At 48.3% G+C, this 60,948-nt stretch overlaps 2 protein-coding genes across 7 annotated transcripts in view; both read left to right on the forward strand.

The window, feature by feature from the left end:
- Window positions 1-7,566, forward strand: part of ABHD6 (abhydrolase domain containing 6, acylglycerol lipase) — a 15,065-nt gene extending 7,499 nt beyond the window's left edge. For all 4 annotated transcript variants that reach the window (XM_039559169.1, XM_010390071.4, XM_010390072.4 and 1 more), the window contains 7 exons: window positions 1,204-1,360; window positions 1,775-1,888; window positions 2,090-2,222; window positions 3,474-3,631; window positions 4,435-4,489; window positions 4,936-5,036; window positions 5,726-7,566. In XM_039559169.1, the coding sequence (XP_039415103.1) occupies window positions 1,204-1,360; window positions 1,775-1,888; window positions 2,090-2,222; window positions 3,474-3,631; window positions 4,435-4,489; window positions 4,936-5,036; window positions 5,726-5,902 (895 nt within the window). In that variant the 3' untranslated portion in view covers window positions 5,903-7,566. The remainder of the gene's footprint in view (window positions 1-1,203; window positions 1,361-1,774; window positions 1,889-2,089; window positions 2,223-3,473; window positions 3,632-4,434; window positions 4,490-4,935; window positions 5,037-5,725) is intronic.
- Window positions 7,567-35,165: 27,599 nt separating this feature from the next.
- IP6K2 (inositol hexakisphosphate kinase 2) lies at window positions 35,166-58,036 on the forward strand. Of its 3 annotated transcripts, none has more exons than XM_039559064.1 (6): window positions 35,166-35,261; window positions 50,691-50,989; window positions 53,138-53,360; window positions 54,218-54,393; window positions 55,652-55,827; window positions 57,252-58,036. In XM_039559064.1, the coding sequence occupies exons 2-6, from the start codon at window positions 50,788-50,790 to the stop codon at window positions 57,747-57,749; spliced, it is 1,275 nt and encodes a 424-aa protein (XP_039414998.1). In that variant the 5' UTR covers window positions 35,166-35,261; window positions 50,691-50,787; the 3' UTR covers window positions 57,750-58,036. The 3 variants fall into 3 exon arrangements, with proteins under 3 accessions (XP_039414998.1, XP_039414999.1, XP_010388376.1); XM_039559065.1 differs by lacking the exon at window positions 35,166-35,261 and adding an exon at window positions 35,333-35,351 and having other exon boundaries at window positions 57,252-58,030; XM_010390074.3 differs by lacking the exon at window positions 35,166-35,261 and having other exon boundaries at window positions 50,555-50,989; window positions 57,252-58,030.
- The last annotated feature ends 2,912 nt before the right edge of the window (window positions 58,037-60,948 follow it).

Raw genomic sequence — 60,948 nt, forward strand, 5'->3', positions numbered from 1 at the left:
GTAGTTCACACCAGTGCCTTTGAGGCAAGGACTCTTAAGACACTTATTAAGGAAAAATTCACCTCTCCTTGTAGGACCAGCACAGAACTGAGATGCTGCTTAAGTCCCATTAACTCCCTCGAAAAAGAGATTATGCTAAAAGAGGATTCCACTATGCATAAGCTTTGAGTGGGCAGAGAGGTAGGACAGTCCAGAAGTGTTGGTGACCTTGCTCTTGTATCTTAAATAAACTCTGATACGCCATATAAAAGTATTTGCCAGTGTCTTGGCCACCAGGAGTAGCCCAGTAGTTGTCCTGACAAGGGTTATATCTGAGCTCAGGGGAAAGGCAGAGAAAGCGACCCTGCTGTCTGCTGTCTGCCTTGGGCTGCACGTACACATCATGTGTCCAAAGTGTCACCGATAATCTCTGTCCAGGTCCTTCTGGCCAGCAGTTTGCTGCATCCTCTGAGCAGGCTGCAAGCATATGCTGGCAGGAGCTGTCTGCCTCTGCTTTTCAGAGGAACAGCCTTGGGCTTAGCCTGCTATCTTCTGGGGTGCTAAACCCGGTGTAAGGATGGTCCCCTCTGGTCCTTTATGTGTGTATAAAATATATATATTTTATATATATAAAATATAAAATACATTTTCAAAGGCTGTCTAGTTGGTCCATGGGAACCGGGTTTCTGTGGTGCTCCAGGGTGACATGGTTGTTTTGGCTGGGAACTGATGTGTTTGTCTGTGGGGTGATGTACTCCCCACAGGATTGTGTCCAGATAACCCTGTCACAAACCCACCTTATCCACCTGGGAGAACTGTCTCCCTTGGCCTGCCCACCCTGCACGCTGCCTTGCCGCGTGTGCTGCCCCTCTCTCTTGAGTCTCTGTCCTCATACCTGCCTTTGGGCATTTTCTGTTTTACCATTGTTATTTTGGCCCATTTCCATTTCTAAATGAGTTATTTAGGGTTTTTTAAAAAATTTCTTAATAGAGTGTCTCCACAAACCATCTGCAGTGCAGCCAGCCACCAGTGCTACACACCTGTCCAGGGACCAGAGGCACAGAGTTAATCCCAGTAGGCGCATTATGGCACCAGTGAGAGCCCAACCTAACTGGCCTTAGTGAGCCAGCAAATCTGTGGCTGCCCTTGGATTTGTCACCTGGCTTATACCATGGCTGGGCCCTGGTCTTGTCTTGCTCACTGGTGTTTTCTCCTTGTTTCCAGGTACTGGCGCCGAGCCCTGGGCATGCAGGTTAGATATGCAAACTACGATGACTATCAGTTTTGTTATTCCTATAGAGGGAGACCTGGACACCGACCGTCCATCCTCATGTTACATGGGTTCTCTGCCCACAAAGACATGTGGCTGTCCATAGTCAAGGTGGGATTCTGTTTCTATCATGTTGCTCCTTACTGAGAATTGATGGTCCTGGGCTTGGGGCAGTGTGGGGGCCCAGTGGTCACATGCATGGGATGGGCTGACTGCTGTAACATGCTAGGAACACGCTCCTTAGCTCCATGCTCATTGCTTGTTGCATCCCTTCACCCCTATAACACGCAGAGCTGCAGGGGAAGAGCAGTACACACTTGCTGCCTCTATGGGATGCAAGTCTTGGCCATGCTCTCTCATCGTGTCTTCCTTGGTACCTGAACTGACTTATTCTGGTGCACGAGCAACCAGGGCTGCCAGGAGGAGAGTGACCCCCTGCTGCTTTCACCCGGGCTCCCCCCTTGCCATCCCTGGGCTTTGCAGCAGTTTCCCTGCACTGTAACCACCCCTGGTTTGTTTCTGCAGTTCCTGCCAAATAACCTGCACTTGGTGTGTGTGGACATGCCTGGGCACGAGGGCACGACCCGCTCGGACTTGGATGATTACTCCATTAGTGGGCAAGCTAAGAGAATACACCAGGTAAAGCCCCAGCATCACATCACCTCCGCAGAGCGATGTGGCGATGTGAGGGATGTGGGGACGTGAGAGATGCTAAGCCCCATGAGTCTGCCTTGTGTGGCCTTGCTCCCTCCCTTCCCAGGCAGCCACAGCCACCAGCCTCAAGAATGACCATGCTGTTGTTTCCTCTCTCCTAACAATGCTCCTTCTGCTCCCTGCCAGTTCGTGGAGTGCATCAAGCTGAACAGAAAGCCCTTTCATCTGGTTGGCACTTCCATGGGGGGAAATGTTGCTGGCGTCTATGCTGCTCAGTACCCAGAAGATATTTGCAGCCTGACCCTCATCTGTCCTGCAGGTGGGCAAGGCAGGGGAGGTGAGACAGAGAGAGGGAGAGACAGAGAGAGGGCAAGCAGGAGCCAGTGCAAAAGCCCTGGGCAGTGCTGGGGGTAGCATAGATATGTAGTGCAAAGCATTTAGAAATAATTTGTATTTACAGTCTGAAAATCTCTGGCAAGGCACAAGAGAAAACCACAGCCTTGTGCTGACTACTCTTCTCCAGGGGTTTGGCATTTGTCCCACTGTGCTTTGGTAAGAGTCAGCGACGAGGGCAAACGGAACAAGTTCTGCTCTGCAGGAAAATGCCTTTTCCCTAGGGATGGCAGGCATTTCACATGGCCTGTCTGCAGCCTCTCAGTTCAGGAGAGGGAACCAAGACTGCAACAGGAATAGCCCCATTCTGGCCTCCTGAAAGCGCTGGTGTGCTGAGGGGCTGGGGCTTTGGGAGCCAGAGAGCTCTGACCTCCCACCTTTGGGTGCCTTGAGTGGGAAGAGCACTTCAGGGCTGGGCACAGGTCAGCAGGGTGTCCCCTCCATCCCCTCCATCCCTGGACAGGGGGCTCAGGGGAGCCTGGGCATGACATGCTGCAGGAGGCATGGCAGGCAGGGAGCTTCTCTGCCAGGGAGGCTTTGCTGCATCCCAGTTGTCATAGCAGCTCCTTCCCCCTCCCACGCAAGGAAAGCGGCTTCCAAGTACGCACTAAGGAACGAAACAAAGCGAATGTTACCTAGCTACCGGGCTCTGGGGGCGTCAGGTTCCCACTCCCCTCTGGGAGAGGTGTCGACTGTCTCTCTGGCTGTTTCTGGATATGAAACCTCTGTGTGGAGGCTGCAGGAAGGATTGGGATTAAATTGCTGGGGAATTTTTCCTCAGTGGTGCATGCAGATGGGGCTGCTGAAATTTTCTGTCCAACCTGTGCAGTGGCAGGCTGAGCACTAGTGTTTGCATCTGCTGACCACATAAAAATAATCACTAGAGCTTTTGCTGAAGTAGTCATGCATGTCTACACCTCGTGCCGTGCCAGTCTGCAGGGTTGGTGGTGCCAAGCCCTGGAACAGGAGGGAGGCTGGGTATCTCTGGATGCATACTGAAGTGGCTGTATGTACAGATGTTTTCTTCCCCTCTTTTAAAATATTTTTTTGAAGAGTGAGCAGGCAGGAAGCCAGAAGCAGGGATGAGGGATGTCAGTACAAGAATGTTTTTTTGTTTGGGCTGTTGAGGGGATCTCATCTGTGTTTTAGCTTGTTCACCCCTTCTCATTTCACCCAGGCCTGCCAAGTACCACTGACAGCAAGTTCATTAAGCAGCTCCGGGAGCTGCAAGAGTCCAAACACATTGACAGGATCCCTTTAATCCCCTCGACACCCGAGGAGATGGCGGATATGCTGAAGCTTTGCTCCTACGTTCGCTTCAAGGTGCCACAGCAGGTGAGAAGCCAACGCTGGTTGTGGCGGCTGGGAGAGGGGGGCTTGGAGGTGGTGAGCAGGTTTGCTTCTCCCTGAGCCTGCATGGTGGCAGCAGAGGCAATGCTGGGAGCGGAGCTGGAGCTGCCAACCCTGCCATCACCCAGGTGAGATACACCCAGTCCCACTCCCTGCATCTGTCCAGCACCTTCCCTCCAAAGCCTCTTTTCCAAGCTCCCTCTGGCAGTGCCTGCTGGAATTCCTCCTCCCATTAAGTTTTTGGCAGCAGGCTGGGATGTGGAAGGGGTTTTTAGTAAATATGGCTGGCAGGAAGCATTAAATAACTAAGGCAGCTGTTGTGTGACGTGGAGGGGGATTGTTCACTGCTTCTTAAATGAAAGTGATGGAAATTAATTGCGTCATTTTCGAGCGAGAGGAACTTGGCGAGGGGCTGGCTATTAAACTAGTTTTCCTTAGGAAGTCTGGAGTGAGTAGATTGGAGACTAAGAAAAAAATGTAAGGTAATGCCAAGACTTTTTGTGTTTTTGGCAAAAGAATACAAGAAGGAAGAAAAGTGCAGTCATGGCTGAGGTGGCTGCTAGCCAGGGGCAGAAATCGGGTCTGCATCATAAAAGACAGTATTACTTGTTGCTGAAATATATGTTGCTTAAGTGTGGTTTCAACAGCCCCACACACTTAGGAAAGAAGCTCGTGCTGGGGCCACAGTTGCTGGGGTGGCAGGGGCTGCTGTTGAGTGCTCTTGGGCATGCTCAGACCTGTGCAGGGCATGGGTCCCCTCCAGCAGCTCTCCTCTGCTCTCCCTGCAGATCCTCCAGGGCCTTGTTGACGTTCGCATCCCACACAATGAATTTTACCGGAAATGTAAGTGCATGGTGGCAGCCTCCTCTCCAGGCTTTCCAGAAGGCTCCCCAGGATGTGGGGACTAGCTGTCCCCAGCCCCCATGTCCCCAGCACATGGGTGGGCCCCAGCATCCCACGCTGTCTTGCTGAGGGTGGGAACAGGCAATGTCATTAACAGATTTGGGGACACACCTTGGTCGCTGGTAGCAATGCACTGCCACCCCCAAGGCTGACGGGGTTGCTGCTTCGCCCTTGCCCTCCCATCTGAGTTAACAAGTGCCTATGAGGAGATGGTCTGGGTGAGGGTCCCTCTGCAGCTGGGCTTGGTGGCAGAGCAAGGACAGCCAGTCATCTCTACATGGGTTTCCCAGGGAGGGGATACTGGCAGGACTGGCCCACAGGGCCCTCTTTGAGAAGGGAAGGCAAAATGTCCCCCTGTAGGAATGACTCTCCTCTTGTCCCACTAGTGTTTTTAGAAATCGTGGATGAAAAGTCCAGGCACTCTCTCCACGAGAACATGAGCAAGATCAAAGCACCGACGCAGGTCATCTGGGGAAAGCAGGACCAGGTAGGCAGCCCCCTGCACATCCCCCACAGACCTGTCTCTGCCTGTGCCCACCCACGGGGGCACAGTAGGGGCTGTGCTGCCGAGCTGTGCACTGCTCTGCAGGGAGCTGGCACATGTGTCCCCAGTGGATTTAGACGCAGGGGCTCAGCAGGGTGATGGGCAGAAAGCTGACAGCCAGCTTTCCAGAGGGAGGAGAGGGCAGTGCCAGGGCTGAGGAGTGCAAGGGGCCAGCTGGGGGGTAGGTGCCAGCATTGAAGCAGGCAAGGGCTGGGAAGAAGAATAAAGTGTCAGCAGAGAGTTGTCCTGGCAACTGGGAAGAGGATTGTGGGCAGGCTTCAAGGCAGAGTCTTCGGGTTTGTTTCAGAGGCAGAAGTGGGAGGGAAGAAGTGGGAGGAAGCAAGCTGCAGGCATACAGAGGGCTCTATAAATGCAAAGATGCAAGTGTTTGCTTGCAATGATACCTTTGCATTGAGACAGCAGCCAAAAAGCACACAAGAGAGTTTCCTGCTGCATGCTGAGGCTGCACCATGCAGCCTCTCTGCCCTGTCCCCAGGCAGGGTGATGGTATCACAAGGACTGTGTCTGCACCCTTGCTCTGCATCTCGGTTGGACCCCAACAGGGTTTCTACAGTGTCCATCAAACCCCATCTCTCACTGTGGCAGTGACTGTTTTTTCCACTGCCATCCAGGTCCTGGATGTTTCTGGTGCCAGTGTTTTAGCAAGCGCTATTCCAGACTGCCATGTGTACATCCTGGAGAACTGTGGGCACTCGGTGGTGGTGGAGCGGCCCCGCAAGACAGCCAACCTCATCCTGGAGTTCCTGGCGCTGCTGCACAGCATAGACAACAACAAGAAGCAGGCATGAGCATGGCAGGGAGCGAAGTGCCCATGCCAGGTTAAATTGTAAAGTACTGCAGCTTTGATAAGTTCTCAGGGATCTTGTATGATTCGGGGTCAATGTGCCAAAGTCCCTGAGGAAGGCAGAATCACTGATACCTAAACCTATAGCACCATTGGCACAGCGACCTGGGGTCATTGAGCAACCTCCATAGATACTGGAACAGAAGCAGAGTATCTCCCTTTTCTACTTAGAGGTAAGGTAGAAATGAGCTGAAATCACCCAGTGTTCATCACACAGCCACCCATCTTACCTGGGTTACCAGCACGTAGTTGTTCATGACATTTACCTAAACTATATATGAAACGTAGGAAGGAGAAAGCATCCTGGACTGAGACTTACAAAATATTTCTACTACTTAGAGTCCATCGTGTTGCATGCTGCTGTGCTGTAAGAGAACCCCCAAGTGCTCCAGGCGTCTGCTTGAGTGCTCTTTGTGTAGCTCCTTAACTCATGATTTATGCAGAAAACAACAGAAAACTTCACGTGTGGAAGTCCAATGACTGTATGTGCAAAAATGTTTACACTCTGAGTGGGTTTTTCTAAATCCCTGAATAGCTCCTGTGTATTTGTAATGCCTTAACGTTGCCCAGGGTGCGGTGTCTGTGCACAGCCCACCTTGCCCAGGGTTGGTTCTCCCTGCGGGTGAACACAGCCAGTGACAACGGCGTGCAGGCAGCAGCTTTGCCACTGCTGTGGAACCGGGGCAATGGGAACTGCCCGGGGTGATCCAGCCCCTGAGCCCGAGTCAGCAATAAGCCCATGGCCAGGGTGTGACTCAGCCACCGCGGGCAAACTTTTGTCTCAGCTCCTCTATCACATTGTGCTGCTGAACACCTGGATGTAAATAATGATTTTCTTAATGAATTCTGTGAATTCTGCAAAAGCCAATGCCACTGGAACAGGCGTGAGGGGTGGGAGGGGGCTGTGTGTGTGACCAGCACAGGGGATGGTGAGGAGGGGTCAGCTCGCCTGCAAGGTGCTGGGTGGTGGTGGGGAAAGGTACAATGTGCTTCTACATCCTCTCCGTGATTACAACTCCTGACCGAGTGAAACTATAGGTAGAAACAGGCAATACAGGCAAACTGCACTTCACAGCCTGCAAGGTGATGTCCAGGGATGGGTCCTGCACCTCTCCAGGCGTGGTCCCTCACTGCCTGTCCCAGGGACAGAGCGCTGGTCCCGGTCTCGGGCAGGACCAGTGGATGCTGCTGGAGGGTAGGTGGTGTGTGGTGCCCTCACAGGCAAAGCAGCAGGTGGCTGTCACCCCCAGCCCTCCTCAGGGGGTGACAGTGGGTGCTGCTAGAGTGTCCCCCCACGACTGGGAACACAGGCTTGTGGTGCTGACAGCTTCCTGAGGTACCCCAATCTGTACATACATTTGAAACTCCCCATCAGCTTCTTGGCTCTTTTTGAGAGAAGAAACATTGTTCTTTTAGAAAATTAGAAATTTGCTGTTAATTGCTTGGTTATTGTTTCTACTACAGGAGTTGATTTAAAAAACAAAATTGCTGGTAGTTTTATGTGTTAAAGGCCAGAAAAATTTGTTGGGTATCTATATGGTTTCTCATGCCACAGACTGCTGTATGTAAAGGATTTATATGGCTATTAAAATCTAGTGATTTAAGGAGTCCATGGTACACTGATTATTTTTTCCTTCGAAGAAGAAGGGGGCTGTGGTGTGGGATGACACAGGGGTCTTACTCTACTGCTTCTTTCCTCCCCACATTTCTGGGAGATGCAGGTTTTGGCTCGAGGAATATTTGGTAATGGAAAGAGAGATGCTGAAGACCAGGAAGGCTCATCTCATCTCTTCAAGGACCACACAAATTTTCCTTTTTTTCATTTTCTTAAGAGGAAGTGGCACCAAACACTCAAGAAGAAAAATAAAACCTCAAGGGACAAGGAAATTAGGTTTTAAGCACCAAGATTCCTCTTAAAACCCTTGCAAGTATGTTAAATACCAATTTCATCTATTATTGCAAATCTTACTGAATTCATACACTGTGCTAGGAATAGCATTACATCAATTTACAGGCAAAAGTATTTGCATTTCTCCTTTCCCCAGGAGGCTCTTGAGGCCCAGCAGCTGCATTGTTTGCCAGAGGAGCTGCACGGAGGGCTGAGGAGCATCTTCCTGGCACCTGATCCCCCTGCCTGTGCCCTGCCACTGCTGCAGTGATGCACGCATCAAGGTGACCACAGCACAAAGGTGGGAGGGGGCTTCTCCCCCACAGGCAGGGGCTGAGGTGGTTCAGGGCATCTACATCCTGTGTTGCAGCCTCTTGTAGTTCAGCAATAAAAACCCTCAGGTCTGTATTGGAGGGAGCCCAGAGTGGCCCTGCAGCAGCTGAGCCTGCTGGAGAGGCAGGGAGGTAAGCTGCCTGCACCTGCAAACACACCTGGCTGCTGCTCCCATTAACCCTCATTTCCTGCTGGGAGCCAGAAAAGCCCCACACCAAACACAGCTTACTCCCTTGGTTTTGGCTGCTGCCCCCTTGACACTGAGCCCCCAGTGAGCCCTGGTCACTGTCCAGGTAAGGGTGTGTCTCTAGGCTGGTTATGGGGCTTGGGAGGGGGCAGAGGCTTCAGCTCCTCCTGGTGGGTTTGTGTGTCTTAGGGGCAGCACTGATGGAACCATAAGGAAAGCACTGGATCCCAGTTGTGGTAAGCTTGGGTACTGGGAACCTGCACATAGCCTGAGCATCGTGGTGAGGGAGGAGGTGTCCTTTTGGTTTGTTGCCCCATGTATAAGTACTGCTTTCCTTGTAACCAGGTGGCTAAACCAGGTCTGTATTGGGGCTGGGCTGCGTCATGAGGCTCATGGAGGTAAAAGTTCACACAAAAGCTAAGTGAGGAGTTGGCCCTTGGTTGTTGTGGGCTTTGCTAAGGCTGTTTCACTGCATCCTGAGAAGAGGCTGCAAAACACAACAGGGCTGGCTTGAAATATATCCAGTAGTGCCTTTGAGCAAGCTGTTTTGCTGCTGAGCATCCAAGTCTGTGGTGGTACCTGCTCCTGGAGTGTCATTGGGAGCAGGAGGGACAGAGCTGGTGGCAGCCAAGTACCTGGGTGCTTGGTGTGTGCCCAGTTGATGCTGAAAGGGAAAATGTGATGTCCTTGAAACACGGACCCTCAGGGAAACCAGGGCTGGGTCCTGTTCTACACAGCTGCAGACAGGTGCTTGTCTGCAGTGGAAAAGCATCTTTCTCCCTTTTTTCCCCAGCAAAGCAGATTAATTAATATTTGCTGCCTTGTGAGACGATTTCACCAGCACAGGTCTGCACAGAACATCCTCTGACAGGCACAGTGATGCTCAGGGGATCTGGCACTATGATTTGGGTGCTGTCGTGGGTGTTCCCCACCCTGGTAAGCCACCAGGCAGCTGAACCTTCCCCTGACTCAATGTGTGTCACAATCCACTTGGACACGTTTTTTCCCATGGAAGCCTGGATGAGAGTGCCCTGGAGCATGGCCCCCCTCACCCACTGTAGAGGGGGCACCGCAGCCCGTACCCGTGTTCCCAGTGCTGCCCGTGGCTGTCTTGTGACACAACGAGGGACCCCTGCCAGGACCCTCCAGCTGAGACTTGCAGTGAATGCAAGAAAAAACACACAGGGTCGGCAGGGGGGTCGGGTTTGGTTGCTTTTCCTTCTAGGAGGCCATTTTCCGCACAGGAGCCTCTTGGGGGCGGTTTGGGACTGTTCATTAAGCACTCGCTGAGCCGCTAGTACTCGATGACTTCTCCCTGCCGTTCCCTGCCCGACAGCGCTGCCTGTCTGCTGCTTCTGCCCGCAGCTCCAGACACGGAGAGCAAACCTCGGTTTTCCTTTCACACGGAGAAGACAGGTTCCTAGCTTGTTATGAGCCTTGCTAAGGCTGCTTCACTGTATTCTGAAGAGAGGCTGCAAAACACAACAGGGTTTGAAAAAAAAAAAATCTAATACTGCCTCTGAGCAAGCTGTTTTGCTGCTGAGCACCCAGGTCTGTGGTGGGACAGAGCCGGTGGCAGCTGCTCCCAGGCACTTGGTGTGTGCCTGTTAGCTGAAATAAAATTTCACTTGGTGTGAAGTTGTACTTCAGCCGCCAGGTTGAAGTGGCATCTCGACAGGGTCACTGTCTTTTTTTTTTTTGTGCCCAGCAAATAGCCGTGAGCAGGGTGCTCTGACAAGGGCTCTGGCGGTTGCCAGGAGTCAGGCACACAGCAGACAGTGACACCTCACCCCTCCCAGAACCCCACTCTTTCCCAGAAACCTCCGATTCGCTCTGGAGAGCAGGACCCACACAGAGCCCTCGTGTGCTGCTCTATTGATTTTGTTTGTTTTGTTGTGTTCCGGGAAAGCTGGACAGGAGCATTGGGTGAGTGGGCAGGTTTCTGGTAACAGCACTGGGATTTGTGCTTCTCCGTGGGTTTGCAGAGCATTCCCTTGGCCCGGGCTCTGGATCACCTCCGTGCAGGTGACCTGCATTCCTGGCTGGACAGCACGAAGTCCTCTCCAGGGACAGACACATTCAGCTGCAGGGGAGGCTTCACTCAGGTCTGCTATGGCCTCTGCCTTTGCCACCCAAGCATTGGGAATGTCCGGGAGAGCTCGAGCACCAGGTCAGTGCCTGTCTGTGCACTGAAGGAGCAGCCTGTGCTGCTCCATAGCCATTTTATGGGATAGTGGTAATGTAAGGCTGGGAGAAATCTTGAGAGACCATCCAGGCCGTCCCTAGATCTCTCCTGCATGAGCCCTGAATGTTCCCACTGTCTTGGACACCCCACCAGAGTTCCCCAGGAGCTGATGGGCTCAGAGGGCATCCTAATGAATAGCCTGAAACTGAGCTAAAATTTAAGCTTATTACTTCTCCTATTCCCATTGGATGCTGTCAGAGTGTTCACAGCTCCCTGAAGCTCCTGCTTACGTGTTCACAGACCTCCTGTGTCCAGAATAAAATCCTGCAGGCTTCGCCAGCTGCTCCTGTACCTGGAGGGATCATGCAGGCAGCTGGGCACAAGATCCGGGCTTACTCTTTGCTGGCTTCAAACATCGGGTACCTTGCAACAGTGTTTTAAGAGCAAACATTCCAGTCAGTTTGGTTTAAAATAAATAAATAGTAACAATAACAACCCCTCTACCACCCCCCACCCCAAATGAGGTGGCTCAGCCCATGAGTCACCCCTTCCTGCAACCTTGATCCCCAGCAGCTTTTGCACACTGGTTATTCATACCTGGAAGCAGAATCCTCATAAGTCTTTCCAAAACTACATCCTTCTTTGCCCACCCCTTTTATTGTCTATTTGCCAAGATCATCTGTATCCTACCCCAGCCTTCCAGCACATCCCCTTGGGGCAGTCTCAGCTGTGGGTTCGCTAAGTACTCTGGCCTCCAGCTCAATTACTGAGCCACTGATGGAGCTGTGGAGGATCTCCCACTGTCTCCTCCCACTTCCACAGGGAACCAAGGGTAACTAATGAAAATAATTTTGCTGCATGTTTTGCAGCCATCTTGCAGGCTGAGTTAATATTGAGTTTCTTTATTTTTCCAGAGGGAATGACAGAGTCTTGCTTAGCAAAAACCCTGCTAAAGAAATACAGCCCATGCTGCTCTCTCTGCTTCAGGGGTCTGTTGCCCTATTGCAAAAGAAAATTGATTTGGATTAACAAGAATAATTCTTGTTATTGACCATCCTGACTGTTTCTAGGTGCTTTTTACTTCCAGTCCCAAGCTGTTCGGGGATGCCATGGGGACCAGACCCAATGCCTGGAACATATTTGCCTTAGCGTAAATAACCCTTGGTGGTGTCCATGAGGTTGGGAAATATTTGGAGTCCTGCCTTTGACCCTGTAGGCAGGAGAGATCACTGGCTTGTTTGCAGAACCAGGTGAAGGCTGGAGGACGTGGGGCTGCTTGGGACCATGCGTGTTGAGAATGGGAACCTCACAGGTGCTTTTGTGCCCATAGGGTCCCCGTCCTCAACACCCACGGCATCCCAAATTTCAACATCCCAGCTCCCCGGCGCTTGTGGCGAGGTGGCACCAGGTGGCAGCAAGGGACCAGCATGGGGAGCTGCTGCGGCACTCTGAGGGGAGCAGAGAGAGCCCTAATGCTGCACCCCCTGCTCCAAACCACACCCGGATGGGGTCCAGCTCGTTGCTCGTTGGGGCTGATCGTCCAGACAGGGTCTGGTCTCTGTGGGAGCTGGGTCCTGCATACAGCCCCAAGCCTTGCGTCACCCATCCAAGGGCAAAGCCCACCATTCCTGTTTCATGCTTGGAACTGGGTGCTCTCGGGGTCAAATTCTCTCCTTCTGTAAGATGTCCAGACTTTGAAGTTCAAGGGCAAGTCACCCCTGCAAGGAGTTAAATAATTAACCTGGTTTGCAAGAGCCTCAATTTGGCCTGCAAGCAAACCCCTCTGTGCTCCTGGGGATGCTGTCACCAGCTCACAAACGTTGGTTCCGGGTTCTGGCTCAGAGGGGGATGATGTGAGGGATGTGAAAGGAGAAAACTAGGTGGTGCTGAGCCAGGCCACCACTGCTGGGAGTAGTGTCAGTTCATGCATCCCATTCTAGGGGGGCTGGAGGAGGTGGGGGCAATGTATCTACCTCCTTTATCCCTGGAGAAATGATGTCAGGCCTCCCATCCCACACAGCTCAGGAGAGCCCATGCAGCATTCTCCTCTCTGCGTCTCTCTTCAGAACCCGCTCCCCTGCCAGCAGTTCACATCTGAGCAACCAGAGCACTGTGGCCAGGAGGGCTCCTGCAATTTTCCCTGCAGTGCTGAAGAGCTACTGATCTGGATTCAGTTAGTGGGAGACACACCTGGCCACAGGTTACCTGGCAGTGTTCTCTGTCTCAGTGCCTGACTTTGGTTTAGCTGTGTTTGAAGCCCGAGCAGGCAGCTCTGGGTGGAGGCCAGTGCGGTTCCGGCACACAAAAATGGGATCAACAGCTTCTTCCTGTTGTGCAACTGCTGCACAGCCCACGTAGGGAATTTTTGGGAGATTTGTCAGGGCTTTTGTGTTTTCAGTTAATATTTATTTGCTTGTTTTGGGTCTTTCACAAACAAGGAATTTAAATAGTACAGGCTGAGAGGGGGCACAAACCTTGCCTAGCCTGCCTGGAAGTGCTGTGTCCTGCCCCAGCAGCTCCCTGTGCCTTCACCTGCCCAGCCCTGGCTTCCCCTGAGCACGACTCCATGGTCCCACTGGCTCTGGAGCTAGGATTCTGGCACAAATGTTATTTACAGTTTTGCCTGGCAGCCTGCACGTGTTTCTGCTCTTATGTAATAGTTCAGCCCAGGGTATGAGCCCACTCACCCATCCCCTACACACACAGGGCCCTGGGCTTTGGGTACCAACACCCCTGCTCCAGACCTTGTGCTGGGAGCAAGGGACAGCTGAGCTCATCCCACTTGTGTAGAGCCCCACATGAACCCTGCCCATGGAGCTTCAGGTTCCTGGCCAGACAGGACTGAGATGTGGGCTCCTCTCTGCTCTGAAACCTGCCAAATGCCACTTCCCTACTCCCCACTTCCAGTTTGGTCCTCTCCTCGTTGGTCCTGGGGTGCAGCTGGGGACAGGAGTAAGGCACAGCACTGTGTGTTCTAACAAGCGTCTTTCTAGCAAGACCCATATTTACTGGACTTTAGGCATTTTGTCTGTGTGTACCCCTGATTTCACTGTGTTTCTGCTTGTGGTTTCCAGAGCAGGCACAGGGATGCAGGGTGTGGGCATCGAGCTTCCTGAGGTGAAACTGTTTGTGGTGTGTAGGGGGAAAGGCAGGGAAAAGTTGCAAAACCCAGGGGCCAGACCAAGAGGTGTGTGTCTGACATGCTGTCCATGGTTTCCGTGGCTTAGAGGGCATCAGGGCATGGGCAGCATTTGGAAAAACAACCCCTGGAGAGGCTGCTAACGTTGGCAGGAGCCTGACGTCCTGGCCTGTGAGGGATGAAGCCCACATGCTCATGATGCCATTGACACATGTGCTGTCCCTGGACTGGGGTGCTCTGTCACCAGAGTGGCATAGGGCAACCCTCTCCCCATCTCTATGTGCTGGGCACCAAGAGCTGGTGCCATCATCAGCTGCAGAGAGTGACCCGTGTGTGGCTGGCACTGAGGGGCTGTGAGATGGGGCAGGTGCTCTCCTTGGCCTCTTGCTTTTGGGTGGGTGCCATGGGAAAGGAGTGCTCTCCTCCCACTGCCTCCAGCCCTTCCCACCATGCAGTGGCCCACCAGTAAAAGGCAGCCAGCTCCTGAGAGGCGTCCAGGGCTGGGTTGGGAATGGTGGATCAGATGAGGCAGTGAGTAGCTGCCTGCAAAAAGTCCCTCAGCCATTTCAGGCTGTTATTTAGGTCATTCCCACAGTCCCCAGGAGCCAGGTGACCATGCCCTCGTGCTGGGCATGCCACAAACCAAACACTTGTCACTTGACTTCACCACAGTCCTGGGACACTGCTCTCTCTCGGTTTGCCTTTAATTGAGTGAGTGAGATGCCTGCCAAAGGTCAGCTTGGGGTCAGTTCCAGATCTCCCGGGTGCAATCTCATGCCAGGCAGGGAAGCAGGGAGCCTGATATCTTGCCCTGCTGACAGAGGGAGGCTGGCGTCCAAAAGGCCACCAAGGGCTGGCAGGCAGTGTGCCCAGGCACCACCCTCCTGCCTGCTCAGGGCTGCACAGGCGGGACCATGTATTGAAAACTCTGTGTGTCAGCATTGGAGTTGTGAGTCGCTCCTACCCTCAGGAAGGTTATTGCCTGTGCCAGTGGGTTCAGCTGGAGTTATTCATGCTCCTTCAGGAAACTGAGGCATCCCCAGGAAAGCGAGCAAACTGCTGCAGTGGCATCAGCCAGCTCCTGGGATGGGAACATCACACTGCTCTGGGGACCACAAATCCTTAGGGAGACTGGGAAATGCCAGCCTCTCAACAGTGGTGCTGGGAGGGACTGAAAGTGGCAGAAACCTTTGTACAGCCCTATCTGTGTTTTCCCCATTTTAAAGAGCACAGCAAGCTTTCTTGATAAGTGCTGCCATAAATCAAAAGCTGAAGCACAACCAGGATCTCTCCTGGGATGTGCCCTTGAGTCCCATGCTGCAGGGAAGGGATGTGACACTGGTGTTCCTCTGCAGCGTGTTTATGGTCAAAGCTTGCTCCCACCATACTCACACCTCTCCCTGTGCTGAGGACAGCTCGTGTCCTGCTCCCTTCCCTTTGTGGAGGGACAAAGGTTGGTGGGTAGTGAGAGCGGGGCCTCCCTGTTTCCTTCCCAGATACCAGCAGCAATGAGGTTCTCAGAGTTCTTTTAGGGAAATCAGGAGCAGTTTGTGTAAGATTTAGTCATCGGGGGTGGGTATCAGTCTCCTGGGACCATTACTGCAGCTGGAGTGACTCCTCCAGCTTTGTCACCAGCAGGAGCTAGTTCCCCATTTCCAGGCTCTGCACTACCTGCCATCCTTAATGATTGCCATGTCCTTCAGAAATCTGCCCAAAGTAATTCCAGGTCCCATGCCAGAGTTGAGGACACCCAAGACCTGGTGCCAGACACCCATCCCGCTGCAGCCCTGCCAGTGTGCCTTTAGCATGACCAAATTCTGACCGTTAAACCTCTCCAAGCACTTGCAAAGCAATCCTGTTGTCACAGGCTGGCCTGACTGGCACCATGTGGTGTTACAATTGCCCAGAAATTGCCTTTTTGAAACTTTATTTGCAATTGCCCGCTGCTTTACCCTGTCTCAGCTGTAGGGCTGGCAGCTTATGAGACAAGTCACTGCCTGAGGCAGTTGTTGCTGAAATCATTTTAGATGTGGCCAAACCCAATCATATAATCACCTCTGCATAATCAGAAAGGAAATATAAAATCTAAAAGCAAATAGAAGATATTATGACATTACAGGCATTGGCACCCTGGGCGGTGAGTCTGGCCTGGCCTGGGGCATCCTCTTGCTTCTCCCAGACCTTGTCCTGCTGGGACCCTGTGTCTCCAGGGTTCATGCAGGGAGCTGAAGCAAAGGGGATATGCAGCCATGGAGAAGCTGCCTGCCCCCGCTCCAAAGCTGTGGTTTCACTGGAGCATTTTAGAGGAGAATGTGGTTGACTCCAGGAGCTTTCCCAATGGGAAAAGCCTCCCTTGCTGTTGGTTTGGTTTTTGTGGTGGCTCTCTCTGCTAAATGCCACCTTATGGGGCCAGTTAGTATTTTTGATATTTTTAGATACCGCTCAGCCCAGTGTCAGGACTCTGTAATTAAAGGAACTGTTTTGGCAGTTGGATGTTGCCAAGCTGGAGCTCTTGGTTTGAAACCTCCTTCGCAGAAGTATGCACGGCACCAGTGTCCCGTCCCAGTGAGGCACGGCCATGCCAGGAGGGACAGGATCCCTTTGGGCACCTGCCCACCCTGTCAGGAGGGATGGAGGGGCTTGAGGGGCACAGACATGGTGGGCTCTGGTTTTTTTGAGACCTGAGATTCTGGAGCTGTGGGGTGCCTGAGCTGCTGCTCCCTCGATGAAGGTGGCAGGCAGGGTGGCACGATGGAGAGCAGTGCCTCAAGGCGTCTTCTACTGCATCCTCTGTGCCCTCCATGTATCCGGAGTGTGTCCCTTCTCCAACCCTGCCGTTGGGGTCACTTGTCCCGGAATCCGTCTGTGCCTCGACAGGTTGGGCAGCGCCTGTCTGAGCCAGCAAAGCCTATTTCCCTTCACAAGCTGAGAGATAAACCTAAAAATAACCTTGTTATCTTCCACTTGATCCAAATCAACATCAGTCCCAGCTATAAATAGCCATGCTATTTATACTGAGGTGGGTTGCAGGGTGTGGAGCACGGTGGGGTCACTGTCCCCTGTCAGGGGCTGACCTCACTGCAGGGGTGGGTCTCTGCACCAGGCTGCAAAGCTGCTGCTCTGGCCCCACTGTGCTGGCCATGCTGGTAAGGGCTGTGCCCCCAAGGCAGCTGCATGCCAATGCGTGCAGAGGCTCTGTCCCATTGCAAAACAGTTTCCAGAAACAGCTGGATAAACACTACCCCATGCACCTTCTCTGACATGGGGCCTTGCCCAACGTGTTACCCAAAAATCCCCTGGCACTGTTACAGCTGCAGGGCCTGGCCCCAAGGGGCTGCTGTGGGGGTCCTACCCGGCCTCATCCTGCCCATGGTCTCACCCACACTGATGTGCTGTGCCATCCAGGGCTTGCTGCAGCCCCTGTGGTGCTCCATGGTTGCCAAGCGTGGGCTCCCAGCACCCTATAATTTAATACCTACACCCCAGATTTTGCTGCTCCCCTGTGCCAACCTTTCCCATCCCCAGGGAGTTGTGCGTTCTCCCAGCTGCAAATGCAGAGGATCTTTGGGATGGAGACAGCAGAAGAAACTGTCTGAAGGTAACAGGGTAGGGCTGGTGAAGAGGGTGAACAACTAAGTGGGGATTTGGAATAGGAACCTGTGCTGTTCGCTCCAGGTTAGGAAGAAATTGTTATACTGGTTAATCTCTTGGTTTTGCCAGTTGTAACAGCCAAACTGGGACAAATCCCTGCTTTTGCAACTGCATGTACCTGCTGGGAACAGGTGATGTCCCCTCACAGCATGGCCTCCTGTGCTCATACCCATCACAGGGCAGCAATGTCAAGCTGGCACATTTCACGCCAGTTCCAAGGTGTGGTTTCCCCTGGCCAGGCTGTGTGATGCCTGGTGGCAGTGGCAGCCACGTATCTGCCTGCCCGTCTCTCTCCCCAGCTGCTCCAGATTGGGAAATGCCTGTGATGGCATGCTGGGTGAGGGAAATGATGCAGTGATCTGCAGTGTGCCAGTGGTGAGCCTGGCCCTTGTCCTGGCACCAACAGGCACATCCAGCAGTAGGACAGGAGGTACGGAGCAGGCTGGTGCTGCACCAGCTGCTGTGCCACTGGCCAGTAGGTACGGAAACCAGAGCTGTAGGTGCTGCTGTTGGAGTGATACTACAGCTTGGGGCTGTTTTGGGGCTTGGGGGCACAAGCAGCCCTTTGCAGCAGGGCCGAGCCTTTGCTAGCTTTGCAGAAGTGGCAGGGCAGGGAGCCCACGGTGTCCCCGGTGCCTTGTGCTGGGCCCTGGCCAGTGCCCTTGCGCTCACTTCTCTGGGCACTGAAATTAGCCACCAACATCAAAGAGGAGGGGGGTTGAAAAAAGAGAGGTTTTGTTTACTTGAATCAAAAATAATTTGTGGCAATGCATCTTCTTCCAAGGCAAACAGTGCAGGAGCCTGTCCGTGCTAATCTGGGAAGCTGAAAGTGAGTTAAATGAAAACATGAACGTCTGACAGGGAAACAACTGGTCTCGTGCGCTAAAATAGAGCCGGGGACGCCAGTGAGCTGGAGCTGGAGGAGCTGGGGCAGGCCTGGGAGGGAGGGGTGAAATTCAGGGCAGCAGGCGGGAGGAAACCCGCTGTGCTCCAACATTGTGCAATAAAGGATAACCTCACTCCATGCTGAGCCCTGAGCCAGCAGCCAGGTCCAACCTGCATCCTGGGTGGGCAGGCCTGGGGTGCTTGCAGGGAGGGGATGTGCTTGTGTGCTATACAGGGGGTTTATATGTCTGTGTGTTTGCCTACTGTGCTCGACAGCTGGGGACCCAAATGGGCCATGCGGGGAGACACACAGACCCCCCGAAACTGATGTGTGTGGCCAGAACTGCAGGAAGTGAAGTGTCACCTCCCACCACTCTGTCTCTCATGCTACCCTAAACAGCTGTTGTTATCCCCAGCATGGATGTTGGCACTGGTAACTTGTCACCAGCCTCGGTAGCGGTAACTTGGGGGTCGGCACACCCTGGGGACCCCCTTGCAAAGGCTTCAGGAGGATGTGGGGTAGTGGTACCCCTGGCCTGGCAGCAGACATGCTGTGGGGAAGGGTCCAGGTGCTGCGGCTGCAGGACGTTCCCTTCAACTGTGTTTCTGCTGCAGGTCCTTTGTGTGCCCCAGGCAGGCAGGGGAGCCCTGAGCTCGGCAATGCCGCCGTGGTGCAGAGCAGGCAGCCGAGCTGCAGCGGAGGCTCCAGCTCCCCGTGCTGCCATGCGAGGTGGCAGAAAGTGCCACCTCCGATTGATGCTGAGCGTCACCACAAGGCTACTGAAAGGCCTCGGGTGTGTCACCGTGCCGCTGGCACCCGCCCACGGAGGTGTGACCGCAGGGAGCCGGATACGAAAAGCAGCCGCATTAATGAGCGCGGCGATGTGTTTGTTTGGGCAGCGGGGAGGAGTGTGACATCCGTACCTGCTGTGGGAACAGCACGGGCTGTCCTGGGCTGCAAACCTGTTCCGGCACGTTTCTGTACGCTCTGAGGGGGACCTGGGAAATGCCCCCAGTGTCAACTCTAGCAGGAGCTGAGGGACTTCTCGGTGCCGCAAAACACTTACGGAAGCCCCTGCAGCGTGTTGAAGAGGATGGGACCCAATCGAGTCTGCTGGGGCAGGACAGGGACGGGGGACCAGCCAGCAGGTTTTCTGGGGCTGCTTCTGTGTGGCTGCTGGGACATTCCCCATTAGGGATGGTGCTCGATCTCGCTCAGCTCCAGCCCCATTGCAGCTTTCCCGTGGTCAAAACCAACTGAAATTTTGCCTCTGAGGCCAGCACTTAATAACATGACTGTCAACAGGATGAAATAACTTTGCATGGTGGGACACCAGGGTACCAGCACCAAGTGCCACAGAAGCCCCATGTCATAAAGTACTAGAAACTGTTGTTTCTGAGTTAATGGTGGAGCTGAGCCTTGGCTGTGCAGGACAGGGGTCCAGCTGCTGAAAGGGTTTTGAGCTAACAAGGACATATCTTGGGAAGGGGTGAACTTCAGCCCTGTGTTTACTAGCAGAAATGTGCTGCCTTGACAGTCAGGACTTGCCAGTCAGACCTTACTTGCTCAGAATTTTTTACATTGGCATGGTTCAGCTTCACATCCTCACCTGTTTTCTGCAGAGGGGGGAATGTCCCACCTTGCGGAAAGGGATTAATTGCTTGTCTATATTTTTAGCCAGTATAGTCTGAAATAATCTGAAACTGGAGCAAAGGGGAATGTGGCACCGGGGAGGTGAGAACCTCAGGAGTAGCTGGTTGAGCTGCACCCATAAGCATCCAGCTGGAGCTGCAGGAGCAGATACCAAGGAATACAGGAGCATGTGCAACACCCAAAGCAAACAGAGCTGCCCGCAATCCCCAGATCTGCACCTCTGCCAATGACAGGGCTGGATGGCTCTGCGGGCGACTGGCACAGGTCAGTACTCCAAAGAAAGCACATGTACATCTGGCTATGCCAACTTCTTAAGATAACCAGATACCAAGTCTGTTTAGTGCAAGAAGAGTAAAACCAAGGCAGTTTCTCTTGGGCACAGTCCCGAAGCAGAGGGCTCCAGGAGAGCTGTGCAGACATACCAGCCAAGCTGCAGCAGCACCTCACCATCTCATCATAGAGAGACATTTTGCAAGGCTGAACTACATACGCTGCTCTGATGGCTGCCCATGCCTGTGTCACTGCAGCCTACTCCTCTGGAGTGACTATAGGCTGATGTCATTGTTAGTAACATGACACATGGGCATTTTCCCCTAAGGGCATTTCTTTGAAAAATTGGACTGAGGAGTGACCTTCCACCAAGTACAGTTAATTGCTAACAGGAGCAGAGAGTTGAGGGGTGCCAGCCCTGATGCATAAAGGAAGGGAGGGAGGGAAGGAGGGAGCCAGGGTAACTCGGCATTCCCTTCCCATCCAGGTAAATTTGCAACATTTTCCAAAAATAAGTGACTCACCCCTACCTGGCTGCCCAGGATAGAGGACCCTGGAGCAGGTGAGTTCCTTTGGGAAGCCATTGGCTGGCTCCAGCATCGGATGGCTGTGGAGGGAGAGCAGTACAGCGCTTTTTCCTGGAAAATCATTACATGTTTGACTTAAGTCACCCTGACAGAAGCAAGCACAGCCTGGTCCCCATTGAGCTGCACAGCAGGGAGGTGATTTCACATCTGCTGGGATCACGAGCCTGTGTGGGACACCATCGCCTCCCCCAGCATCAGCACAGTGGGATGTCTCATAAACCACAATTAAATGGTCCCTGCTTAGCTCAGGGCATGCAGGACCCCACGCCGGGAGGAGTCGTGAGTGTGCTGGGACAGAGGGTTTGGGTTTTGCTCTGTGCGTCACCAGCCCAGGGGGGTGACTTCTCTGTGGTTTCTCCCCAGAACATTGGCAGTTGAGAGCCAATTTTGTCTGTCCACCCTCCCTGCTGTGCCCTGGGTGCTGTGAGGGTGGTGGTAGATGTCCTGGGGGCCCAGGCAGTGAGCCTTGCTCCTCTAGGGATTTATTCCCCTGTGGTTTTTGCGGAGGGCTGAAGGCTTTGAATTGCTGAAACCAGCACAGTTGAACCCAGAACTTGCTCCTGCCCAGTTGTATGCACAAGAGAATAGTGGTGCGGGGGGACATGGGCAGTTGCCTCCTCTGCCCTGCAAGAGCCTTTGCCACTGAGCTGGGAAAGGTTTATTTCCTCTGGCATATTATTACCCATTCATTAGGTAATGGACACTGTGGGTTGAGGTTTGGGTTTCACCCACTGTGGTGTCAAATGGAGGTCTGACTCCTGGCTCGTCCCCTGCCCTCATTTAAGGGTTGTGCTGCCTGTGGCTGCTGTGAGGGCAGAAGAGCATCTCTGTTGCCTGCTCTGTGTGTGGTACAGGCAGGAGTTGGGGCCTGGGACTGGCTTGCATGGTTTGTGGTGCAGCAGCTGCTCCCTGGGGTCTCGTGGATGGGGAAAGAACACAGAGGGTCTCCAGGACATACCCCAGCATTCCAGTTCAAGGCATGGGGGACTGTATGGAGGTTGGGGTGACACCAGCCTCACCTCATACTTGGGGTGTTCCCATTTTTGCCAGGTGAGGGAGGTGGCACGTGCTGTTGGTTGGCACAGTAGGATGGCAGTGCTGACTGCAATCCCTCCCTGATTCCAGCACACCTACAGCTATTTTACCGCCCACAAACATTGCATTCCTGATACCATGGGCTAGCAAAAGTACTGGCATTAACTAGAGCAGCTTCCTCATGACCTGGAGAGGTGCAAGGAGCTAAGGGCTGGTGCTCATTAGCTCTTGGGGACCCAGAGCGGGGGTGATGTGCAGCCAGACTTTACCCGGGGATGCAACCTGGTGGAATCCATGCATAGCCACCCCAGCCTGGATGGAGGAGATCCATCTGTCCCGTGAGGGCTCCCTGCATCGCTGCCAGCATATCCACTCACCCTGCAGCTCCCTCATTTTAACATGCTTTTCTCATTTGCTACACTGTTATTTTGTTCTGAAAGAACTTCAGGAGATTGCTTTGTGTCCATCCTGCTGGGAAGAAGCAGAGCCACCCCTCTGCTCTCCTTGCTCCCTGGTGTAAGGAGGCCCTTCTTTTCCCCTTTTATTTTAGTACTTTGATGTCCTCATAATTTATTTTTGCAGCAGAGTTGTTTTCATGATAAAATGGAAATGTTTCTCATGGGTGGCTTTAGAATGAAAGGCTGAGTGAGTAGGCTAAAAATAGCATCGTGTAAGCCTCTGGCTGCGTGAGTGACTGGGCTGGGCAGGCGCTGCTTGCTGAGCTGGGGAGGGGACCTGGTGGTCCCCAGGGCTGTGTCCAAGGAGACCCTTGCCAATGGCTAACCCTTGCTTCACTGGAGCACATGGCTGGTTCACAGGCCAAGCTCAGGATTGCTTTTCTCTGGAGCTAACTTTGGTGATGCTGCATTAGGGGCGGACATCCCCTCTCCTGAGACGTGGTCCTCCTGAGACATCCCCCCTCTGTGTGTGAGCTCCTGATGGCTGGATGGGGACACAGAATCCCCACAGGAGCATTGCAAATGGCATGGGTGCACAAGGCAGGGCTACTCAGGGGGAGCTGAAGCCCCCAGCTTCTCCCCACCTCCAGCAAGGAGGAAGTCAGGAGCTGATGAGCAGGATGAAGCTAAAGAACCATAACTCAATAGCTGGGTCTGCCCAGCCCCTGCCTCTCTCCCCAGGGGCGCATTGAGGGCTGCCTCTGTGGCGGTTGGATGTGTCCTGAGCAGGATGTGGCTGTCAGCCTTTATCCACTGGAAGTAATGCTGCTGGGGAGAGCTCTCCCAGTAATGTCTCTCATTACATGAACTGACTGCCCCGCTAGGAGGAAAGTTCATTCCTGTTTACCCTGTTGACTCATCTTCCCTTTCATCTTCTCTCTCAGATGTAGCTTATTATATGGTGCTATAAATAGGGTTTGCTCCTGATTACATGTGCCCAGCTCTCACCATTTCTTGCCCAGGTGTGACGTCAGCAGAGAGCCTCCCGGCATGGTTGTGTAACATTTTGTTATGGCTCTGGAAATGGGAGTGGGCGGGTGGGCTTGTCTGGGGCTGTCTCCTCCTTTTAGTTTTGATGGCAATAGCTCTAAGGGTGCCTCTGACCAAATCTCATCACAGCAACCCTTTCTTCTGCGCAACCACATCTCTTCTGTCTTCCAAGTGCTGACCCCAAAATCCCACTGCCGTGTGCCAGGCCCCACTGCTGGACTCCCACTGTCCTGGAACTGCAGAGCAGAACCATTCAGGCTGTGACCTTGCTCCACAGTAGCTGTGAGCAGCTAGGCAGCATGGCAGATCCCAGTCAGAGACAATGCAGTCACTTGGTGTCCCATGCTTCAGTCGCATGTTAGCAGAATCCAGCATATTTCCCGAGTGTGGCTTCAGAGCCCTGTAAATGTGTCACAGATGGCAGGAAGACCATCACAGGAGCTTTTTTTGCCATGTAGGTGCACCAAGTCACCCTGCAGCCATCTCTGACGAGTAGGTGCCAGGCTGGCTGGCCTGGCACAGCAACACTCCCAGGAAGCATCAGCACATTGCTCAAAGGCGTTTGATATAAATAGATGGGCGGCTCAAACCGAAAGCTGTAATCATGTACGTGCCAGCACGAGACGGGAATGGGTAAACACAGGTGGCTGCTGTGTCCGCCAAATGCAGCTCAATGACACCACCAGCATCTCACAAGTGTGGCCCAGTGACATAAATATCCTCAGCATGGCTGCGAGGTGGGGAGCAGGATGAACAGAGCCCGCAGCTCTGATAGGATGGCAGAGTCAGCAGAGATAATGGGGCCTTTGGCCTCCTTGTCCTCCATACAAATCCACACCTGGCAAGTTAAGGACATTGAAAATGATGGCAGGGATTGAGCTGATCTTGACAGTGACTACTGTGGTGCCAGGGATGTCTGCTTGGTAGCAGTCTCTGCAGAGTTTGGGGGCTGGTGATGCAGTTCCCAGCCCGAGGCGCAGTGAAGTCAGCTATTTACTGAGAAATTACTCTCAGCTGCAGGCAGGCGAGGTTCAATTGCAGATGAAAGTCAAATATTTACAGCATTCAAATTAGTACTGTGATGTTCCGGGTTGGGAAACCTTGAGCACCGATTCCTGTGTTGAACAGAAATGTTGGCAAGCTGGTGGCTTTGCCCTGCTCCAGTCCTGCCACACAGAGCGTGGACCAGCTGGCCTTGTTTCCCAGTGCTGCCCTTGAGGGATACCAGTTCCCTGTGGGTTTTTGATGCCCGTCACAGCGGGTGAAGGTTCTGGAGTGTGCTACCAGGTTTTTAAGGCCATGAAGAACAATGATCTCCATTTAGTGGATCTATTCCATAATAGGGACTATTGTGACTCTCACATTCCTCGGTCATCATTTGGGTGGTTAATTACCCTTGCTCTTAAGTAAACAGATAATTTTGCCTTATTGAAGGGAGGATGTTGAAGAGACAAAAGATGGGGTATGGGCTCTGCTTATCTCAAGTGCAGTAGTTCCTCATGGTCCTGCCATGCAGGATGAGGGTAGGTGGCTGATATTCCAAGCATGGGGCTGCATTTCCAGGCCATGGACCACCACTGAAGCTCTGCCTTGAACCTCCTACGACACTTTGAGGAGCCTGTCTCCATGGATCTGGGGTGATTTTTGATGAATTTGCATGACTGAGTGAGTAGGGAATTGATCACTTGCCAGCAGGGCTGGCATCACCAGCCAGTGTGAGAGAAATTTGATGGGAACAATCAGTATTTATTAAGGTGCTGGCTCTGGAAGGGAAGCGCCCTGGTGAGAGCCCTGGGGAAGTGGTTGTGACCAGAGAGCCTGAGTTTCCTGGCAGATTTAGGCAGCAGGATCTGGGCAGCCTCAAGCTGGTAGAAGCAGAAAACCTTATTGCTTTTGTGACTGCTGTGCCATTGTTTCTAGTTTTGCTTTGCATTGATGCTCAGAGACTTACTTGTTTTAACTGAGATGCTGGAAACTGCTTCAGTGATAAGGAGTCGTCAGGGCAGGGATGTGTGAGCTCATGTTGTGATGTCCCCACTTTGCCCTTTCCAAAGCCCTCAGTGATAAGCAGGAAAATGAAGAACCACAAATTCACACTTTGAAGAACTTCTGTTCACCTAAAATAAGAGGGGAAAGAGCATGAGCACGTTTCCCCATCCTCCCCAGGGCAGCCCACAGGAGTGAGGCTGTCTTGAAGCTGCCCAAGTAGAGATGGAGGATTTGGGACTCTGCAGGGGGTAAGGAAAACTCTCCTGGATGGATACCTGCACGTGACACAGGTGCCCTGTCTGTGAAGTTGATTGGCTGTGGATTGCTTCTGTGGCACTGGCCATGGCAGGGTGGCACAAGCTGTGCTCCAAAAGCCTGGGGATAGGGCAAGCAGGACTGGAGCTGCTTTGAGAGGGCTGCAGTCCTGGCTGAGCCACACGAACTGTGTCCCTGTGGGGTGACGGTGATAACAGGTGACAACAGTCCCTGCCAGTTGTCAGCAGAGGTGTGCCACGGGCTTCACAAGCAAGCATGAAGTGAGCCTCTTGTCAGCTTCCCAAGGATGGGAAAGCCAGGGCCAGCCCCCTCGGCTCCCAGACACATGGTGCATGCTACCGGCCTTGTGCCTCCCCACCAGCACAGAGCCAAGGCGCTTGCAATGAGGGAACCAAAACACAGCAGCCAGGAGGATTTTGCAGACTCTTTCATTAACCTTGGCCCAGATACAGTTTGGTTTAATAATCCCTACACAGATTGCCCAGATCAGGGCAGCATTTGCCTCATCTCTGAGATGAGAGACAGAGAAAATCATCAGGAATATTTTTTTCAGAAAACTTCATAATCTCCATGACCCATCTGACAGATTGGCGTAGGAAGGGGGGCAGCTGCCCTACTCCATGCCAGACACAGCTCACGTTCCTCCCATCTCCGGCACGGCTGCTGCACTCACTCAGCTTTTGAAGCCTGCCCTACTTTGGATCAGCCCACAACATCTTTGATTTTGAGGTCAGTGACAGCTGCTGGCAAGCCTGCACACCCTTACGCCGTGTTTACTTTTTAAGCAGCTCAGTGTAAATACAGAACTAAAAGATTCCTTGGGCTGCTTTAACCATTTCAGTATTCCTGCAGAAGAATTCGGTACGAATTGGGATGGGGCTCACAGCCTTCATATGGCTGTAGCTGTTTGCACCAGATGAGGCTTCAGTTCTGCTTAATTCTGGGTTTGATTATTGAGCCCTCACTATTAACTGAAGACTAACTATTAACTGGGGGGACTTCATTGTGATCTACAGCTGCCTCTCGACGGGAAGCAGAGGGGCAGGCACTGATGTCTTCTCTATCATGACCAGTGACAGAACCCAAGGGAATGGCATGGAACTGTGTCAGGTGAGGTTTAGGTTGGATATTAGGAAAAGGTGCTTCGCCCAGAGGGTGGTTGGGCACTGAAACAGGCTTCCAAGGGAAGTAGTAATGGCACCAAAGCTGCCAGAGATAACAAAGTGTTAGGACAATGCTCTCGGGCACATGGTGTGACTTTCCTGTGCAGGGTCAGGAGTTGGACTCGATGATCCTTGTGGGTCCCTTCCTCAGGGAAATTCTATTATTCTATGATTTTGTGATAATTGCTTTATGCTGGGCTCACACATAATCCGCAATCTCCTGTTATTCCTTTTCCCTTGAGAGATGGAGAGGATCTTTGCAATTCTCTGATGACTTTCTATATCCTCTCCCCTTTGGGGGATGCTGAGCTTTTCTGGTGAGGTGTTTGCCCCATGCCGCTGACAATGCACCCCCTGCCAGCCCTTCCCTGGGCAGAGGCACCATGATGCACCCTCCAGTCCTTCTCCATAAGCCAACCCCTCCTGCTGCCTTGCTGGGAGAGCCTTAGCCCCGTGGTGACAGGCGGCTGGAGAGCAGCAGGAGGCCAGCAAGACGTCATCTCTGTGCAGGGAGAACATGCTGTTCCCTTCTGCGAATGACTCGGGAGGAAGGAATTTAACTTAGAATTTCCTCCTTAAGAGCTCCAGCCCTTGTTCTGGCCAGATGCTTCTGGGAGAGGGATTTTGTCCAGCTGGGTTGCAGGAAGAGGGCACAGGGTGGCTTTAGGGATGGGATGCCCCTGGGCAAGGGTGCTGCGAGCTTGGATCCCCTTATTTCCTAATTTCTGCCAATGGCTCTGGCATAGGTTTCTGTAGCTGGCTACCAGGGAAGTTCTGAGATGGAGAGGTGGGGAGGAGAGAGGTTAAAACCTGTTGTGGCTTAGGCAGCCCCTGCGGGGCCCCAGAGGTGCTGGTAGACACGGTGACAGTGTCAGCATGCCTGGGGAGGCATGCCAAGCATTTGCAGCCTCTCTGGCATGCTGAGGGCTCGATGGAGATCCCCTGCTTCTCCTTGCTGCCCCAGGCCTGTATAGCTTGCCCTGGGCAAGCTGCCCACAGCAGTCCACCCAGGGGCTGCAGGGCCCCCCATGTCCTCTTTGCAAAGAGGTGCCAGGCAAAGCTTCCTCTTTGCCACGTGGCTGCTTGTGCCACCTTACAAGCTGAGCCACCTTTCCACGTGGCCAGTCAGCACGTGAATTGCTCTTGCCCAAAAGCAGGAGCCAGTTGCCAGGCTGGAAATCATGACTTCCCTGCAGTAGCAGCTCTCTCTTTTACTTGCTCCAGAGCCGTGATGTTCTTGTTTTGGCTCGGCAGTGGTCTCTGGGTTCTGGGAACAGCTGGCATAATTAGTGCCTTTGGTGCGACTTGCTCATCATGGGCATTGAAACCCTTTGCAAATTTCTCTATAAGAACTAGGTCAGCATAAACTCTCTCTTTGGAAAGACAAGCACAGAGGATTAATTAACTTGCTTGGTATTGCACAGCTAGGCAATGGCAGTGCTGTCAGAAAGCATGCCCCGATCCCGGGGGAAGCTGAGGCTCTTGCAGCAGGATGCTCCTCCTCCCTATTGGACACGATTGAGATGCCCTGTGTTTGCTCTCCCAAACCAGGCTCCATCCAGCAGCTGGTGAGGGCAGCCTGGTTGTCTGCTGGCTGAGTGATGAAGCTCCCATCCTTACAGCCTTACAGCTCATGGTTGCTGATGCCTGGATGTTTGCAGCCGCTGCCTGTTTCAAAGCAGCAAAAGCTGGCAGTGATGTAACCAGGTACTAAAAATAGCTTGAGGAAGAGTTCCTGAAGCAGCATGAGAAACTGCAGGGAAGGGATAGATGTGAGGACTGGATTCATGAGAAATTACCTTCCCAATCAGTGCTGATCCAGTGTATCCACTTGGCATTGCCTGGAGTGCTGCTGCTGCAGGGGTGATGGGCCAGGAGCATTTGCTGCTGCTGGCTCCCTGCGTCCTGAAGACCTGATGGAACATGTTCATCCCAGTTGGGAGACACCTCTGCTCATCCCCATCCTTCCCAACTCTCATGTGGGTCTTCTGGTTTGCATTCTTATCCATGGAGAGCTGATGGGGAAAGCTGGTGGAGAAAACTATAGCTGTGTGGTAGGGAAGGAGTGAGAGCCTGCAGCCAGGGACAGGAGGGTGCAAGTCACAGCCATGGGCACGAATGTTACAGCATTTTTTTGGGACTGGTCTGCTAGTGAGTGAAGCAATCTGTTTGGGAAGCCCCCATGAACTAACTGTGGAATCTGCAGTAGTTCAGCCCATTCCTCCATGGTGCCCATCACATAAGGCTGAGCTTCCCCACATGGCCATGGCCCCAAGCGGACTTGTAGCCCTGGAGCTCACAGGACCTCACTGCCAGCCTGCTCTGCAGTACTGTGGGCTCTGCCTTGAGCACCGTCAGCTCCTCAGGGGGAACAAATCCATTGGAGGGAGGGATTTTGCTCTTCCATGACTAAAGAGATTTAGATTTATTTTCAGATGAGTTAGGCTTCCTTGTTCAGGACATCCTGGCAGAGTTTTCCCCTTCAAGGTGGAATGAAAATGCTTATCTGCAAAGCTAAAAGGTACATGGGATTATGTTCTGACTTCTACAGCATCATCTCCTCCTTGATGGCTGCAGTAACGTGCATGACTGCTCAGGGGGAAACCAACAGGAGGAGCAAGCAAGGGGAAGGAACAGGAGGAAACCCACATCCAAGCTCCTCCACAGGAGATAAAATGAGAGAGCAATGGGGGCACTGCCTCTGGGGGCACACTGAAGGGTGAAAGGGAAAAGGAAGGAGGCTTTGGTTCCTGTAGTGGGGCATTAGTGCTGCAGCATCCACAGCCCGAGCCTGCCGTTATTTGCTTGCTGCAGGCTTGGTGGGCAGGGGACAGAGCTGCTGGTGAGTGTGAGCTGTCACAAACTGGAGCCACGTTTGATTTCTGTGAGGAAGGAGGTATCGCAGACAGCACCTGGCCCATCTGCAGTGAGATGGATTGTGGTGAGTGAGGCGTCACAAGCCCTTTCCTTCCTGCACAAAAGGTGCCCTGTGATGTGTGAAATACAGACAGTCCCCTCTCAATTGCTATTTCTGCCAGCATTTATTTCTCTCATTTGACTTACTGGTGTAAAGTCTTGTAAGCATTAAGTCTGTTGAATGGGGATGAGAAGTTTTAACCAGTTCTTTACCTGAGGGACTCAATGAGGGATGTCTGCATCTGCTGAGACAAAGCTTTCGACCTTCTCTTGCCTGCAGACACCTCCCAAAAGGTCTGCTGAGACCAGCCCCAATCCCCCAAAAGTGGGAGCAGGATTTGTGGAGCATCTCTGGGTGAAACCAGGCTGTGCAAAGTGGCTGCAAAAGTGAAAATGTTATTCAAAGGCCAGGGGTGGCATGTTTAAAGCAGCTGAAGGACAAGCTGACTTATTTTGATTGATGTTTATATCTGAACTGGCTTTACCCTGCCCTAAATAGTCTGCACTGCTGTGCTGCACTGAGCAGTGCTGGTGACATTTCAGCAGTACCAGGTGGGTAGGTGAGGTGGGGTGTGCGTCTGAGGGACACCAGCCAAAGCCCAGTATCACCCAGCTTGGGAAGTTCCCAAAATGTTCCCTGGAGGAGTTTCAGCTCTTAGTCATGCTACTGTGCATGCTGGGGAGTTGGGCCTGTTTTGCTGAAGGCAAAATCATGAAATTGTGACTATATAGAGGGCAGAGAGTAGTGCTGCGGGGAGAGGTCTGGGTGCCCCAACCAAGACTGAGGTCTCTGGCCAAAGCCTGGAGCAGAAAGCACAGTCCCAGACACAGGGATCTGGCCTTAAGCACCTCCATGATAAACATAATTATTCCACAAATAATAATACAAATGGAGATAATTAGTCCAGCCTGCTGGAAGGGCCCTTGTACCACTGCCTGGCCCTGTGGGATGGAGAAAGGAGCAGAGGGATTTATTCACCAAGGAGTGCCTAGGGGAGGCTCAGAAGAAGGAGAATCAGCCAGTGAAGCTGCAGGAGATCAGGCACTGGTGGATGGGGCTGCCTCAGCCTACGAGCACAAGAGGAAACTGAAACTGCTGGGTCTTTCCAGCTTCAGCTGCCGCTGAGATGGTCGCCCACGGAGCACTGCAGCACTGACATGGGAGGCAGGAGCAAGGCGCTGACCCAAACCTGTGTATTTGGGTTTTCACTCTGGCTGCAGTCTGCTGCCCCAAACGCAGCCCACCAGCCAGATAGATTCCCAGTACACACTGCCAATAGTGCTGGAAGACCATGTGTGGGTGATATCTCTGTGCCAGGGTGGCCATGGCTCTGTACCTCCAGTGTTACAGTGCCCACCAGGAGCTGGGGTCCTGTCTGTGCATTTAAAGGCTTTGCCTTGCCCAGCAGGAAAACTTAGAAAATATTGTATGGAAAAAACCCTCTGGCCTCTCCTAACCTTTGGGAACTTGCTATCACTGTATTGCTCTTTTTGTGTGTTTTTTGCTAAGTTGTTTCATCCTACAAAGCACATGAATTCTGCCATGGCAGCAGATCACTAGGTAAGAGTCCCACTGGGGAGTTACAGCCTGGGCAGACAGGACTGGTGAAGGGAGGGCAGTGGGGGGACACAGCTGTAATCGGCATTTTGTTGTCAGGAGACCAAGCTGGATCTCCGTTAGCAGCCCATGGACACTGTTTCCAGAGTGCTGCATGGCAGATGAGCAAGACTATCTTTCTGAGGCTGGGGATCTCATCTGAAACCCACAGGAGTGGGTTTGGGAGTGGGTCTAGCAAGAGTCCTTGTTCTCTGAAGGGGCTGAAGATCTCCTGTGTCGGGCCAGGGAGTGGATTGCATGTGTCGCTGGCTCAGAGACAGTTCTTTGTTGCTACCCTCTTTTCTGATTGCACTCCTTCCTCTTCCCCAGGCAGCAGAGCAGGCTGCAGCAGGATGTGGGCACACACAGCCAGTTCAGACTTCTGCAGAAACCCAACAAGCACAGGCAGCTGGGCCGTGACACTCAGCCCCTTCCCAGCAGGAAAGCAGCCTGCCTGCTGGGCACTGCTGCTGGCCCCATTGCCAGCACACCATGGCTCACAGGTGCTCCCTGCTTGCCTGAAGCACAGCCAACAAATTAAACCTTAAACTATAAATTACAGATGTTTTTTGCCTGTGGTTCCTGGGTCTGGTCAGATCAGCTGAAAGCAACTTGGGGTGGAGAAAACCCTTTCCATTAATCACAGCCTTTCTCAGGAAAGCACAGATCTTTCACCTGCAATCCCTCACACCTTGCCTGGTGGAGCAGCAGCTGTCTGCTCTCCATCTCTGTAGCTCTTGAGAAATTGCAGAGCTGTGCTTCCATCCAGTAAACAAAGTCCAGTTGTGTTTTTCTTCTGTGACCCATCCATCAATATGTAATTACTCAGGAGTAACAGAAAGTGCCTGGCAAGGGACAGGGTTGCCCAGAGGGTGACTGAACTGCTGGGGCTTTTCTGGCTTTACTGCTGCCCCATGTGAAAAAAACCCAACCCAGTGCTATCCTTCTTCTCCTAGCTCCATTCTCATAATTACTATTTTTGACATTGGGAGGACTGAGGATAGAGCATGGAATCTATTTCCGTGCAAGACACCTTTAAAGCATGACGTTTCCCTGCCACTTCATTAAGCATTGTCCTCCTTTAGTGGCCTGGCTTTTTCAGTCCTGAATCAGACACATCCTCTGATGAAATGTTTTGCAAGTAAATAATAACTAGAACCATGTGCATTAATTTGAACTACCACAGGCACGTAAAAATGGCACAGACCACACCATGCAGACAGAGCATGGGATTATTAAGATTTTTGGTGAGGAATATGCAGTTAGAACATTGTATTGGGTTGAAACTGGGTTGGTGAGAAGTGGTTGAATTTTGGGAGGTTTATAACTTTTTGATTCAGGGTCTCAGTTTTCATATAAATGAAATTTTGCACCCTCGCATGGTAAGAATACTGAATTAGAGAACTTTGTAATAGTCCACTGCTCCCTGCAAAAGGTTCAATTCTTAGATCCTTAGCAAGGGGGATGAAAAAATGAAAATGCATTAACTTTGTTTGAGGCTGTGTCCTCTGGATTGTGGATTTGACAGCCCAAGAGGGAGAAGCTCACTCTGCTGCTTCCTATATTGTACCAGTTTGGTAAATAACCAGAAGTGCTTGTTCTTTTAAACTGTCAGTCTGGCACTTTTCACCATGTCTTAAAAATTGTACATATGTGTATATATATACACAGTGTACACAAGGGAGAGGAAGGTGTTTGTGGAATCGGAATGTTTGTTGCCTATTTGTTTTGTAAATGCTTTTTGGCAGTGGGAGAAACTGCCTGCAGGAGCAGATCCCCACAGGCTTAAATGTATCTCCTTTGTCTTGGCGAGGAGGAGGAGGAGGGTTGAGTTGCGTTGCTATTGCAGTGGCTCCTGCAGCTAAAGCTCCTTATGTTGGCCTCACGCCATTGCTCAGGGGGAAATGCTCTCAAGAAGTGCTGCAGGGTCATCTGGACTGCCACGCAGCCAAAGGATCAGCCTTCCTTGTGTGTCTGGGAGCACAGCTAGCTGGAGGTTCATCCTGGACCTGATGGGATGGGATGGGGGGCTGGAAGTTTAGGAAGCAACTCTAGGAGGTGCACAGGCAAGAGCAGTGTGGGAAAGAAAGGCTTGCCAAGCTGAACTCAATGCTGACATCTTATTACAGGCATGAACTGTATCAGGGAAGCTCTTCGTGGAGGAGGTAGGAGATGCCAAGTAACTTGAATAGCCTGGAACTACTCCCCCGCTAATTAAGAGGAACGCAAAGAAGTGCAGCGAGGAGTGCGGCTTCAGGAAACCTAATGCCGCTGTGAGCATGTGGGAGTATTCCCAGCCTCTGGAGGGATCATGCAGCCACCCAATGGGGAAGGGTGCCATGGTCACCTCAGCTCCCCTCTCCCTGTGGCAAGGGAACATAAATACGATGTGAGCCCTGGGCTAGCTCTGGACTTGCAAACACAGATTAAAACTAGTAGCATGTGTCAGTAACTTCCAGCCATAACTGCTTTCTTCAGTAAATTACTGGCCCTCTCAAGACCAGCTTCAGCCCAAAGAGGTATAGATTTGAAAGAATTTTAAATATCCAAGGGAAGTCATCAGGTTTAAATGGTGAGAGACACACACAAAACCAGATTTTTATATTCATGTAATCGTGATGGCACCAGCCAGATAAATGGGAACACTCTCACCAAGCAGCCCTGCTTGGCTTTGACTGTCAGCCTGATGAACAAGAGGCATATTTTATGCAGTGAGAACCAAGGGGTATAATTGCTTCTTACACAAGGCTCTAGTCATGCTTTTACTTTAGAACAATTAGAAATCAGAGATCTCTTGCCCTCTAAACCTCTTTGGTGAACGAATGCTCACCTCTCCAAACCAAGGAGCCATTCCTGAACCAGAGATGCCTGAGGCCCACACCACAGGCAGGCAGTCGGGGAGCAGAAGTGGGAGGTTTGAGCAAGATGCTCTGTGTAGCCTTGCCTTGGCAGCTCAGGGCCAGAAAGGCTGGCTCCCTTCTAGAAAAAAAGGATGCCTGTTGCTGGGTGTGTTGTACAGCAGAAGTGTGGCGGCTTGTGTGGCTTTTAGCTCTCTGACCTCTATTTAAATGAAACACATAGTAATTTGTATCTAAGTGGAGTTGTTCCTCTCATTAGTGTGATTAAATAGATGACAGAGCTTTACTAAGTTCATTGTCAGAGAGACTGTTGCTTAGTAATTTAAACTGCAATAATCTCATTATTCTTTTTCCTTACAATGATGGTGGCTCTGTTGTTACCCGCAGATAGTGGCCTTGCATTCAAACCTTGACGACTGCAATTGCATTTTGAACATCAGGCACTGGCTCGAAAAAGTCATCCAGGGTAAAGCTGAGTGAGGGGAGCCTCCGGGACTTTCAGCTGCCTTTGCCTGAGATTTTTGGTGTAGAGAAGCAGAAGCACAGGATGTGCAGTGAGCTCAGGCACACAGCCCCACGTGCCTCCTGTGCTTCCAGGGCTCTGCAGATGCTCTTCCTCTGCCTCCTCGGGGGGCGAGCTATGGAGGCGCCCTGTAGCTACGCGCTGGGCCCGTCCGAACTGACGGCATGTATCGCACACCAAGGGACAAATGGTTTTCAAGCAGGCACTGAGGGCAAGTTACGGAGAGCCCTGACCATGGCTGCTGCGGCTTGCGGAGGTTGAATCCACAGGTCAGGGAGGTGAAGGGCACAGGCCCCATCCTATGCGTGCCTGGGTGGTGTCTCCAAGCTTGGGGCCACAGCCAGGTGCCCAGCGCGGGGCGCTCGGGCGGAGGCCGTGCCCTGCCCTGTGTTTGCCTCGCGGAGCGGAGGCAGGGCCAGCTGGGAGACCGGAGGGGTCGCTCGTCCCCGCCGGCCGCTGCCCGTGCTCCCCGAGGAGGGGGCGCGCGGCCGGGCCGGGACACGGAGGGAGCCCGGGGCCGCCCCTGCCTCGCCTCCCCTGGCAACAGCGGCGCCGGCGGCGCCCAATCAGCGCGCGGCGCTGCGCGCCCAGCCAATGGGGAGGCGGGCGGGAGGGCGGGGCGCGCCGGAGCGAGGAGGGCCGGCCACGCGCCGCGCCGCCATCTTGACGTCTGAGGAACAAAAGCGCTGAGGCCGCCGCCGGCGCCGGCCCCGCACCAGGTAACGGGTGTGCCCCGCTCCCCCCGCCGCTGCTCCTGCCCCCGGGGGGCTCGCCGCTGTGGGGACAGCCGCAGCCCCGCCCGCCCGCAGGTCGGTGCCCGGCCCGGCGAGGCGGAGATGGGCGGCTGCCCGGCGGGGATGCTCGGTGGCGGCCTCGGGGCATTGCCGTGCTCAGCGGGCAGGGAGGGGGGCCCTGGCCTGGCGTCACCCCGGGGATGCGGGTCTGGTCGGCGGGGGGACAGCGGTGACAGCTCCCGCGGAGCATCCCCGTCCGCACAGCGCTTCCTGCGCTCTCCGCGGCTCTTGCGGGGCGGGGGCTGCCGGCCGCTCTGGCCCGGGCTCGGCGCGGGGGGGCCGCGCTTGTATCTCGAGTGGCTGCTGACCTCGGGGCTGGTGGTCGCCTCAGGCTCTTACTCAGCAGTTCTGTGAATCGTCTGACGTTATCCGTCCGTTTTGCCCGGGTGATGGGTGTGCTGCTGCTCTGACGGCTGCTTGGTACGCTCGGTGATAGTTCAGAATGAAAAACGGGTGCTGCGGGATGTGTTGCATAAGTGGATGTGATGCTCAAGAATGCCCTTTTTCTCTGTAAACTAGAAGTGCTGGGTGATGCCTTGTTAGGAACTGGTTTGAGCATCACGGTTTTATAATACCTTGTTAACGTGACTTGGGAGCTGCAGACGGTTTAAACAAAAACACTTGTGGTTGAGGCTTTGGAAATAGGCATCCAGCTTAAGGAAATAAATGTTATCGTTGTTGATGGAATAACAACTTCTTGGTAGTTACACCCTGATATGCCCTTGGCCTTAATTCCACTGTAAAAAGTACACATGTTTAACACTGATATCTTTCCTGATGTATGCTGGAATTTAATCGCCCTCTACTTCTAGGCTGCCTTTTTTCTTTTCCCCCTTTCTGTTTTTTTGATACAGTGCCTTATGTGTCCCATATACTCAGCTGTTTTAGAAATGCATCCAGTGCCCCTGTGCTTTTCGTGAACATCTAAGGGGACAGTTCTGTGTCAAATATTGTAATTAGAATTTGGCTTTAATATTTGGTTCTGGAACATTAATGTTTGGTTTAACTTTTCAGTCAGGTGATGTATTGGTCATTACTCAACGTGCAGCACTGAAATGGTAGTAGAACAGTTCATATCTGACACTTGAGAATAACAAGGTCAGGGTTGTTTTGGCCAAGAATTGGCCTCTTTGGTCATAATTTTTCTCGTATATATATGAGATAAAACCGACTTGTAAAATTTTCTTTAAGTTAAATTCATTTGTGTAATCGTAATGTTACCTTAATTGTAACATTAAGGAATGGAAACTGAGTTTATATACACATGCATCCACATATAAATGTGTGGTTTAAAAATGGACTGATTAATTTGTTTACATTTGGCTGATTTAGCGTCTTTCAGATTGCTGTTGCATTTTTTTTCTTCAGTAAATAAGAACCCAGTGATTTAACTGCCAGAATTCAGGAAAATTCCTTTAAATAAAATAATACAAAGTGTTCAGAAGTGTCTCCTGGTTAAAGGTCGTGGGAAGGATTACAGCCATTCACATGTACTTGTTTGTAAGAAATTCCAGATATTAAACTTGGCCGTGTAGCTTTTCATAAATTTACATTCATTTAATTGAAAAAAACCTGTTTTTCTTTTCTGTCTTTGATGTTTATACCTTTCTGAAGTAAGTCTGTTATCTTGTCTATGGTGCTTCAGTCATACAAGCAAATGGAAGCTTTATGTTGCTGTTTCTTCTGGAGGAAAGGTAGATCAGAGCTGTCATAGCCGTATCTGGTGTGGTAGTTTGGAAGCAGCTGGAAAACTGGACAGTGGTCAGTCACATGAATCCTGGGCTTTGTACTCTCAAAAATTCTTTCCCTACCAGTTGCTCGGAAGGAAGATTTAGCATTTGTCAGGCATGACGTTTTGAAAAACCAGGATGAGAAAAGATGTTCAAGAACCTTTTTGCTGCATGTCAGTGGATGGGCTTTCATCCAGGTCACTGGTATTGGTGGTGCTTTAGTTGTTCTCTAGTCAGCTGGGGAGCATGAGGCTGTTTTGGGGATGTTTTTCTTTTGACAGGTAGGGGAAGGGTGCAAACCTCGAGGCACTGAGGGTGTCTCAGTCTGTCAGCAGTGGTGACACACAAATGTCTGCCCTTTTGGTTTCACTGGAGGCAGGGAAATGTGTGCTGTCAGGTTGGCGGTGAAAGATCTGCTTCACTAGTGACGTACAGTATCCTTGTGGAATTTACCTACAGGGATAAATGAAATAGAAGCCATTCTTTAGAATTTCTAGTTCTTTACTGTCTGAGTATTTTTTAGTGAATTGAATTAGATAAGGTCTAGGGAAATTCTGGAGTAACTGGTATTAAATGTTAATTATTTTCAACGATTCCTATTTGATGGTGTGGGAGATAGCTGAGGTGTTTCTTTGAGAGGTCAGGAGTGCTGCTCCTGCAGCGGGGTTAATGCCTGCCTGAGCTTGAGAGTAGGTCCAGGACCAGAATAGGCAGAACAAGTGTCTCCTCTCTAGCATACATGATGCTGGCCTTCCTGGGGAGCTGTGCTTCAAGTGGGAAAGGCTGGGGGCAAAGGCTGGTTTTTGAAGTGAAACAAGATTTGATGTGGTTTTTAATGCTAAGCCGAGGTATAGGCTCTTCCTTTTTGATGTCATTCACTGGTTTCCTTAATAGTTCTGCACCCTTGCTTAAACACAGAACTTGTTTAATGGGTAGGAATGTATTCCAAATGTTCATGTACCACATCCAAAGATTGAAAGGGCAGAAACTGAGGTGCAGCTAGAATTTTTATCTTGAGTGTGGTATTTACTGCTCTAGTTGTACCCAAAGTGTGGGGGTAAGAGCCAAATATAGAGCAGTTTGAAGCTTTCTTAGGCTGACATTTTACATTCATAATAATTCTTGTTTATCTAGTGAGCATGGGCTAGAACCATTATCTGAAAGCTGTCAGGATTTTACATTGATGTGTGGAAAAACCTTGCCACCTCTCATTCAGTTCATCCGCTTATCAGCTGTTGAATTTGCTGATGCTTAGCTCGTCCCTGTTGGCAAGAAGCTGTGGTTGGTCTCCAGGCAACGCAGGTCCGGCTGAGCATCTCTGCCTTGCTTGAAGAGATGAAAATTTTCCATTGCAGGGAGAGGTTTTTTCCTCTTGCTAATTCTTTTACCTGGCTTCCTGTCTTGCCCAAGGTTATTGCATCTTTGAAACAATACAGGGATGGTTTACAAATATCAAGAGGTTACATTAAGAGTTTTAAGGTATAACTGCAGATATGTCTTTCTATAACTTTTGTTAGAAATGTCTCATTAGAATGTTAATTTTGGGCCTTTCATGGTAACTTATTTTATTGAAAAATAGTTATTTTTCCCCCTTTTGCAAAAAGCTGTATGACACTGTATGATGTGCTGCAAGTAGCTAGAAATTTCTCCTTCTGCAAAATCTGAAATACTGGAAGGCATAATGGAAACAAAATTGTTTGTTCAAATGAAGGTCTGTCATTGGTTGTGTTTAATCAGGTGTTCAGAGCTTGAAATCTTCCACAAATTCTTGGCTTGTGTGGCGCAAAGCCTTTGAAGCCCTGACTGTGTCTCTGAAAGATGGGCCATGTTAGAATAAGGGAATGATAATCTTCATAATAGGTACAGAATGTACCACTCTGCTGTTATCAGCTATCAACATGCAGCCTTTGACCCTGTGTCTGGATTGCTCCTGCATGTGGAGGATTCTCTGTTGGAGACAGCTGGAACCAGTTACTGCCCAGTTTTGCATTTTTACTGGACAAAGAAAGGCTTGCTCATAAAATGGTTTTGGCCACTGAGAGTCTTGCTTTGTGTGTGTGTGTCGTGATGGATAGTAGGATCGTAGGGCAAGAGGTGGCACAGGCAGTGCCTGGTTCGGAGCTGTGCATGTGCTTGTTAGCCAGTTAAGAGCCCAAACAGAACAGGGAACTACTGAATTCACACAGTAGCCATTCAGCTGTACTGCCTCTCTTGGTCCCTGTCTTCTGTCCTGCTCTGCTGGCATCCAAAAAGTTGGAAGGAACAAAACAAAACAAAAAAGGCATTTGGATGACTTGCTGAAACTGGTTAATATTGCCCCAGGTTGTTGAGACTTAAAATGAACAGACTCAAGGACAAAAGATACAATTATTGAGGTTATTTTTTGTCAGAAAATCACAGTCAGAAAAAGCAAGGGTTTGGGGGCTTTATGCCAAAGTCTGTATTAGAATGAGCACAGCAAAAACGCTTCTATTTTCTTGAAGCATAGAGGGCTTTAAGCATACCCAGATAGCTGTGCAGTGCTGTGATGCAGAAATTTTCTACGCTGCCTGAAACCCCATCAGGAATTTTGGCTGCTGCTTAATTTCATGCTTATTGAAGATGACCTCTTTTCTTTTGACATTTGCTCTTTTCCTTTCTCATCTCTTTTTCCAGAAAAATGGTAATTTTTTTGCCTTGTGCTTTGGATATATGGGGACGGTGTGATGGCAATTGATTTTTTTTTTTTAATGACATAATTTAGTTTAATGATGTTACAGAAATGAGAAATGAAACTGCCTGACATGATAGGCATCATCTTGATCTTTCTAAGGTGTTAGCACTTTCAGAAGGTTGGTTCAATTTAACAGGAGATATGAGGTTAAATTGATGGGTAGGTGTGTTCATACTAATATAACTGTCATTGCAACTGGGAATCTGTTCAAGATACCTTAGGAAAATTGGTTCTGGCTTAATAGAACCAGTCAGTTTTCTGAAGAGACATCTGTGAGTATTAAAGTTGAAGGTATAGTCCTAGATACCCTTGACCAAAGTTACGTAAAAAAATTTAGAAGTTGTATCATTTCCAACAGGGAGGGAACAAAATGGTTGGGGGAGTAATTTGGAATTTGTGGAGATAGATAAGTAGTCTCTTGAGGATGAAGGTAGATGAAGTAAATGCTGATGGAGCTGCAGTGAATTGCATGGTGAGAGGATGACTGACTTCACGTTGTTCCATTTAAACAAAGCCTCTGACGTATTTAAACTTAAATGCTGAATCGTGATTATGTTTTAAAGTGCAATTAATGTTTTAACATCACTATCTGCAAAGTTTGCTTTCAGAAAATAAAATGCTTTTTTCATAAGCTTGACTTACGTTTTTCTGCTCATAGTATGCTGTTTTTTCAAAATGCAGAATTGGAACATCAGCACACTGTGGATGGTGGTGCTATGTTGCCAAATTTTGAAGAGAAAGTAGGTTTTTGGTAATCATCCTGTCTGATTCTTCCCTTTTTGGTGAGTGATGGTTTCTCTTTGAAAACTGTTGTGCAGTGCACACTTGCTGGCTACTATAAAAATTGCCTGTAAAGCAACAGATATTTTTAAGGGAATCAGACATACTCCAGCTGTGTCCCATTGCCTGGGCTATTAAAACTAGCTGGTTCTTGTGTATCGTTAAATGTATTTCAGCCTGCTGCGGGGATAAGAGCAACACAGCCAAGCTCCCACTGGAGCTTCCTTTTCTAGATTACTGAAATTGATAAGATTTTTTTCAAGTGGTTTTGTATTGCTGTTTGAATATGTAAACTGTATGAGATTAAAAGGATTAATTCTTTGCCAGTGATTATTATGCTCAGCCTGTAATTGGCCCCAGATGGTGTACTAGGAGATCACTGAACAATGAAACATGAAATACATATAATTTTTTAAAGAATTTTTTTAAGTACTGTGCAGGTGTACTTGTAGAAAAGGTCCTTTTCCCTTTTCCTAGGAAAAAAACTGTTCTTGAAATGAATTGCATTTACCAGGGGAAACAGTCAAGATTTTTTCCCTTAGTTTTGTTGTGCCACATGAGAGTCTGTCTTGTAAGACTCTTCTCCTGTTCTTACTTGCGCTCATCCAATCTGCTGCAGTTAAGCAAGAAGCACATTGAAATTATTCCATTGTATCTTTTGCATTTGAACTTCTATAATTGCTCTGGCAACCCTGCAGGGAGCTGTGTGTTCAAGGTCTTAGGTCTCAGTTATTTTTGACTCTTCAGGGAAAGAGTATGTAGAGGTCACTGAATCATACAAACTCTTCCCTGTAAGATGTAAATCTAGGTTGTGTTACCTGAATTGAGATGTGTTTGCAGTAGTCTGAGGTGTTTTGAAACATAAATACAGTTTTAAAAGATATATTAAATGCATCCCATTAATGTGAGCTGTTCTGGAGCAAAAACTCCATTTATCTTAGTCATCGGAAGTATTCTTGGAACCTACACTTGTAGAATTACAGTTAAAAGTGGGGATGGGCATTCCAAAACATGATGACTTTATCTCCTTCTGGGCTACTTTTCAATAATTTTTATGCATAAAGGGACTAAACTTCTTTTGAGGTATATTGATGGTGTAGGTGAATATACACATAAATGAGAAGCATGAAATAGGTTACTGTGCATTTTTGGTACCGTTCTTCCTATAATAATTTATTTGTTAATGATCTTTGCTGTGCATTCCTTTGGAAGTTTTTGCTCAAGGAGTTAGCTTGGATTGTAGGATTTAGGCATCAAAGCTTTAATTTAGCAATCTTGTCCTGTGGGCCGCTAGTGCTTATGGTATAAAAAGCATTAGGGGTTGGGATTTCTAAAGGAAATGAGAGAAAATCTTTGTATAGTTAAATGAAGGTGACCTTTGAAAGGGACTTGACACTTGTCCTATATGAATTTTATTTTTCTTACCATATATGGCAAATGAGTCACAACTGAAGGGCTGGTCACAAAGATTCCATGTTCTTTCATTGAGTGGCTCAAAATACAGTTCCCAGACTGCTAAATTCATGGTAATGAGAAAGGCATAATCCTGGATTTATTTTAATCTTAATGCTGGAATTTCTTGAGGGTGTTGGTGTCTTGAATAATACTTCCATGTGTGTAATCCACACAATTTAGCTCTTGCTGTCATATTTTCAGAAGATTAAAGGCTGAGTGCTATTTTGGTTTCTCCACGACAAAGGGCAGTATTGTCTTTTTGTAGCAACTGGTGGTTTTGGCCGCTGAGGCCAGAATACCGTTTTAAGATGGATCAGTTTCTAAATAGGAAGTTTAAGTATCTTAGTTTTGGTGGTTCAGGTTTCTTAGTTTCCATGGCATTTTTACTTGGAAAAGAGACTAGTTCTTAAATTACACAATCCCTGAAAAAACTACATAGGTCAGAAATGCTCTTTACTGTATGAATATGCTTAGTAACTTGTAACTTGGCTTTATTTTAGTTCCAGGGAGATAAAATAGCTTTACTTGAGAGGTAAAATTGGCATTTTTCCAGAACTTTGTGTATGTAGGTGTTAAGATTACGGATTACAAATGGTGTAGGAAAAGCTGAAAGCTGTTGCTGTTTTAAATGTTGAAATATCAATTGCACTGAGCACATAACCTCCTTGGTGAATTTTAAGAAATTGCAGCTGAGGGGCTGCTGTGCATGCTTATGTAAAAAAGCTAGAAGTTCTTGGAGACAGCCTTGGTGACTTGCCTTGCTTTCCTAGACAAAAGGATTAGGGAACTGGGTTTCTCCTAATAATGTAGACCTGGTTTAAGAAAGATAGGGATAATAATTGTGCATGAGGAATAATATCCATAGAACATTATGCAACTTCAGATTGGTTTGTGTGTAGTTTGCTCCCTTAATATGTTATGCCTAACGTTTCATAATTAGTTTTGTTTGTTAAAGCTATATTCAAAAGTCTTTCTGGTATAGAGATGCCTTTTCCTGGTCTTAAAATCAAGAGTCGTACACGGTTAGAAGGGGAAAAGGGATTTTACCTTGGTATTTATTTTAAGGATCCTTAGGTGCACACGTCCACGTCAAATGCACCGAAATGCACCCCGCCAAAATGGACCCCCAAAAGATCTGGTATAACATTATAGGTTTTACTAATTAGCAGATCTATCAAAGATTCCCCAGTGAATGAGCCGCCATCCCCAAGGAGCCTTCCCCTGGATGGTTCTATCTTAGTTTACAAAATGTGTTCTGGAGAGGACCTTGGGGTCTGGGTTACACTGATCCCTAGCTATGAAGCTTCTAAAATGTTTAGTCTCTCAGCTTGACAAACAAGTCCAAGAATGTAGGCAAAAAGCACTAGGAATACAGAAGTTGTAAAAAAGGTATAACAGGAGTATAAAAGAAAAGGCAAAAAATCTTTATGGCATCATAGGAGGTGGCTCTGGAGCTATGGTATTCAATTTACAGGTATAAATACATGTCTTAACCTGTCTGGCAGTGTTTATGTCTGTGTTGGGTTATATTTAAAGGCAGACAAAACTAGAACTCCATGTTTAGGGACTAAAAGAGATGGGATAAATATGTTGCTAGTTTAAAGAAATGTTTTTCATTGAAAGAGTGCATCTTTGTCCATTTTTCGGCCTCTCAGCGCATGGTCTTTCATTTCTGTCTTACAGACAAAATTCATAGTGAATAGAAAAGGCTTGATGCTCTGGTTATAGAAAAGGATCTCTCAGGGTGCTGTCTTACAGTCCTGAGAAACTCAGAACAGGACTTCAGTGTAGCACTGGCGACTCCTTTGCCATTGTAGCTGCTGTTGGACTGTCCCTCTCCTCTCGGAATGGAAGAAATACCTAGAGGAGTAGTGCTTTTAGGAGTGATATAGCTGACATCCTCAGAAGAAGTTAGGGCATTTCAAGGTATTTTTCAGCAGTTTGAAAGCAGAAAATGCATTCTTCCTTGGTGGGAATCTTTTGTTTGCCAATGTTAAATGTTTGCTGATGTTTTGAAAGCTAATGTTAAAAATAGGATTACCTTTCTACCTTGATGGACTGAGACTGCTGTGGAGTTAGCTCAGTCATGTTCCCAAAGGGTTTTGCAAACGTGTTTTGTAGGAATTTTGTGCACGACTTCATGTATAATTCTGGGTTTCTAGATTCAGTCTGTTTTGCACGATTAAATAAATTATGATCCCTGTGGGTGCCTTTCGACTCAGAATTTTCTGTGGACAGCCAGTATGCCTCTCCAGTACGTAGCCTTTAATTTGTGAAATTAATCCAAGGCATTCGTTTCCTTATTTATCTGGAGAAATGACTTAATTTTTCTAAACTACAGCAATGTACTGCTGTGCAATCACCAGCCATTTAGTAAAGATACGTTACAAAAATATATAAAATTATATCAGTATTTTTAAGAAGCAGGTGGCTTCTTTTACTGGTCTAGCCCAAGCAGCTTACATGTAATAAGAATTTGCTCTTTCTTGGCTTTTTGTGTCTGTAGGTGGTTATGATAGATATGCCACTACAGTGTCTGACTCCCAGCACCCTCATGATTTACCACTAAAGGCTATAGTAAAAGTGTTCCTGCTTCAAAGGGAATGCACACATAGACCCAATATGTGGGTCTGAAGGAGTTGGTATCTTACTCTTGAGTATGCATGTGTTCTGCTGAGTGTTCTTACCAAATGTCATGCTTACTCATCCCTGAGTACAAGTCGTGGAACTTGATGATCACTGTATTGATGGATTTGCTGCAAAAGAGCTTAAATAAACTTGACTTGCATAGAAAGTCAGAGCATCACAACCACCTGTTTCGAGTTATACTTAATGAAAAAGAAGGGGGCTTTCCTCCCCCCGTCTATCTTTTAAAGAAAGACTCTCCTCCCCCTTGATGGTATGAGACTGTCCCTCTACCCCTCAGGGTGTTGAAGACTATTTATTGTCTGCTGTATTAAATTTGAATTATTTGCTGTTTATAGGACTTTTTTTTGTTTATAAATAAAAAAATTCTGAGAACTGACAATGTCAGTGCACTTTTCTACTGAAGATAAACTTTTCCCTCCAAATTAGTTACTGTGATAAATGTTTGCTTTCTGTAATTATGCAGAATTTAGGGCTGCTCTTAAGACTTTTCCCAAAACTGTAGGATTCATACAAGCACATTATTCTATGGGCTCTGCATTTCTGTCTTAATGAGTTAAAAGGTTAGAAACTATAGATTTTACTACTTAGTTATATTTATTCTATTGTAGATACAAAAGGCTTCAAAAACTATCCTAGTGTGGGATTTGCTTTATATTTAGAAGTAAAATGCATCCCCACAATCAGGAATTGATTAAAACAGTTGTGATAAATGAATGCAGAGATCATTTTTCTGTTAAGAATTAAAACCACTTATTTTAGAAGTTTTGCTCCCTAATCTGATGCAGTTTATTTTTAAAATGTATTTCTGATACTGTTCTAAGGCAGCTGACTGGACACTAGAGGATATGAGTATCTCCATTCTAATCTCAAGAACTTCTGAAAACAGAACACATCAGAGTAACTCCTGAGCCAAGCAGTAGCAAAAGTGAATGTTAGAAGCAAATCATTACTAATGTTAGTTTGGGCATATTTGCTAATAAAACAGTGTTTTGTGTAGAGGAGTGGCATTGGTTTTCATCAGAATTAATCACAAGCTGTGCAAGACCTTTGAGCCTGAGCATGTGTAACATATCTAATGCTTTTAGTACTCTGGAGTTGCATCCTCTGCTTCCTTTGATTCAAGGAATGTGTCTTGCTGTTTGTAAAGTACCACGTTATTAGTAATGAAACAAGTAGTTCAGTCATATGAGGACTTGTAAAATTCCTGTAATCGTTCCTGGTTGATAGGTGTATTGTAAGCTCTCACAATGTGTTTATCTTGCTTAAGTCGTGAAGGGTCATTCTCTTCGAGCATTGTGATGACTTACCAACTCACACCTTGGGTACCTTTTCAATTTTGTGCATGAAAACAGGTGGTGGGTGGGCTCTCAAAAACATACTGTGTGCTTTCCGCGTTGTTACTTGTATCTTCCTGTGTCCATTCTCAGCTATTTTTTTTTCTTCCGGAATGTTCTTTATGCTGAAGCAGCTTTCTCTTTGGCTGATCTAATAGGTCACTGATACTCTTTTCTCTTCTGTTGGCTGACTGTGCCATTCCTCTGTTTCCTTGGAACCTCGGGAAGGGGCTTTGCTTTGTCTGGTTCAGCAGTTACAGCACCCTGCAGCAGCTCTGCTCTGCAGATCTCTACCCTGTCAGCTTCCTCTGCACTGCCCAGTGAACTGAGAAAAAAGGACAGGCAGAGAGCTTTGCTGCCTTGTTATTTCTGTCGCTGTAAAGCTGATTTAGGGCTATGTGGAGTTGAAGATACTGACCATCCAAAGTAAAAAGCCTGCACTAGAGAGAACCTAATTTTAACAGATTTAACAGAAGGGCAGCTCTGCATCAGTAGTTCTACCATTACAGAGTTTTGGCAGGAGGTGTATTATTTTTGAGATTGTTATGAAGAAGAAGCTGCTGCTTAATTGAAAGCTGTGCTCTCCAGAGGATGTGTTCATTAATGCAATTATGTGTGGGACTAAGTTGAGAATCTGTAATGACATGAAGTACCTTCCAAAGAATGCCATCACCTGAGATTAATATTAAAAGCCTGAAAACGTGAATTCATTGCGGTATTCTTCTGATGGTCATTGTCACACGTGATGGGGATGTGTGTAAATATCACTTCTGGTTTGCAGGTTTGGGTTTTAAACGCCTTCTGCTGCTTACTGTAGGAATGACATTGCTCAAGCTAATGTTACTGTGTCTAGGCAAATTTTTGTTTGCTCCTTCAAGTTACGTCAGATTTTTCTCTTAAAAGCTTGACATGTGAAGGGTTAATAAATCTGCTTTTTTGGCTGATGTGTCCTTTGAGCAAAAACTCTTAGCCAAAGGCACTTAAAAGCACGTAGGAGGAAAAGGGCAGGGTACAGTGAGTCTGCATTTGGTATCTGGGAAGATTGCCTAAAAACAGCTGTTCTGGGCTCTTTCTTCCCAAAGAGCACTGAGAACAAACTGGGTGTAGAATCAGAGGAAAGGCAGTGAAGAATTGCATTGTGCTTGTGCTGGTCAACATCAATGCCACTTGAAACTGTTGGTCTTCGGTCTAAGCTTTCATTTGTAAGTAACTGCAACCAGTTTGGCATATTGTGAGGCTGTTTATGGAATTAAGGTATTTATAAATGAAACAGTGCAGAGCATTTCTGATGGGCATTACAGTTGTGCTCCAGGCCCTGTTCATCTGAATGGCAAGATTCCAAATATTAAGGAGAGCCAAAATGACAAACAAATCCTGATTGTTAGTAATGGTAATGTTAAGGCATGCAGCAGAAAAAAACCTTAAGATCTTACTCAAAGCCTTTTTGCAAGTGAGAAGAATTTCATTGGGTGAAAACAAACTGAATTTATTAGGTAAAAAGTGCTGCTTGAATGGCTACAATACATTAATTGATCAAAGTGAAAACTAAAGCCTCACTGAAACCTAAACTGTTGACAAGATTACGTGGTCTTGCTGCTGTCTTCTTGAGTACTGTTACTATGTTCAAATCGTATCTGTGTTTTAGCTTCATAGAAAGGCACTAAATTGCTTTGCACAATTAAGGAGCTCAGTTAAAGGCTTTGTAGCAAGGAACTCCTTGTTGATGCTCTGTTCAGCAGTCCTTGCACACAGCTTCTACTGCAGAGCTGTATTAATAGAACTTTTCCAGCAGGGATATATACTACAAAAATTCAGTTGTAGAAACAGAACATGGGGGAGTTACACTGTGGTTTTTGGAAGATAAAAACAGAAGGAAAGCTTACTAATACAGCCACAGTAAACTCATCTGAATTTGTGTGAGCCTCCCCCTTTACTTCTGGTAGATCCACGTTTGTCTTGTGGTGGTGCTGACTGGGTACGCTGTGTTTGACTAAGTACAGGTGTTTCTAGCATTTCTCTCAAAAAAACTCCAAGCCTGTCTAAATATTGCGTAACTTATAAAATCATTTTTATAGTATCAGAGCAATTAAAAAAACTTGCTTTGTTTTTCTTCAAATGGGAAGTTACACTGTGTGATGTGCTGCCAGATCTTACTTGTTCAGGAAAGGGTGAAGCACAATGAGTAGTCCTGTCCAATTCTGTGCTTGGCAATTCCATTGCTGAGTGTGTGTGGTGATCCACATCCAAGTATTGTCCAGACCACTTGGGCATCCATGAAAGCCAACAAGTTGAGCTGCTACTAATGAGCTCCCTGAAGATGTGTTGGGTAAACAAGGTGTGCAATTTCTGTGTTGGAGGTGATTTTTGCTAGAGTCATTTCTACAGCATAAATATCTTCAAGACTTAACTGCTGATGCAACTCAACGCAGGAGAGGAAGACTGGGATAGACTTAAGTGTTTGAGGTTAAAGGATATTGCAAGGTACTTTCTCAGTCTGAATCGCTGCAGTCGGCAGTCAGCGTCTCTGTATCGGGTAATTAGGAAGGCAGCCACAGAATGGTGATGCTGTCTTGGAAAGAGTGGCTCTTGTACTGCTGCTGTTCTGCAAGGCTGTTAAAAGTGGCTGTGCCAGTGTAAAGCTCTGGCACTGTAAGATCATGTGCATATGTTACTGCACCTCCAGTGAAACCTGGCACGCTTCTGGCTTTCCCTTGGAAATTCCAGAAGACTGTGGAGGCATTACTGGCTCTAGAAAATCCCAATGAAAACTCAAGAGTTAAAAAATTACTGTTGCATTATACAGATTGGTGCTTATAGTTTCTGTAATAGAAAATGGAAACAATTCTCAGAGTTTACTCAGGAGCTAATGTGACTTGTTAAGTGTGCGTTTCCTGACAGCTCCAAGTGTGTTACTCATGTGCTGGTAAGTCAGCTTGCAGGTGAGCCTTAGGGAAGAGCAGTGTAGCTCTGCGTGGAGTGGGTGCTACTGTGGGGAGCCATGGAGAAATAAATCTGTGACTCTGGAGCACTAACAGTGCTCCCTTCTGACTGTGGCAGCTGAAGAGATACATTGGACTGCCCGGGGTTTGGGGACAGGCCATGGTTACATGGCTTTTCTGTCTTGTCTGGGCACTTCAGCTTGGTGCAGTTGGGTAGGTTTTTTTGAAGTGGCTCGCATTCGGGGTGTAACTGAGAGTTTTTTATATGTGTGTCTCTGAGTTGTCAAATTGTTGATGCTGAGGTAGGTAAGAAAATTCTCTGGTGGTGCAGTAGCTGCATTATAAAAAGAATGCTAGGAAATTAAAAGTAGTACAAAGAGAAATGAAAGTTTACCGATATTGCTGTAATCTTAATAATATAGGTTATCAGAAGACAGTATTGTTTCTGGGGAATACTATTCCAGATTAAAGAGGGGAAAAAAAAGAAAAAAGAGCAACCTGATAATGTTTTGTCAAATGAGGCACTTGGAAGAAAGGAGGAAAAAAAGAAACCCAACAAAAAGCCCCACCAACAAAAATACATTCAACTCGTATTGACCTGTTATCTTTAGATGCAGGTAAACATTGCAGGACCTGGAGTTCATTCAGTTGATCGATCTGTTGTTTCTTTAGGCAGTTTAGTTGCTTAATTCCATTAATGCTCTTATGTCCAGGACATGCTGTAGGCGTCTGTAGTTCTGGTAGCGCCGCTGCTTTAAGCCTGCAGGTCTCTGCTTTTCCAGTTAATGTAAAGCTGTTAAATATCTAAGGAGGACAAATAAAAATAGACCTGTGACCTAGAACACTTTGTAGTCTCTTAGAATTAAGTGCATTATTGTTCGTGTAACGATCTTCAGGCAAAATAAGCATGAGGTTGTTTTTAGCCGCAAAAAGTTAATCATTAAAGATTTGGTCTAAAATTAGAGTAACTGGACTTAAAAATTTACTGGAAGGCAGAGAACAAGGCAGTCATGTTTTGATTTTTAGCTTCGCTCCTTTAATTGCTTTCAGAAGTCCAGGTTGCGTGAAACTGGCGGCTGCCCAGAACCGAGCAGCATGCGGTCACAGGGTGCAGAAGCAGAACCTTCGGGTGCAGCTGAGCATTGCCTTCTGCTGGATGTACCAAAAAAAGATGTTCTTGGAAAATGGCACATTAGCATTACGGCTTGCCTATGAAGAGCTTGTATCTGAGTAATATTTTCGGTGTCTGACATATTGTTGTGAATGAACCGGTGAAATAAACCCTGGTCCCACCCTGGACGTTGGTTGGTTGCTGTCCCTGCCTGGAAGGGAGGAATTGTACGCTCGGTGTTAATTCCCGGTTTTTCGGGCTGGCGCAGGAGGCGGGGAGTGTCGTTGGGAGCGCTGGCGCTCCTGTCTCCGGGGTCGGGCGCTGGAGGGCGACAGGCGCGGCTGGCGGGGGGACTCGCTAGGGTGGCCACGGGGGGTTTCTTTCGGGGAAGGGGCGAGCGGCGCCGGCCGCCCCGCCCCGCCCCGCCCCGCCCCCATTGGCTGCGACGCGGCGGGGGCGCGGCCTCCGGAGCCTGCCTGGCTGCGCCCCGCGCTCGGCCGCAGTCGGCCGCGTCCGGACGGAGAGCGGCGCGCGCTCGGCTGCTCTCGGCTCCCCTCGGGCCCGCTCGGCTCCCGTCGTGCTGCCCAGGCCGCAGCGTGCGCGGACACTGACGGCCGCCGCTCTCTTGTGTTTGCCTTAACAGACTTTTGAATCAGAGTAAACACCCGCGGTTCTCGGAGGCTTCAGGCTCTGAACTGCCTTCACTACTGTCGCCTTCCTCTGTCTAATGTGCTACAAGGATGAGCCCAGCATTTGGAGCTATGGAAGTGGAGCACTATTCCAAGGGAGTCCTGCTCGAGCCTTTTGTCCACCAAGTTGGAGGACACTCCTGTGTCCTTCGGTTTAATGACAAGACCATCTGTAAACCCCTTATTCAGAGAGAACACCAGTTCTATGAGACTCTCCCAACAGAAATGCGTAAATTCACTCCACAGTATGAGGGTAAGTTACCAAACCTCTGAATGGGGTTGGGCTTTTCGTTTCTGTAAATGCAAGTGTGCTGTGCTCTCTGTTTTCTCTGAAATCTCTTCTGTGTGGAAGAGATTTTAGGGGTTTTTTTCACGTATTTTGATGTTGTCTGAGGCAGGCTGTGGAGAGATGCAGGCTGGAAATGCTTGCCAAGTTGGTGTTTGGGCTGACTAACAGCATTAGAGTAGAGCAGCTCTGCTGGTGATAGCCCATATATCTCCCTTAGGCACAGGTAAGTAGCTAACAGCTTGAGAATATTTTCAGTAATTATCTGCTGCTTTTTTTTTTGGTGGATTTTTAATTCTTTTTTTTTTCTTTTTTCTTTTTTTTTTTTTTGCCACTTGTTTAATGTTTGTTTACAAGGGATTTGGTAAGGTTGGATAATAGTGTTTTGTGTAAGCTTAGTTGTAGTCTCTTTTGTGCTTTGATTTCTCCTCTGACTTTCATTTTGATCACACTAAGTATATGCCAGTAAGGTGTCTTGTTGAATACTTGCAGTGTTATTTCTGCCATTTAGGAAATGAAAATTCCTGGCATTTAGGTAGGCAAGGATCAAGTAGCCATGATGAGGCTGAGTCAGAAGTTATGTAGGAGTGGAAATTCCAGTTCTCCTAAGAATTGCACTAGTTAACAGGAATACTTCTTTTTCTCTCTCCTATTCCATCAATTGCTGCCTGATGATTAATAAATAATATGTCTGAAGCACTTTTTAAAAATGGAGTTGCTTTTTAAAGCACATTGATTTTAACAACCATGATGGTGATGAAGTTTTGTGTTCTGTTTGTGGAAGTGATGGAAGACTTCAGAGATGTTTCACAGTTAATATATCCTGCTCCTTTACAGAGACTTTTTGCCATGTCTAATTACAAGTTCTGTTGGACTGGAAGAAAATCTGATATTTGAATGATACTTTTCAAAATGTAACAGAACAATTGTACTAGTGTATGTGGCGCTCTGGGAAGTATGGGGAGGGATTTAGGGGGAAGGGGCCTCACTTGGTCCACTTCTGGATTTTTTTCCAGAGTAAAGGCAAAGAAGTCGTTTGCTAGCTGGCTCCCCCACCCTTTTTCCCATTGTTCTTTCCTTTGTGACAGCGGGACTGTCAGTTTCTGCTCTCCCTGCCCCAGCCACTGCAGGTCTGGGAGCTGCCTGCCCAGCTTGGAAGTTCCGTCTCTCACTGAGCCCTCTCCCCTAGCTAGTGATGAGCTGCAAGAACTGTGCAGACTGATTGATCTGAAATAGGGGACTGGAAAACAAAAAACAATTAATACAATTGTTATGGCTTCTCCATTAACCCCTGAGACTTGTTTGTGTAGCACTGGGCACATCTGTCAGTGCTTCACTAAGACTCCTAAAATGCAATGCAGTGCTCTAGAGGATGAGGAGAAAAAAATGCTTTTGAGGTTCACAGTGTTTCTGTACCACAAACAGATTTGCTTTGTATTGCATTTTTGTTACTTATTCCACAAGATTGCTGCATAACCAGTATCAATAAAATAAATTCCAAAAAATAGAAGAAAATGTATAATTAAACATGGTGATTCTAAATGGAAGCTTTTGGACTAGTTTCTGTTGTAATGTGACATTTCCCTTGTTTTGCTCTCCTTGCACATCTTTCCTTTCCCTTGGGGATCTAATAACCAAATATTGTTTGGATAAGTGCTTTTTGCTTTGCTGTCATGCAAAATTTAAAAAGTTTTTGGTGTGAGTTTTTTTTGTGCAAGTCACTTTTCACTGCAAGATGTTAACAAATGTTTTACATCTCACTTAGAATCAGACCAGTCAGGAGTTTTTTTTAATTAATAAAAAATTTTATTAATTGAAATTGTGTCCTGTTATTATTTGATTGTTACTTGACTGCCTCAGAGAGAGAAAATGACCTTTTTGTATCATTGTTTTGTCAACATGATAAATTGTCTTTTGTGAGGTGTCATTTTTGTCTAGCTCTTTTGATATTTGTTAGGTTGGCAGATGAGGTTTGGCCTGTGGCAAGATAGAAACTAAGGACTGGGGTAAGAGAAAAAATAAAGTTGCTGTATTCTTAGTGTAAAATACTGTGTTCTAAAAGGCTTGCTTGTCACTTGAGCAATTCATAACTGTCTGGGTGCTTTTTCTCTTCAGGTGTGGTGTCAGTGAGCTTTGAAGAGGATGAAGATGGAAACTTATGTCTAATAGCATATCCATTAAATGGGGACCACGATAACTTAGAAAACTTAGATAACTCTGACTGTGAACCCAAAAGTAAGCTATTGCGGTGGACTAACAAAAAGACTATGTTGTTAGAAAATGAGAAGATGTCTAAGGAATGGGTCCGGCAGCACAGGAAAGAGGAAAAAATGAAAAGGTAAATTTTGATTTTTTTTTTTTTTCTTTGCTGTCAAATTCTGGTCTCGAGAATTCTCCAGAACTCCTTTGCTTTCATTTTCTTTTCTTCTCTTGTTTATTTTGCTTTTCCTGGCCTCTTCAGTGCAGACAGATTCACTAGTGAAACTAGTGTGTCCTTAGCCCTCAGTAGCATGTTGAGTCTTTTCATTTTTTACTGCTGTGGTCAGTTGAAACAGGTTTCCCAGTGTTACTTTTGAAGCTTCAGAAACAGAAAAAAAAAACCACAAAACAAACAAAAAAACCCCCCAGCCACAAAAAACAACCCCTACAAACAAACAAAAAACATTGACTCGCCTGCAGAAGAACAATAGTTTAAAAAAAGCCCTTGCAACCCCAAATGTATTTAAGTGCTACTATATATGGCATACTTTGTTAGGAATCCTGCTTTATCCCTGTTAATGACATTTTTACCCTTGTTCATTTCTATTAATTGTGCTCACCATAAACTGTGGGCTGTGATGTGATGTGTTAAAAGCAGTGACCTTAGCTAAGGATAAGCCTTAAAGTGCATCACTGCCTCTTGTATTACTTCACAGAAGTCATTCACACAGGTAAAGGATATATAAGTAGAATTACTGCAGGTTCTGTGACATTTGGCTATATGCTAATTTATATTAGTATGGAGGTAGCTTTATAATGATTGAAATACTGGTCATGGGCATCTTGTCCACTTGCACAGAGAGGAAAATAAAGCTTTTGCTTCTATTAATGAAAGTGAGCAAAATAGCTTGTAAAGTTAAATCCATTGCCAACCCCTCTTCAAGAGCTTATTTTTCCACTTGACTTATAGTTTGCTACTTTGTTCTGTTTTTCTAGTCACAAACTGGAGGAAGAATTTGAGTGGCTGAAGAAATCTGAAGTCTTGTATTACACTGTAGAGAAAAAAGGAAATGTCAGTTCTCAGTTTAAACACCATAATCCTTGGAGCATGAAATGTCACCAGCAACAGTTACAGCGGATGAAGGAAAACGCCAAGCACCGAAATCAATATAGTATCCTTTCCTGAAAGTACCTCATAACAATGCAATGAGTAGGGCTGTGCCTTTTATTTCTTCAACATTGCAGATAAGAGTACAGAGCAGGCTTAACTGCAGTCCTGAGAGACTCTCTGAAGCTGTGATTTATTTGGCATCTTTGAAGGGTTTGCCAGCACTTTCTAGAAATGGGCTTTTCCAGCATGTAACAAACTACCTAAGCTAGGAAATTCAGAGAACTGAATTAAAATCTTCACATTGTGGGTAAGCTAGTGGACAGGTTTTACAGCATACTGTGTTTGGTGTCTTTCACAAGAACAGTTTCTAGTGAAAGCTTTCAAAGGAGAAGAGTTCTCTCGCTTTTTACTACTGTTTTGATACTGGTGATCTTAAAAACCAGTGTCCTTTTTCCCTTTTCATCAGTTTCTTAAATACAGAGGATGTTCCAGTGCCTGGAGTGTTCTGCTTCTAGTAGCCTCTTTTTAATGAGCTTTAAGAGAAGTTGAATATAAACAGTCATGTAGGATTGGAGCATGAGAAACAAAAATCTGATTGAATCCATGAAAGCTGAAGCACATTGGTTTTGTGCTGTGGGAACCATAGGCAAACATCTCCACCCTGAGCATTCTATCCAAGCTGTAGGCTTGGATGCAACTGATACATCCTGCAAAAGTAATAATATCTAAATACTGAGGTAAACAAATTTCTCATGTGTGAGGAGTTTCGGTGATGGATTACTGAAACATCTATGACTAATAAATGATCAAATAGATAGAAAGGATTTTTTTTGGCTGGTACCCTCACCATTTCACTGTAGATGATTATTCAGTTGCCTAAGAAGTGTGTGTTATCTTTGGAACAGTGTTAATACAGATGTTTTAAAGTTGTAAAGATGGTATGAAAATGCTTCACTGATTCTGAGTGATAACACAAACACACAAAATCTTCATTTCCCATAGAAAAAAAAAATCTCTTGCTAGACAGGAAATATTTCATAATTCAAAGTCAGCTGCCACGTTATGTTTCTTTATAACCCTGATTGCTTTTGGTTTTCACTTAATGTGAAAATTCACTAGTATCTAGAGACCAGTAAAGGTGGAACTGGCTTAAAGCAGAGTGGGCATCTAAATTTATGTCACTGTAATTTTTGATAGATTACTTTATACTAGGCATGTTTCGGGTATGCTTAAAGTTAAGAGTGAGGCACTATAAAATCTGAGGTAATGTTTTTAAAACCTGTATTCCTCATTGTGAGGCTTGTTCCTTAACTGCTCAGAATTCATTTTGCTGGAGAACCTGACGTCTCGCTACGAGGTTCCGTGTGTGCTGGACCTGAAGATGGGGACCCGGCAGCACGGCGACGACGCGTCTGAGGAGAAGAAGGCAAATCAGATCCGCAAGTGTCAGCAGAGCACCTCAGCTGTGATTGGAGTGCGAGTCTGTGGCATGCAGGTGAGAGCAGAACTCATCACGTGTGGCCAGCAGACTTGCACCTATTTCTGTTAGTGGAGTTTTGGGTTTATGTAGTCATGCCACAAGCTGTTACCCTTGAGCTGCTGTGCTTCGTTTCCCTCACAGAGGGGAGTGAGGCTTTTAAGTATCACTGATCAGTTGGAGGTGGCAGCATCTGCAGGAGCAACCTGCAGCCCACGCTCTGCACGAGTTGAGTGCAGGCTCTGAACACACAAACAGCCTCCTGCACCATATCAGCAGTTCAAAACTGTTAAAACTACTGATCCAATTAACATTTCAGTGTAGCATAGGGAACGGTTACAAGGAGGGCCAGTTATATGCATTTTAAAATGAAGGACATGGAAATCTGTCAAAATATTAAGAAGCAATCAGTTCAGTTCTGTTCTGTAACTCTGAAAAGCCACAGATCATTCTCTGCATGAAGTAGACTTGTTGCAAAGTGCAGGAAAGAAGTGCTTGGTAAATTTAATAAGACTTGTTGCCAGATGAGGAGACATTGTGTGGACTTTCACCTGAATTTTTTGTTTACTTGTTTCTGTATTCCTGGAGTGACAAATGGGAAACAACATGTTTGTGTTTGAGTTTTTTTCTGAAGCCTCTCTCCACCCATCCAATAGATTCCAGGAATGCTAGCAGTTGTTTGCTAGGACTTGTTCCACAGCACGCCTATTGGCATGTGTGGTGTTCGGCTCACTGTTCAACTTCAGAGAAAAACATGAGGCAGAAATGAAAGTGTGGGAGCTGCACTTCTAACCACAGTGTGCTGGGATTTGAGTGTGGCATGGCCCTTGTTCACTTTCCAGTGTTGATCTGGGCTGGAAAACAAAGAGGAACTTTGGAAGCACCTGCAATCCTTTCTTGACCTACATGTTTAGGCATTATTGAACTATAGACCACTCTTCTATAGGAAATAACCTTCCTGCAGGAGCACCTCTGACTTCTTTAGGTACAGATGATTATGGGGTACACCTTAGTTTTGGATAGGAATGTTTGCTGTCACTCAGATCTCAGCATGCTGGGAATCAACATCCTAGAGCAGAGGCAGGTAATGAGCTGAATGAGTGGCTGTGGTACAAGCTGTAGCTTAACTTTGGAGATCTTGGCTGCAGCTTTCCTAATCTCATTTCCAGTCCTCATTCTTACATGCTGGGTGGAAAACTTAAATCTAAACTGAAGGAATTTTCCACTTCCTCTCAGTTGCACAGGCGCTGCTGGATCTGTTGATAGCAGTTTCTGTAATTGTGCAAGAGCAGTTTTAGAGAGTAGTATGTCATCTTGTAAAAGCTTTAAGGAGCATGCTTTTTTAGTTCTTAAATTTTTTTTATGTTCCCTCAAGGCTTTGGTGTCAGTGTACCAGCAATTTTAACTATTCCTTTTCTCTTGTCCTGTGTTTGTATATGCAGGTCTACCAGGCAGGCACTGGCCAGCTGATGTTCATGAACAAATACCATGGAAGAAAACTCTCAGTCCAAGGATTCAAAGAAGCACTTTACCAGTTCTTTCATAACGGCAAATACCTGCGCAGGGAACTCTTTGAGTCCGTTATTAAAAAACTTACTGAACTCAAGTCTGTGCTGGAGAAACAGGAGTCTTACCGCTTCTATTCCAGCTCCTTGCTGATCATTTATGATGGGAAGGAAAGGCAGGAAGTTGCCGTTGACTCGGACCCCGAGGACCTAGAGGACCTTTCAGAGGAATCTTCAGATGAGTCAGCAGGAGCCTATGCCTACAAACCAACTGCCAGTACTGTCGATGTCCGCATGATAGACTTTGCCCACACAACCTGCAAGTACTATGGTGAAGATAGTGTGGTGCATGAGGGCCAAGACACAGGTTATGTTTTTGGACTCCAGAATTTAATAGATATTATTAAAGAAATAAGAGACGAAAGTAGCGAATAAACAGTGTGAATGCACATCAGTAGAAAGCACTATTGTGACTGTTTGTATTCCAAAATTATTGGCCACTTTCTGGTGGTAGGAATCTTTACAGGCTCTGCAGGGACGGTCCTGTCAGAGTCAGACTTGTTCAGAGGGCATTTACTTACATTGGTGCTGGACCTAGCACTGGCAAAACTTGGTATCCTTATTTATTTTAACTTTCTTAAACATTCCATATTTGATTACTCAGATACCTCTGTTATCCCTGTGTGTATATGTTCCAATAAAATTCTTTTTGTTCATTGTAAGTGATGCTTCTGTTGTTGCTGGTGCCTGAGGAGGAGATGAAGCTCAGATCTCTGGTGTAATGCAGAAGCAGCATATGAACAGCAAGGCTTACCTGCCTCATGAGACCACCTGTGGGATGGCGCGTCTGTCCTGGGCCTCCTGTCAAGAGTGATAAGCAAGCCCAGCAGCCGCTGAGCTGGCAGGCCCAAACACCTTCCCTTTGAGGAGAGGCTAAGACAACAGGGTCTGTGTAGACAGGGTAAAGACAGCTTCTGAGAGGCCTCCAGAGGTCCCTTCCAGCCAGAGTGAGGACTGATCACTGAGAACTTGCTCTTGAAATCAACAACCTATTTCTTGTTCCAGGGCCTTGTAACTAGATCTCATGCTGTGTAACCTATTTCTAGAGAGCTATAGATGTTATTTAACCTAAGCTAGGGCAAAACGTGTAAAACTTGTACAGGATTAGCTGCAACGGCAGCAACCAGGGCAGACCTGCCAAGCCTGAAAAGTACCTTAAGCAGCTTAAAATCTTTCTTGGGACAAACAGGAAGGAAGCATCGGGAAGTGAGAGGGTAGTGAGTAACTGAAAGAGTAAGCCAACGGTTCTTTTAAGAGGAGCATTTATTTATCTAAATGACTTCTCTCCTTGTGAGGCTTGTACGTCATCATGATAGTGCAAGAGAAAAATGGGTGTGGAAGTGCTGAGGTAAGTGTGGGGATAATCAGAATGAAGGAGTCAGTCTGTGCAGAAGAGTCAGGTGGATCATCTCCCTGGCCCATACTTTGCCTGCAGGCTTGCTTAGGAGAGGAGAGGTGGGATGTGACAGGAAGGCTGCAGATCTGCTCGTGGAAGGTCACCCTCTTCAGCTGGCTGTAGCCCTGCAGCTTCAGTTTCATATTCCCTGGCAGTTGCTATCAAGTTCTCCTGATCAAAGTCTCTGATGGCTCTCCTGTGCTCCTTTGTACTTTTTAAAGAAGTTTTTTACCTTTGCTTATACATGAGTTTGTGGGTGGGGGGTTTTTGTTTGGTTTTCGTTTGGGTTTGTGTTGTTGCACAGTGCTCAGGCACCAACTGATTTTGGTGTAAAACAGGTATTTTTACATCTTGCAGTCACTTCACTATTATATGCCAGCATATGGGCTGTTTTGTCTGGAGATTGGCTTGTCCAGCCTGAACAGGCTGTGTGTTGCTCCTGGGTAAGACTAGTGCTGAGTGCAGCTGATGGGGCCCTGTGAGCAGCCCCTGCAGAGCTCCTGGCACTGGCTGCAAAAAGCTTTGGGCAAGGGGGGAGGATGGGGCTACTTATTCTTGGCATCTCAACTGCAAAATGCCTTCAGCACTGATGAGCAGCACTACTGCCTGCTGTTCCCAAGATGTGCCCAGCACAAGGAGCGGGGCCATGGCTGCAAGGTGATGTTTCCTTTTCAGTTCTCCAGTTTACAATGTGATGTCCTCTGCTAATGAGCTAATGACGAGTCTCTTGGCAGGCACTGTGGTCGCCTGTCATTGCTGCTACTTATGAACAAGTCTCCCTGTGCAGATTCATCTGATACATGATTTGACTTTGTAGTCTGAAATTAGCAGGGATAAAGTGCCCTAATGTACTTGTGTTACGTAGGAACTCTGGAGGGAATTCATAAAATCCGATGAGAACAATCACATTTGCTCTGATGCAAGCTGCCTCCAGAACAAACCCTCTTTGTTTTGCTGCCTGCAGCCACGGCCCTGGGTACAGGCAGGGAGCTGCAGAGACACTGCCAGCGGGGTAAGCTCCGTCCAGATATGATTTCAGCAGTATGGTGTCAGCAGCCAGACCTGGAGCACTTGGGGGTCCATATAGAATAATAGCAAGCCCCCAGGTGTGGTTGGTGCTGCTGTAGGAAGGTGGAGGGACCTGCCCTTGTGGGCTCAGGCCAGCACTGCTAAAATCCTTTTGCTAATATTGTCCAAGGATTAAGAGATGCTGTGCCAGTGCTGCAAAGTAACAATGTGGTTGGGAATTTCCTGGGCTGCAGCAGCTGGGAGTGGGGGAGCAGGGACAGTGAAGACCTTTTTCATTAGTTACTTTGAGGTATGTAGGAGCAAAACGTCAGGAGGAAAAATCCCTCGCTTGAGCCACATCCTCGAAGGTTAAAAATGGGGCAACCCATGTGCACGTACCTCTAAATGGCATGTTATCTTGCAAAGTTCAAGAGCAGGTTTGTTTTCTTTTCATGCTGTTCTGCACAGATCCCTCAGAGAAATTCCTTGTTTATGGAAAGGCAGTTGTGTAACTGCCAACAGCTGGGGCGGGAACAGGGTTCCCACAGTCCCTGTAAATGGCCATGCTACCCTCCCCCCGAGCCTGGGCTTCCTGGGGGACACAAGTGGGATGAGCAGGGTTTGGGGTTGTGGAGAGTGTTTGTGGTCACCTGCCTCATGGCCCATGGCAAACGACAGAGTGATGGAATAATGGGAGAGCAGCAGCTGGGCTGGGGAATAGACCCGAGGGCTTTTTTTGTTCCTGCGCATGCTCTGAGCATGGCTCCCAACAGCTCTGGTCCTCCCTGGGCAGTGAGCTTTCCTCTGCACTGGTTGTGCCAGCAGGAGAGAAGCACTGGGGAGGGGCAGCTGGGTTGGCTCCCTGATGGGTCCTGGGGGGCCCTGCGCCATGTGAGAGGCACCTCCCCAGAGCAGCCCTGCTGCTGGGATGGGGGTCAGGAGCTGGGACAGCCTGGCAGGGACCCCCCATTCTGTAGTTTCTGCAGCCTCTGCTCCATGGAGGAGGATGCTGAGCGCACGTCCCTGTTCCTCAAGGCTCCCCTGTGTCTGGTCTCCTCCCTGTCTGCTTCCTGATGCTTTGGAGAAGACCCACCTTTTCCTGCCAGCCCTGCCCTAGCAGGACCATCGCCCAGGGTGGCTGCAGTGTGCTGGGCCTGACTCTGCACTGGT

Source organism: Corvus cornix, chromosome 12, assembly GCF_000738735.6.
Source record: "Corvus cornix cornix isolate S_Up_H32 chromosome 12, ASM73873v5, whole genome shotgun sequence".
Lineage (NCBI taxonomy): Eukaryota > Metazoa > Chordata > Aves > Passeriformes > Corvidae > Corvus > Corvus cornix.

What these genes read in the sequence shown, in the direction of transcription:
- IP6K2 (XM_039559064.1), top strand. Translation starts at nt 50,788, where the DNA reads ATGAGCCCAGCATTTGGAGCTATGGAAGTGGAGCACTATTCCAAGGGA. An exon ending in AAAGAGGAAAAAATGAAAAG is followed by an intron (nt 53,361 to 54,217) that starts GTAAATTTTGAT and finishes CTGTTTTTCTAG; the next exon opens with TCACAAACTGGAGGAAGAAT. An exon ending in TGCGAGTCTGTGGCATGCAG is followed by an intron (nt 55,828 to 57,251) that starts GTGAGAGCAGAA and finishes TTGTATATGCAG; the next exon opens with GTCTACCAGGCAGGCACTGG.